The sequence below is a fragment of the Panonychus citri genome, unplaced genomic scaffold (assembly GCF_014898815.1).
Source record: "Panonychus citri isolate SS breed McGregor unplaced genomic scaffold, ASM1489881v1 Contig00124, whole genome shotgun sequence".
In the NCBI taxonomy this organism is placed as follows: domain Eukaryota; kingdom Metazoa; phylum Arthropoda; class Arachnida; order Trombidiformes; family Tetranychidae; genus Panonychus; species Panonychus citri.
The window spans coordinates 231526-301596 of NW_026515529.1; the positions used below are offsets into that span (position 1 = coordinate 231526).

Consider the following 70071-nt stretch of genomic DNA (forward strand, 5'->3'; position numbering starts at 1 on the left):
TTCAGTCCAACTAATATCCAAGTAGACTACACTTCTGATGAACCGACATTTGATTTGAACTTCGATCTCCTTGGTTTCCATTCAAGATATGCAGATATTTTTCCTTTGACCTTCACTTTAGTCGACATTATGACATTTTCATACATAGAAAATTGTACTGTTCTAAGTAGTTAAGTAAAGGCCTCTTCCAGCACATACTTACACTCCAGCACAAAACTCACACTCCAGCACATGAAACTCCAGCACATACTCACACTCCAGAACAGTTTCATGATGAAATTTTTTGCTGAATTTTTTCTCTGGGAAATTTTTGCGCGCGAAATTTAAATTTTTTAAAAAGTTACATTTAACGAAATTAATTGATTTTAATGAATATGAAAATGGAAAACAATGTATTTAAAGCCCTCGAGGGTTTTCTTTGTACTTTTGGGTGTTGACGGAAAATTCTTTCTTCATCTTTTCCATTACCCAAGTGAGGAAACTTATCTCCTCTTTTCCTTCATCCCCTTCCTTAATTTTCAGCATGGCTCTTAATTGTTCATTCTCTCTATGAAGAGCCTCATTTTTCTGCGCTTCTTCGTTGAACAATTTGTCCATTTGGTTGACCTGCTCTAACAATTGGTCCATTGAATTGTTGAGTGACCTGGTCCTTATCCGAACACATTCTCGTGTTAAATGTAATAATTGGCTATTAATCATAACCCTGCCTACATCCTGCTGTTCAGGGGTCCAAGTGGAAAATCGTTCCATGATAGTAGTTAATCGTCTAAACTTTACAGCCATGGGACCAGGAGCATTGAGCTCATCACTAAAAGAATATATAAAAGATTAATAAGATTATTAGGATGAAGAAATCACTGAATAAAATGACTTACCTGAGTGATTCAATGAATTGGTGATATTGAATATCAATAGGGTTATTCATTATAATGAAAGATAATAAGTTTTAATTAATGAATTTAATGAAACAATTAACAATGATTAGTTATCATAAGTAAACAACAAAGATGGTGGAAAAGAATGAAAATTATTCTAAATAGAATATGAAAGTGTCGCCATCTGTTGACACTCAAATACACTATTATGATAAGTGCGCTAGATATGAACCATGTAATTGTATGTAATATATAATTAGTATATAATTAGTATATAATTAGTATATAATTAGTATATAATGATTATAATTAAGCCCAATTAACTACAATTAAGTGCTGATAGGTCACAATTAACCACAATTAAGCCCAATTAACTACAATTAAGTGCTGATAGGTCACAATTAACCACAATTAAGCCCAATTAACTACAATTAAGTGCTGATAGGTCACAATTAACCACAATTAAGCCCAATTAAAATTTCAATTCAGATTCTATTAATATATTTTTATCTATTTGAACTTCGCGCCTAAATTTTTTTTCACTCAAGAGATGGCGACACTTTCAAATTAATTTTCTTTTCTTAACAGAAGATGGCAGCACTTCTGTTATTTTCATTTTATCATCATTTATCTTCCAAACGGATGATAATTTTTTTATTCTGTTCACAGATAAATGTTCAGAAAACTCATGTCTTCATGATGTTCATGAAAAGTTCATTCAGAATATCATGAATTCAGTGTCAACTGAATTCTTGTATTCTCAGACGTAACTATTGTTGTGAAATCACAAGTATATATAAAGGAAAGGTTTCAATGTAAAATCAAGTATTCCTTGTCTTGATGTTAGATCGTGAAGATCCTGAATAGTCAAAGCGAATACCTTTAGGGCCTCTCATTAGTTTTGATATCATCTTTTTGATATCTGAATCCTGATATTCGATTCCTGATTCCTGATATTAAATTCCTGATTCCTGATATTAAACTCCTGATTCCTGATATTAAATTCCTGATACAAAATACGTGTTATCTTCAATATTTACTATGGTAAGTGTGATAATTGTTATTAATTTGTTAGGGATCACTAGAGTTTTTTTTCTTTATAGGTTATCATCATTCCCCTCGAGTCAACAACAAATTTACCTGATCCCAGACGGAAAAAAGATGGCTCTATCGTTCCCGCTGATTTACCACTTCCTCCATTTTGGATTCCAGTCATAAAAAAGTTAACATCTAATCAAGCTGCAAACCAAAGGCGGAAAAGAAGGAAACAAGAGCTGCTAGATCTTCCTGATGACGATGATAGGAAGAAACTTCATTTTATTCGCTCAGGAAGGAGATGGAGATCAAAATGGACGAAACTCATGACTATAGCAAAATGGTGGCTTGAAAAATCCAGTGATCAAGGAGAGGCTAATAATGGTCCATACTATCAGCAATATCTTGTCCTCCAACAAAAAGCAGATAATGCTAAAAGAATTTATAAGGATCTGTACAAACTTGGTGGTTGTCCAGAGTAACTCTATTGTTGTAAAGAGTTAATTATTGTAATTATTTCACTTACATTCTTCAATAATACTTGTTTAAGCAACCATAAAACTCTAGTGATCCCAATTTTCTTTTTGAGTAAGTTAATTTATCTGAATTTTTTCCAATAGGTATTCATTTGTCCTTGTTGTGACTCAATTTTTCAACTATTGGGTGATTATCTGTCACACAATTGTAACTGTAATTATTCGACTTGTAGAATGATGGATACTTTCACTGGCCCACCAACCAAGCGACAGCGAGTTACAGACCCGCAACCATCCACACAGTCATCACAATCAAGCTGTTCCAGTGATTGCTTGGTGTGTGGACCTATCATCAACAATGTTGATCATGAGCCAGAAGAGGTCCAGGATGATCAATTATTTCCTGCACCTGTATCATCACCTTTACTAGAACCAGAGTTGATTCAAATGTCAAGTCAATCAACTATATATCTCAGCTCTGACGATGAAGATGAAATATTGGATCTATCAACACGATCAATTCGTCCATCTGTCATTCATTTCGCTCCGAGAGAAAATGTTGATCAAGGTACTTCACCTATTCACTTTTCTCAGCTCTCACCTGTACCATCACCTGTACCATCACCTGTACCATCACCTGTACCATCACCTGTACCATCACCTGTACCATCACCTGTACCATCACCTGTACCATCACCTGTACCATCACCTGTACCATCACCTGTACCATCACCTGTACCATCACCTGTACCATCACCTGTACCATCACCTGTACCATCACCTGTACCATCACCTGTACCATCACCTGTACCATCACCTGTACCATCACCTGTACCGTCACCATCTCCCATTGATACAGTCCAGAGAGGTGCAGGGCAATCAACTAAAGCCTGCCAGAAATGTGGAAAGACCTATTCAAGGCTTAAACATTTAGAGAATCACGTCAAAATCTGTGGTCAAACTCTTACTTTTCCTCACCCTGAGAATGCACCTGATCAAGTTGGTTGTTTTAGATTGATAAATTCTGCCTTTCAAAAATATTTAGTATTGTATCGAGCAGATGATATTGATGAATTGGATATATCAGTTGTAATCAATTCGAAATCCAAAGATATTGAATCGTTATTGAATGCTTTACTTGACGAATTTGGAGCACTTAAATTCAACATGAGTGTTGTTTGCGAGTTCAACAACAATCTTCTTGGTAAAAACAGTAATGGAGCATTCCATGCAGATTTAGTTCCATGTCTTGCTGGGTCTGATAAATCATCCCTTATAAATGATGGTCTTGAATTTATTCAAGATAGAATTGACCAATTCACACAGAGAGGATCGGGATGGACACTAAGTAAGGTAAAATCAATCGATTTATCAGCTGGAAAATACAAACCACAAAGAGGTGGCTGTCTCACCAATGAATTGCCATCGTTTATCAGAAATAAAACTTGTTTAGTGTCACCAAAGACTAATGAAGACTGTTTCATGTATTCTGTTCTGATTGGATTACACAAATCTAAAACTAATGCCGGGAGAATATCCAACTACACTCATTTAATCTCATCATATGACTTCTCTGATGTCCGAGGTATTGTTCCAGTTGACACAATTCATAAATTTGAAACAAAAAATAAAATATCAATTAATGTATACCTGTTTTAGAGACTCTAAAAATATTGTACCACTGAAAATATGCTCAACTGAATTGGAAAACCATGTTGATTTGTTCCTTTACAATCAACATTACTATACAATTACAAACTTCAATCGTTTAGTTTCGAGCCAACAGTCAAGATCCAAATATTATTGTAAACGTTGTTTGTGCTCATTCCGACTAAAAGAACGACTCAATCATCATTATAATGATTGTTCTCAAGTAAAAGCTCAAAGATTATTATTACCGTCACAAGAAAATTGTACTCTAAAACGGAAAGATTTACATAAAGAAGTCCAATTTCCTGTATGCATTTATGCCGATTTCGAGACTTTGAATGTAAAGTGTGATGATATTAACATAATCAGTAACTTGGAGCCGTGCAGTTATGGGTACATTGTAGTTGATTGGCAAGGTCAAATTATCCATAAAGATTTTTATCTTGGTACTGATGTCGGGAAAAAATTTTTGGAGAGTCTTATAAGTTCTGAAGACTTTATAAATAAATATGTTGCTGATAACATAAAGCCTCTTTCACTTACTGCTGATGAAGAAAGATTATTCAGAAATGCTGATAAATGTCATATCTGTGAGCTACCAATTGGTACAAAAAAGTGTTCGTGACCATGATCATCTCACTGGCAAATTCCGAGGTGCTGCCCATCAAGATTGTAACATAAATTATAAACTGCCAAAACAAATTCCAGTAATTTTTCATAATCTGAAAAATTTTGACAGTCATATTATTATAAGAGCCTTAGAATCATCGATGGTGAAAAATCCAATCAACATAATTCCTCATTCGACAGAGAAATTTATCGGTTTTATCATGGATGATTTCAAATTTTTGGATAGTTTTGCTTTTCTTCCAGCAAGTTTGGACAATTTATCAGCAAATCTTGAGCCACGTGATAAATTATTCTACTTCGAACAAATATTCAGTCATCCAGATTTAACACTATTACTGAAAAAGGGTGTCTACCCTATGAGTATTTGGACTCACTTGAAAGATTTAATGAAAGTGATTTACCAGTAAAAGAAAAGTTCTACTCAAGTCTTTCTGAAACTACCGTTTCAGATGAAATTTATCAACACGTCCAGGATGTTTGGAATCAATTTAAGTGCAGGAGTTTAAAGGATCTACATGATATTTATTTGAAGTCTGACGTTCTCTTGCTAGCAGCAGTGTTCGAAAGTTTCAGAAAGATGTCTCTTTCCAATTTTGGAATAGATCCATGTCATCATTTTTCTTCACCAGGATTAACTTGGGCAGCAGCTCTGAAAACGACAAAAATTGAGCTTCAATTATTTTCGGACGTTGACATGCTGTTAATGATAGAAAAAGGTATTCGAGGTGGTTTGACAATGGTCAGTAAGAGATACGCAAAAGCTAATGCACCTGATATACCTGATTACAAACCAAACGAGCCGATCAGTCGGATTTTGTACTTTGATGTCAACAATTTATATGGTTATGCCATGTCTCAAAAGCTCCCAGTTAATGGATTCAGTGGTCTGAAGATAGTATTGAGATGATATTGTCAACTTCAGATGATTCTCCATATGGATATATACTTGAAGTGGACTTGGAGTATCCTGACGACTTACATGATAAACACTCTGACTTACCTCTAATGCCAGAAAAGATGTGTATTAATCCAAACTTACTATCAAATTACCAAACAAATCTGATGAAAAATCTCCAAGAGAGAGGGATTAAAGTACATGCTTCTACAAAACTAGTCACAACGTTTCTATCAAAGATCAATTATGTTTGTCATTACCAAACCTTGAAATTTTATGTTCAGCTTGGTGTTAAAGTCACAAAGGTAAACAGAATCATCAAATTCAATCAATCATCATGGCTAGCTGGTTATGTAGATTTCTGTACGAATAAACGTCAAGCGGCTGTAAGTGAATTCGAAAAAGATTTTTGGAAACTGCTCGTTAACTCAATTTATGGAAAAACCATCGAGGATAAACGTAAGCATATCAAAGTAGAGATAGCAATGAAAGATATTCAAGCCGAGCGATACATGCGTAAGAACATGGTACAAAAGTTTGTGATACTGGATGAAAATAAAGCTTTATTTCAAATGAAGAACATTATAGTCAAAATGGATAAACCAGTAGCAGTTGGATTCAGTGTTCTCGAACTTGCCAAATTGAAAATGTACCAGTTACATTATGAGTCATTTTTACCTTACTTTGGTGACAAGATTAATCTTCTTTATACTGACACCGATAGTTTAATCTATCATGCTCAAACGATTGATGTTATTCAAGATCTACAAAATTTACAGCATTTAATGGATTTTAGCAATTATCCAGCAGATCATCAACTTTATTCAGCAATTAATAAAAAGAGAATCGGATTTTTGAAGAATGAAATACCAAATGATGAGATTGTAGAGTTTGTCGGTATCAAACCAAAGCTCTATGCACTTAGAACACTAAGTGATATTAAAAAGAGAGGAAAGGGAGTTCCACGAACCGTTCTCAATAGAATCACCTTTCAAGATTATCTGGATTGCTTACTCTCTGGAACGACAGAAAAAGGCACATCATCAAGAATCCAATCCTTTTCACATCAAATCAATATTGTCAAACAAACGAAATGAATGATTTCACCTTTTGAAGATAAAAGGTATTATCTCGACTCTGTAAACTCAATCCCTTACGGGCATTATTCAATTCAATAATCATTTTCATAATTAATATTTGTTAAAAAATTTTATTGTTAATCATTTTCACAAAATTAAATATTTTTTCAATACATGAAACAGTTTTGTCTCATTATTAATATGTTCACAACCGCGAAATAACTTGTAAAAGTCATTTAGATTATAAACTGAAATTACAAATAGAAGACAGAAAAATCCACAAGCAACTGATAAGTTACCTTGATATTTATTAGGATTGAATAGATAATAATCAGATATTTTCTCAATAAATGCTAGTATTAAACCTTGAGGTTTCCTTCCGAATGAATCAAAATAATGGACTATTTTATTCGTATCGAGATACATTGCGACCCAATGACTTCCCTCTTTATAACTTTCATCTAAATTGATAATGATTGCTTTATCTTTACTGAGATTTGTTGGTAATCGATCGATCGGGAAAACACCAGCAAACCAGGGAACATCAGTAAGTAATTCAATTATATCGTTTGTAGTTAACATTCTTAATAATCCAAATTTACGTTACGGTCTTTATCAATTGTAATTAAATTATCAAATTGCGCAAAAACGATAACTTTAAGTGATTGTTTCAATCGATCACTGAATTTGATGTCAAGTCTTATATTACCTCTTTTAATCAGAGATAATGTCCCATTTTCAGCACCAATCGATCCATCAGGTGAGAGATCAAATGCAAATAAAGTAGATGATTTACCATATTCATCATATGTAATATTAAGTTGTGGGATACCTTCATCTTGTCCAAAGAATCGGTATAAATTGATAAATTCTCTCATATAATAATTTGAACTGAAATTAGGTGAATACGGAATTGATGGAATCATATTCCCATCAACATTGAGTGAAATGAAATTCGTATTGAAATGTTTAAATTGAAACGGATCAAGATAAATGCTTTCCTCTTGAGCAGCATCTTTAACTAAACCCACTAATATTCTACGAGGTAAAACACCATGATATACATTCTCAATTGAAGCAGATGATTGACCTGAAGGAATTGAGAAAACTCTAGTATCGTTCCTTGTTATGAAATACTTTGCAGGACCCTTTTCAAGACCTGCAATTATACTTTTCTGAGCTTCAGGGAATAATTTAACACGTTTAATGTGTAAAGAAAATTTCTCAAATTTGATCTCATATTTAGCTGTATCAGCCGAATCATATTTGATTAATGAGAATCCATCAGGACTTTTAGTGAATCTAAATGTTAACGGAACACCGTTAATTAAAAGTTTATCCTGTTCACATAATGGAGAATGTAAACGAAAATACAAGTCAAAAGATGATCGTAAATTAGTTTCAGACACTTGGAATCCGGAATCCATCGGGTTGGGAAATCGGAAAAAACAATCTTCAAAATAAGATTGGTAATGGTATGTATTATTGGCTTGCACAGTATTAACTGCGCCAAGAGATAAGTCCACTTGTTCAAATAACGAATTACCAAAATTAGTAACAGCTTTAACTTTATTTGCTTCTGTAAGTACTGCACCAGCAACTGTTTTAACACTAAGATGAATATGAAGCATTGTACATGCCAAATCTGTAAAATCTTCACTTGCTGGAACATTAATTTCATAAAAATTACTAGATTCAAGACTTGCATTAGGACGGTACTCAACTTCATAACTACTTTCAATTGCTGTTTGTGTTGGTGGGATTGAAAATACTTGTAATTCAGATTTGCTTGCAGGCATAGATGATTCATGTAAGTACTCCATTATGTGAATATATCACGTTTCTTTTTCTTGATTATTTTAACTTTTCGTTTTCTCTTTCTTATACCACTACCAGTTTGATCAACTAAGTCACTTAATTTACTCAAACCTTGTTTTGCTGCATTTCTTAAACCCTGTTTACCGTGAGCCTTAAATGAAGATTTAAAGTCACTTCCAGCAAGATAATCAGCACCAACATTCATACCAGTTCTTACTAGATGTTTAGTTAGAAATTTTAATATTGGGACTCCATAACGTGCAAAAACTGATCCAATTCCGTATCCTCTCTGATATGGTTGACCTCTAAAGACAGAAATATCAGATATTCCATATCCAGCTTGATGCTGGAAATGATGACTGAAATCACTATCACACGGGCAATATATTTTTCGATTCATTTTTAGTTTAATTATTTAATAATTTTTTCTTAAACAATTTCTTTTCGTTTAAAATGTAAACTTAGAAAGACACGTCCAGATTTGAATTTAATATTATCACCACTCTCATCGACAATTCTTATACTTATTTCCTCAATTTGATTCATTCTAACTGGATAATAATATGGTGTTGTAAATGTAATGTGAGCTAATGTATCACCTGTATTTTTATTTAATGGTATCACTCTCAAGACTCTTGCATGAGTATCACCAACTAAATGTTCATGTATAATATCAGTACAAATAAACACTAAATGACCTTTAGGTCCGGTATCTGGTTGATAAGGAGCAGTTATTTCAAATGAACCATTTTTCTTAGCTTCTGGAATTCTCTTTTTGAACACGTACCAATCAAAACCGAGAAGTCTAAAGAAAGATTGATCATTAAACATGGGGTAAAGTGGTTGTAAAAGTTTTTCATGACGTCCAAGTTTCATTAATATTTTATCTTTTTCTTTCCCATCATCATTAACTTTAATTAATTCAAGTTTCGGAGGTCTATTAATACCTCCTACTTTTATACTCGGATTTTCAGAAAGATAAGCTTTCTCCATTTCTTTATTGAAATTATCAATAATCCGATCGATTTTATCACTTTCACTATACTCAAAATTATATGTATGATGAATAGGAAATCTTTGAGAATATGACTCATTATAATTGAGTGACCATTTAACATTCATTCTATTGCCTCTATGTGCAAGAGGATAAATAATTTCTTGAACAGCTACCGACCATTCACCATCAAGAATAAGTTTTTTAGGTAATCGATTAGTAAATTGAGATAATGTATTGTTTTTATAAATATCCATACTGGCATTAGAAATAACATCAACAACAAATTCATTCGACATTTTCAATTGAATCAACCCAGGAATTAAATTTATCAGGATATCCAACCCATGAAACGAAATATTCTTTCTTTTTAGTACGTGGATTTATTCTAGTTCTTAAAACTTCATTAATCTTATATAAATCAGGTTCAACCACAGGATAGATCTCTTCATGATAAAAAATCGATGTAACTGGTTCATTATCATAATCACGTAGACGATAAACATATCCTTGTGGTGTATGTTTGACTTTAGTTATATAATAGATCTCACGACTCCATGTTGATGTTGCACCTTTCTCGAAAATAGTTTTAGCTCTTGTTATTCGAACACTATCTCCTACTTGGTAAGGTTTTTGTTTCTTTTTATTTTTCTTTTGACCGCGGAAAACATAACTAACAGCTAATGATTGGTTAGTTAATGCTTGAATTGGGGTCATTTTAATAGTTCGATGATATGAGTTATTATATGAATTGATTATTTTATTTAATACATCAATATATTTGTGTTTGTTTTTATAATGTAAATATCGATAAATTCGAGATCTTAATGTACGATTGAATCTCTCGACAATTGCACATTTAATTAAATCATCAGTTGATGTGAAATGATTAATATTAAGTTTTTGTAAATATTGTTTTAAATATTGATTAACAAATTCTTTTCCTTGATCAGTTTGTAATTTTTCTGGTTTTCTTAATTTGAATATTTCTTTAAATCCGTTAATAACTGAATTTGAAGATTTATCTTTTAAAGGTATTGCCCAGGCAAATCTACTTAGACAATCAATAACAACTAATAAATATTTATATTGATCGTTGGCTCTTGAAAGCCAACTCATATCCATAATATCGGCTTGCCATTGCTCATCGACTTTATCAACCAGAATAGGTAATCTTGGGAATGGTTTTTTTCTTTCACGGAATAAACTATATGTTTCTTGGTTTTTTAACCATGATTCAACATCATTGAATTTTAAATTGGAAATTTTAATTCTCGCAGTATCATATAATTTTTTAATACCACCAAATGATCCAGATGATTCAGGATCATAATATATTTTTTCTAATTCTTGTTCGATACTAGATCCTCCCATTTTAAGTCATTAATAAATTCAATTGCTTTTTCGTTCTTAATTAGTTTAACTGCACCTGGATACTTTAATCTAATCATCGTTAATACTCTTTTTGAACCATTTGGGAATTTAGTTCTTGCACCAACGGTTCGTAAGTAAGTAATGATTTCATCTATATTACTCGCATTTGACGGTATCCCAGTTTCATTTGTGATTTTCCCTTTCTCGGTAACTAAACCAGGGATCCCTCTAATTAATGTTGTTAATGCATCTTTTGCATCCATTCTTGAGTTTGAAGGATATGGAGAAACTCTTACAGGTTCTGGTGGTAAACGATATGGACTTGATGTTTCCATTGGTAATGTATCATCTTCCGATTTAGTATCAATTAAAGTCCGATCATTTGTATGTGAAACTGCACTTTCAAATTCTGATGGCTCTGATTGTTGATCTTCATTATAAAATTCAGTTCCACGGTAATTTTGATGTTCGAGATTATGTTCTTTTGTTCTTGCCAACATATTATTAATGAATTTAACTTTAACATCAGTTGGTAAATTTTTATTCAACATACGTCTAGTTACACTGGGTCTCAAAACATTACGTTTATATTGATCTTCAGAAACTAAGTACATTCGAGTTACTGTATTCATTATTTCGACAATTTATTTGCAGCGATTGTTGCTAATAGTGTCAATGCTGGTTTAATTAATAATGGTAAGAATCCACCTTTCTGATTAATCAGATTTTGTCTCTGTTTCAATGTAGATTTACCGGTGAGAAGACGTAAATCTTTCTTATACCGTTTGAGTTGGGTTTTATGTTTAGGTTTTAAAGGTATTACACCTTTCAAGATTTGTTTAGCAATATCGGTAATTACTGGGTAAATAGATTTGGGTGAACTGGAAATGATTTTTCTTCTTTGAATATGTGATTTTGTCTTTGCTAGCTGTCGCAAGCAAGAATAACACTTGAGCGCACGTTTAACCGTCATTTTTAATTAATTGTAAGAATCAAACTTCTTATACTAAATATGCTGTTATAAATGATTCTTCATCAAGTACATTTGTTAGAAATCTAGTTTCTATTGGTGTATCAGGTTTTAAATCGAAAAATAAATATGAATATGGTTTTCTTGTTGCATCTTCATAAATATCTTGTATTTTTTTAACTTTACCAGGTAAAATCTGCCTTCCGATATTAGTTATCATTGATTGATCACGAGGATTTTTAAAATAAACTACATATTGTGAATTTAATGATATATTTCTTGATTCTTTTCCACGAGTAAAAAAGTTTTGTACTAATAAAATAACAGATAAATTACGATGATGAGATCCTTTAGTAAATAATTCACTTATCACTTTTGAATTTGTTGATTCAAACATTAAATCATCAATGATAATCCATTCTGGTTTTATACCATCAAATTTTTGTATTAAATTTTCAGGTAAGCCTTGAATAAAATTAACATTGGGCATTGAATTGAATATTTCCTGATATTCTCCGTAAAAGTAAGTTATCTTTTCTGGTGGAGGGTAACAATATTTATTAACATTTGATACTAATTGCTTAATCCAATAAGTTTTACCCGAACCTGTTGGACCAGCAATCATCATTGTAAATGGATGACGTAAATAAACAGAGAAGGTTTGCATTTTAAAGATTTAAATTGTTTATTGTTTTCTATTCTTAAGTAGATGCTGGAAAAATCTGAAAAAACGTTTTTTACGAATATTTCTGATGAAAATGATTAGCGTAAATTTTTTGAAAAAAGAAATTTTACAAAAAATGATTAACATGAATTTTGAAAAAAAAATGAATATGAATTTTTGAAAAAAATGATTAATAGAAAATTTTGAAAAATGGTTAACATAAATGTTTGAAAATGAAAAAATGAAAATGAAGATATTTAATTTTGTTGAATGATGAATTTAATTATCAACAACATCGATTCCATGTTCTTTAACATAATCCATATGTTTCTTCATATACTGAACAATATTTAGTGAACATCTTGTGTTTGTGTTAGAATGAGAATGGAGATAACAAGGTTGTCTTAGTTGGTCAATGAGTTTGTATGAAGCACCATACGTTCCGTTGATATTAATTAGAGGGATATTGAATTTATTCAATACAATTTCTGCTTCAACTGATCGAACGGCTACAATTAATTTTGATTTGTTTCTGCAAGCTCTGTAAAAAGTAACACATAAAGCTTCCAATTCATCATAACTTAAACCATTAGTGAATCCATTATATTTTAATCCGTGATGGTACTTCTCGAGGTATTGTATCTGTTTTTCCTCTTTAGGTGTTGGTTTACATTCACAAAATTTACCGACTTTCACATGAATTAAATGATCATCACCGTACATTGCAACCTCTTGTGGATGATAAGTACCATTAACATAGATACCTTGAGTATCGAAATAAGCACAAATATATTCCATGTTGACTGTTCAAAGTTTGAATGACAAATGAACTTGTGTTCACTTGATCATCCCTATTTATACTGTAGTTTGACGAGTGAGCAGAAAAGTTTCGGATCGGACTGAGCGAATCGAGTGAGTGCAGCGACATCTAGTGAAGTGTTGAGTAAATCATCAGCAGTAACTAATCCTAGGTTGAATAGATAACACTTTTCAGGCTCGACTTTATTACCTCTTATTGCTGTGAATTTATGTTCTAATAAATTCTCTTCAGTTGTTAATAAAGATAATATGTATAAGTCAATTAGCTGTTTGATAGGTAGATCCTTGGATAACAAAAATAGAGCAGCAGGAACAAATGGTGTAACTTCTCTCCAAAAGTCCATTGGAGTTAGAACATATGAATCTTTTTTCATTATTTTTAATGTCTCACTCCCGATTCTTTTGATTTGCACGTCATAGAAGAATGCTTGTTCATTACGTAAGTCATTGTTGTTGTAGAAATTAAATACAAATTTAAATTCTGATGGTGTTAACGATATTCCAAATTTAGTTGGTGAACTATTATAACTATAACGTATATCCAGTCGATTACATTTTTCACTTCGAGAAATTTTAAAGATGATTGGACCATTAAAAATTCTATGTGTTCGCCAGATTACACAACCCATTTTGATGTTTACTCTTCAAAGTTCAAATGACAAATGAACTTTCATTCACTTGATCATCTCTATTTATAGTGATTTGATTCTGTCCATGAACTGCGCAATCGCAGTTTCAATTTGTTCGACACTTTTCGCTCCAACAATTACAATTGATCCAGTATGGAAGTACATGATCGTTAGTCCATTGAGTTTTGTATATATTGGAGGGAATAATTCAGGTTCGTAACTTGTATCTTTTTTACAATATAAGTGTTTCAGTTTTTCAGTATTGAATCTAACTGAATTATAACTTGATGCTGTTATATTGGATATTCTAATGAATGTTATTTCACGATCAGGGAACGTTTCCATTAATGTCAAAATTGTCATAGGTAGACTTTTGAATCCTGTGGCTGTAATTTTTCCTGATGCAAAAACCAACAGCACACCATTATCAGTTCGTATAACTTGAGCATTGAATTTTTTCTTTCGATTTGTATTATCGACTTTGATATTTATTGGTCCGATTGACCATATTGAAACTATATTATCGATCCGATAATCAGGCCAGATTGATTTGGTCATATTTAATATTATCAAAAAATATTGCACGGAATATTAGTAGTAAAATGACTGTTATAATTATGAAAATGATAATTCGTAAAATCATGGTATGTTTCATCGTATCGAATGAGCTGACTACCGTCAGCTCATCCTCTTTTATACACATTTTATGAAATTTAAATTTCCCGCCGAAAAGTTGATCTGAAATATGGTCACTGAATGTTGGTATTGTTCTCTGAATTGGTTAGAAAACTTTGATCTGGAGTGTGAATCTGTTCCAGAGTTTCATGTGCTGGAGTGTGAGTTTTGTGCTGGAGTGTAAGTATGTGCTGGAGTTTCATGTGCTGGAGTGTGAGTTTTGTGCTGGAGTGTAAGTATGTGCTGGAAGAGGCCTTTACTTAACTACTGTTCTAAATTATAATCAGTCCAAGATTTATCTCAACTGCAATTGGGTGAATTCTGGTCAATATCAACTATCGATTCTTATGCTAAGACGTCGAGGTCCATTTGAAACAGGAGACATTGACAACTTGATCACTTATAGTGATCGATTTCGAAAGGCCATACGGTATTTGGCATAAGACTCAGTTCGTTTTCACGAATATTTCATTGTCTTAATTACTCCAGATTCGTAAATGAATTGGCACATACTAATCGTTCAATTGATGTTGATCAAATTCACTCTTCAATCAGAATCTTAATTTAACATCATTCCATCAGAGAAATTAGGCCAACGGGTCACACAGTAAATCCATGTTTCAGTCCAACTAATATTCACGTAGCCAACACTCCTGATGAATCGACATTTGATTTGGACTTCGATCTATTTTTAGTCAATTCAACATTTTGGTAGCTGTGAAGGCCTAAAATTGTCGATACCGATTGAATCGTGAAAAAATAGTTCGGAGAAATTATACAAAACACCAACAGTGCAGAACGTTTACACTTTTGTTCTAAGCATTCAATTGTAATCAAGAAGTTATGTACATTGGGATATGAGGATGAAAATAAATCTCGATTATTATCCAGAATATAATCCTAATTGTGTTTTGACAATAAGAGTAAACCACAGTTGAAATACCCAATGGATACAATGAACAGTTAATTGTTTGTATTAATATTTTAATCTCTCGGACAAAATGTTTCATTTAATTTCTTCAACAAGATTTTCTTCGTTTTGTATAATTCTCTCATCGATAGTTGGTGTTAATACTAATCTTATAATCCACGAATCAAATGTTTGGATTCCGATATTCAACAACAATTTACGAACCCTTATTTCTTTTTCACTGATGACAAATTTTACCCAACTAATTATTCAAGTCGAGTTCTCAACACAAACCCTAGTACAGTTGGTGAAGCAAATAGCACGACTCGTTTTGTTCCAGCTTATTCTCATAAACCCAGTAACTTCATATTGCAAAGCAAGAGCAGCTACAACTCCGTTATTAATTACGTGCATTATAATTTTACAGAAAACGGTTTTGAAGTTATAGCCGGGCCTTTTTCTCGAGGAAACATCAGGACCCATCGATGGCTTTCCATCAGTGATTCAATTTATGGAATCGGAATGATATTAGAATTCAATATGACGAATTCTCAAGTAGATTTATTTCTATTTGTTCGATCTTATGCTGATTACAATACTTTTGTATCAACTGATCAACTTTCTCCCGTCGAATCCACCGTTCGCTCGTTGAAAATTCTTCAAGTCTTCAAGTTTCGAGAAAAGATCTACTCGTTCGGCCTTCTGACGATTCATCTCCTAAGGCCAGTCTACTTCATCTCTCAGATATCAAACTTTTCAATCATCAGGGAACGTGCCATTTTAAGTAGATATATAATAACTGAACTTCATTCTATTACATTATATGAACGTTATGGTTCAGTTGACAAAGTTCGATTTGTTGATTCTTTTTCTATCATGAGCAATGGATCTTCTTTCTCTTTAATTGCGTTCTCTTATAATCGAAATGAAACAGATCATATTGCAGTGTTTCCATTTAATCCGATGCTGCATGACTTTGAAGGGCCAACTAATCGTTGTCAAACCGTGAGAACTTTATGGAAGGCTGATATTTTCAACCAATCTGGCCCAGAGTGTAACTCTTTTAGTTATCAGGGCGTGCTTTCGTTATCACGAATATTCTCAATACGTAAAGAATTTACAGGGTATCATCTTACAGATATTCTAACGGAAAACTGGACACGAATAGTTGATTTTGTTCCATTGGCTCTTGATGCGACTCCTGGTTATGTTTTTCTTGTTCTTTCCTCTAACAGATATTTTACCAGATATCGATATTCAATTCACTTTGTCAATGAAAATTATTCTGTCTCGACCCACCCGATCGAAAGGACATTCACTCATCCTAATATTGTTGACGCAAATGAAACAGTATCACAAATTTATTACTACGGTTTTACTCATCCACGAGCCATAATTACACTCAATCAGTATTCTTACACTGAATCAATTATTTTGTGTCCATTCTTGAACAATTCATGTATTGATTGTTTTACAACCAAAGTTTATAATCCAAATGGTAATTTTCTTCGATATTGTCAATGGAGACGAGGAAATTCATTAACATCGGGCGAATGTTCAATCGGTGGTTCAAATTCTTCTGATTCAAGGTAATAATTTGAAGAGTTACTCTTTTATCCTATTTAATTCTAATCCATCATCTTTTTTACAGAGAAACTACACTCACGAACCAAACAGTAAATCCATGTTTCCGTCCAACTAATATCCAAGTAGACTACACTTCGGATGAACCGACATTTGATTTGAACTTCGATCTCCTTGGTTTCCATTCAAGATATGCAGATATTTTTCCCTTGAACTTCACTTTAGTCGACATTACAACACTTTCATTCATAGAAAATTGTACTGTTGTGAGTTATAATCAGTCCAAGATTTATCTCAACTGCAACTGGGTGAATTCTGGTCAATATCAACTATCGATTCTTATGCTTAGACGACGAGGTCCATTTGAAACAGAAGACATTGACAACTCGGTTACTTATAGTGATTCTTTCACCATCGGTTCACCGAAACCTCCTAAATCTTCATTTTTTTATATTCTGTTTATTATACTACGAGTTTGCATCTTTATTATCTCTGTGATTGTGATCGTTGTTTTTCATTATGCATTAGTTTTTTCGCTGTATTTACAAAACAAAAACCATCGCAAAAGACAGAAAATTGTGTCACTTGCAACGAGATCAAAAAGCTAAAAGGTCTGTTGTTAATCATAAATTCAAAAATCCGAACCAAAAAATCAATCTAAAAAGCAGAATGGTTGTCTCAAGTTATAAAATCGAAATCGACGATCCATTATTTCAATAGAGCCTTTTTGGTACCTCTGGACATTATCACTCGCTATGAGGTCGTTAGTTTATTATATTTATAAATAAAAAAGTAATTTTCACTCATCGAGAAGAATATAAGTTTAACGAGGAAAATTCTTTGATTATGACTAACAATCAATTCGTTTATCGAATTCACCCTTCAAGTAGAGCTATACAAACTTCTCACGACTTTTATACTTTCGATAGAATCTCTGAGTAGATTTCCGGAAGTGGTTAATAGTCAAGAGATTTCGAAGAAATCAAAAGAATTTCAGGTCAGGAAAAGGTCATTTCTAAAAAGTTTAAACCCGAAGTAACCAAAAACTATTAATAAAAATCACTTCCGTATCATTTTGTAAAAAGATCTCAAGTTTTGAGTTTAGATATCCAAATGAAATGATAAAAGTCAATTGTTTGTATTTTCGTCTCTCGGACAAAATGTTTCATTTATTTTCATTGACAAGTTTTTCTTCAATTTTTATATTTCTCTCATCGATAGTTGGTGTTAATTGTCATCTTCTTATCCACGAATCAAATGTTTGGGTTCCAATTTCCAACCACAGTTTATGAGCTCCTTATTTCTTTTTCATTCAATTTCTTTAGAAAGTTATTCATCAATTAAGCCTTTGTGTAAACTTTTATCGTTGGGTTAATGATTGGAAACTTTTACTGTTTGCTGATCTTTTTATAATGGGTGGAATCTTTCATATATTTCTTATTACCACGTTGCATTGTCGCAAAATGAAAACTTGCAAATGATTTTTAAATTTCGAAGAGAATCTTCACCAATAAATGTTGATGGAACAACAGTAAATTAAATTTTAATAAATGATTTGAGATCGAGGGTCTATCGAAGGCATACAAGCTGTGGGTAGTTTTCAGACTCCTGATCGAAGAGTGAAATGGATCAACATAAATAAAATCAAAAAGTATTGACCAATTCTGGAGTAATTTAAGATAATTTATGCATGTGTTTCTTTCGAGTTTTTGTATTTATAATCCAAAACGAATCTTCGAAATTTTAGACTTTGTTTCAAAGGAATCATTTCTCATTATTTCGTTATGTTTTGATGTAACGGAGGTTTTAGTTTTAAAATACAACGAAAAAAATAGTAAATAATGAAATACAATGAGACCAATTACTGAGATAGTAAAGGAGAAAACTCGTAATATTATCAACAGGATATAAAGAGATGAAGATCCATGAGAAGATGGAGGTCTCGGTGAACCGATGGTGAAAGGATCACTATAAGTGATCAAGTTGTCAATGTCTTCTGTTTCAAATGGACCTCGTTGTCTAAGCATAAGAATCGATAATTGATATTGACCAGAATTCACCCAGTTGCAGTTGAGATAAATCTTGGACTGATTATAACTTAGAACAGTACAATTTTCTATATATGAAAATGTCATAATGTCGACTAAAGTGAAGGTCAAGGGAAAAATATCTGCATATCTTGAATGGAAACCAAGGAGATCGAAGCTCAAATTAAATGTCGGTTCATCAGGAGTGTAGTCTGCTTGGATATTAGTTGGACTGAAACATGGATTTACTGTTTGGTTCGTGAGTGTAGTTTCTCTGTAAAAAAGATGATGGATTAGAATTAAATAGGATAATAGCGTAACTCTTCAAATTATTACCTTGAATCAGAAGAATTTGAACCACCGATTGAACATTCACCCAATGTTAATGAATTTCCTCGTCTCCATTGACAATATCGAAGAAAATTACCATTTGGATTATAAACTTTGGTTGTAAAACAATCAATACATGAATTGTTCAAAAATGGACACAAAATAATTGATTCAGAGTAAGAATACTGATTGAGTGTAATTATGGCTCGTGGATGAGTAAAACCGTAGTAATAAATTTGTGATACTGTTTCATTTGCGTCAACAATATTAGGATGAGTGAAAGTAGCTTCGTTCGGGTGGGTCGAGACAGAATAATTTTCATCGACAAAGTGAATTGAATATCGATATCTGGTAAAATTACTGTTCGAGGAAAGAACAAGAAAAACATAACCAGGAGTCGCATCAAGAGCCAATGGAACAAAATCAACTATTCGTGTCCAGTGTTCCGTTAGAATATCTGTAAGATAATACCCTGTAAACTCTTTACGTATTGACAATGCTTCAAAATACCCATCTTGATAAAGGTTACACTCTGGACCAGATTGGTTGAATAAATCAACTTTCCAAAAAGTGTCCGTAGTTTGACAGCGGTCAGTTGGCCTTTCAAAGTCATGCAGCATCGGATTAAATGGAAACACTGCAATATGATCTGTTTCATTGCGATTATAAGAGACTGCAATTAAAGAGAATGAAGATCCATTGCTCATGATAGAAAAAGAATCAACAAATCGAACTTTGTCAACCGAACCATAACGATCATGAAATGAAAGCGAATGAAGGTCAGCGTAGAAACACCCACGTAGGCCGATACCCTCAGTGTTGATTATAAAGTTTGAAAGCTGAGAGATGAAGTAAACTGGCCTTAGGAGGTCAATTGTAAGAAGGCCGAACGAGTAAATCTTTTCCCGAAACTTGAATACCTGAAGAATTTTAAACGATCGAACTGTGGATTCATAGTTATGATAATAATAGCCACGAAAAGTAGCGGTGTAATCGATATAAGATAGATCGGTCGAGAAGTCGTTATATTGGATCCTAATCTCATTGCAATTTCATAATTTGAACCATTAATGGAAAGCCAACGATGCGTATCGACTGTTCGAATAGAAAAAGGTCCGGCTATTAGTTGAAAACCAATTTCTGTATAGTTATAATGCGCGAAAATGACATGGGTGCCCTTCCTGTGCAATAGGTAGTAATTGGGTCTACGAGAATAAGCTGGAACAAAACGAGTCACGCTTCTTTCTTCACCCACTGCGCTAGGGTCCGAGTTGAGAACTCGACTTGAATAATTAGTTGGGTAAAAATAGTTTTCAGTGTAAAAGAAATAAGGAGTTAGTAAACTGTTGTTAAAAATTGGAATCCAAACATTTGATTCGTGGATTATAAGATTAGTATTAACACCAACTATCGATGAGAGTAATATACAAACTGCGAATAAACTTGACAATGAAATCAAATGAAACATTCTGTTCTACTGTAGAGACGAAAAACAGACAATTGGATTTTTTTTCTAATTATGGAAACACAATTAGGATTATATTCTTTGGATAATAATGGATTAGAAGATGACAATTAACATCAACTATCGATGAGAGAATTATACAAAACGAAGAAAATCTTGTTGAAGAAATTAAATGAAACATTTGTCCGAGAGATTAGAATATTAATCTGGTGTGAATTTTTATCATGATAATATTTCAGGTAAAACGCATTAGTATGCATTTAGGAAAACTTTATTTTTACCCATAGAGCTCTATGGCAAAATCCAACTTTGAAGCCCTGTATCTCAGGAACTAGATCTTTCCTCATATACACACTCGCACATAATATAGAGTTTGACCTGAGCTATATGTAAAAGAAATTTCAGGTCTCTAAACGTGCGGACCTAATCCGAAGTCAAGCCTTTTTAGGTAAATCATCAGGAATTAAACTTGAGTCAACATTATAATTTAAGCCCGGAATATCATTGGGAGAAACAATTACACGATCAAAATTAACTAAATTGAGTTTATTCTTGATGACATTTTTGATTTTTAATGTTTTTATTAAGAAAATTATTTGTTTGTTAAATTATTTTAGAGTAAAATGTGGTCTAATTTGCGCCTTAATTGCCTAATAAAGTGTCACCTATTGTGTGATTTTTAATTGATTATTTGATTAAGTTTAAATTTAATTAATTTTCTAGAAAAGCCACCAGTCTCAAGCCGAGCAGAAAATCAGCTTAAAGAGAAACTCTTGAGCCAACGGACATATCTTATTCCTTACCTAAATTTCTCATAGAGAAAATCGGGATTTGGCCTTTAAATACAGACCACAGTCACATTTGAGCTTCGAAAATTCTGAAAAAATTCATCATTTATATTTGACTGATGGCGCTTTTAATGACGTTCGAAACATTATTCTAGGACCTAACATTCTTGAGGTGCTCACTCATTTTCGGTCACCCGATATGTTAGAAGAGAGAGAAGAAAATAATTGGTTAATTGTAGTCATGAAAACCCATCTAAAATTTATTCATCTAAATTGTTTATAATTAAGATTGAATAATTTTCTTTTGATTTCTCTCGGTAAATTTGGCAATAAATGACATAGATAGTTAACATAAATAAAACAATTAATCATATTAAACATGATAATTATAGTTAATTGTTTAGCTCAACAAAATAAAAACATCTTATTCTTTGACAAATATAATTAAACGGGGAGAAAATGGCATAGAGATTAAAGAAAGGAAGAAGATGAAAGTGTTGACAGTTTTTCTTGTCTTCTTGAGATGGATGAAGATGATAGAAACAATGAGAGAGAGAAAGAGAAAGAGAGAGAGAGAGATGGTGATGATGAGAAACAAGTGATCGACATGAGAATACGAATCATGTTCAGCTCCATGGAAAAGGAAAACGTCAAGTATAACTGGAATTTTGGTTTTCTCGATTATCGGTTTGTACGAAAATGCACTTTCGATGGTTCAGTTCAACTTTTCTTAAATTGTTGAATCAAATCGAGCAATGGAAACTTTGAGTGTGAATCCTAATCAATTATAACAATCAATTTGGATTGAGATTCTTTTAAAAGATGTTGACAATTGAGTTTAGTTTTGACTTTTGATATCTCGTAATTGTTTCCTCCAATGGAAACGTAAGTCTGTTAATCTCGATCAAAATTTGTCGTTAATTAACTCCAAATCATCTTCCACCACAACCAGAAATCAATCATTAATCATCATTAATCCAAATTTTGTTAAATTTTGCACTCGAATGTTGATTTTCTGCTTGTGATGAAGAGATTTGATACCTTTTTCATTTCTGATTGGTATAAACACTTTCGTTAATTGTTAACACACAATCCAAAAACAAAACACGTTAAACTTAAATAATAATCAAAAATAATAATAGTAAATATATGATATACAATTTAAAGTTAATTCTCCCCGTGGTGTTTGCTCTTGGTTTTGTAATAATAATAAAAACCAAATCAACAAATCAAAAGACTAGAAAATTTTGCAATTTCACTCGAAAACGTTTCTCGGCGATAAATTGAAAGGTAAAATTGGCGCAGTTGCTTCGAGTTGTATTGCAGTTACCAAACAATCAGCTGCTCGTTTGTGTTCACCAAGTTCATTTAATACGCAGCCCATATGAGACCAAGTTTCGTGAAGAGTGGCATCCACATTAAGGGAATCTCGAAGATACTTGTCGGCGGAAAGATGATTACCAAGTAGATAATACGAATGTCCAAGTTGTTGTAAGGCTCTGGCATGTCGAGGATTAATGGAAATGGCATTTTGAAAGTAACTTTTGGCCTCAGCGTATCTTTGACGGGCTTTTGCAAGGATTCCCTTAACATACATTAATTGATGAGACAATGGACCGAAAACAACATTGGCAACTTCGGCTACACAAGCTTCAGCCTCCGAAATCTATGATGAGAAAACAAAGAGAAAAGTTAATTAATTAATAAGTATGAAAGAAAATTCAATTTTAATACAATAGAAAGAGAGAAAAACTTACCAATCCTAATTTAATGTACAGTTCAGCAATTAAAATCCATAAATGTAATTGAAGATTCCAAAGTTGCTTCTGTCCTAATGAACCATCTTCAAGTCCAGGGCCAATTGTTATTGCACCTTCACCAAGAATTGGGCAACTGTCCAACGATACAATTTCACTGAGAGTTTGCTCCATTTTCAATGAAAGAGTATCGTAATTAGTACCGGTAAGTGTCACATTATTGCCGCTATAAAGCACCTTATCCTTATCCTCGTTGGGTAAATTTTTACAACATCTTAGCATATGTTTGGCAGTTTGTAAGGCTAATTCATAACCATTATCGGAAACAACTTGCTCCAAATGAGCCTGAAAATAAAAACAATCAAAGAAAATGAGTTAATGAAAAAGTTTTCCCATCATGATTAACAAATTAACAGAATCAGTTTTTGATTCTCTATTGCTTTGGTTTACCTTTACATAGAGTAAAACTAATTGATCTGGATACTCTTCCAATGATGCTTCACATAATGAAAGGGCTTCTTGATATTTTTTCAATGCAGATAAACAAAGTATCATTAATTGTATACTTGGAAGATGGTATGGATTTAATACTAAAGCTAACTGAGCATGATGCATTGAATCATTGATGACCCTTTGATGGGCCATATGAAGACCCAAATGGTAATAGGCAAGGTGATCTTCAACTGGACCTTTGGCCAAAGCTTGAAAATATTTTATCGATTCATGAAGATGTAACTTTTTTAACTTTTTAACTGTTTCAGTTTCTTCCTCGTAAAGTATTGCATTAACAATTCCAAGGGTTAAATTAATTCGAGAGGCAAGAATACCCTCGGTGTCTCGGTTTAAGGCTTCCAAGGCAAATTCCAATGCCTTCTCGGGATTATTTAATTCCAAAATATATACTTTGGCAGCTAATATACAGGGTACTGGATCTTTTGAGTCAATTCGAGCCACTTCTTTGAAAATCAATATCGCTCGAAGGGGAAATTTTCTCGTCTCCATGACACTCAGACCAAATTGAAGCCAAATATGTTTTATCTCAAAGGAAAATTTCATCGCTTTTTCAAACATATCAAGTATATAATATTTACAGGGAGTTAAGGCGATCACCAGGAGATCATGGATGGCGATTACATTTTCTAATGATTGTCGTCGGGTCTCATTAAATTCACTACCACGGTCAAGAACAACATTTCTCGCCGCCAGCATTTCACTGATCAATAATAAAAGGATAACCTCTTCTTCACGTTCTCTTGGATTAAATAAAGATTGACCAAAATATCTATGAGGTTTCCAGTGTCCACTAAGGGTTGTGATACTTGTATCAAATGGAGTCCAACATGATCGGGATACACTACGAATAATTAATTCAGCTAATTTACGGGAGACAACTTGTCGAGTATTTAAAGTTGATTGGGTTTCACAAACGTTCATTATACTTCGATATTGATTAAATGCTTTGGTTATTTGATCATTTTGAATAAACAATATTGGTGCTCGTTGAATACCAGTTTCCAGAATTGGTCCAACCGATACAATCGCATAGGGTCCAAGGTGTTTCTCCATATTTTGCAAATATCGCAACGTTAGATCAGAAGCTTTGGTTAAACAGGTAATCGCTTTCTCTAAACCTTTATCAATACTCTTTTCTTTTTCTAAATAGGAAAGAATAAAAATTTAAAATAGAACATTAATAGAAAAAACTTAGAAAATGAGATAATAAATTCACTGGAATAACAGTAATAACAAGAGTAAAAGCGAAGTACATAATGATGAAGAGGAGAAAAAAAGAAATATTAACAAAAAGATATTGTGTATACATCTAAATGGATGAATAAATTGAGGTAGAATAGAAAAACTAAATTATATTAAATGAAGATGAAAATGATGATAAGGTAAATGGAGATCAGGTAAAAAAAGGGATGAAGAAGATACGGAAGAGAGAGAGAGAGAGAGAGAGAGAGAGAGAGAGAGATGGGAATATTAATAATCCATTAGATGTAGTATTTGAGTTAGTTTCTCATCTTCAGTTATTCATTCAATGAATGGGGATGATGATAGTTCCTAGGTTGATTAGATGAACCAAGGAGAATGGGAGTAAAGGGAGTAAAAAAAGAGAAGAGGATGGAGAGAGTGAGTGAAAAGGTGGAGGTGGAAAAGGAAGAGCAGTGGAGAGAGAGATAGAGAGAGAGAGAGAAAGATCTAGGTAACAACACACACACAAGGGAGAGAAAGTTAATCAGACTCAAACATGATTACATTACCTAAACACATCCCTTTGATGGCGAAAGATTCAGCCACCAATTTCATTATTCGATGGGGTAAAGGTTTCTCACCGCCGATTATTGAGCTAATTCCGGATGCTTCGATTACTTTTAAAGCTAATGGCTGTTCACCGGACATAAAATGTAATTTAGCCAATAATAGGTTAGCATCAACTTGAAGAGCTGAACAATTTGAGGCATTAAGGCAAGATTTTAGGTGAGCTCGAGATTCTTTTAGTAAATTTTGACCTCTAATAAGATCACCACCTTCAAGGTAAAGCTCTAATTTAGCTTCACCTAAAAGAAATTCAATTAAACCATTTCGACCTCCATCTGATCCAATTGATTGAGCCAATTCAAGAATTTTTCGCCATTCACTTTCTTCCCGATACTTTTCGATATCACTCTCAGTCCTTGTTTTACCTTTGATTGTTGATGCCATGTTGTTGTTGTTGTTGATGTTGATGTTGTAAAAAGGATGATGGTAAATTATATCAATACAATTGTAGATGTATTATTATTATTATTATGTAATCAATGAGTCAATGTTTGAGTGAGTTTGTGTGTTGAGTGTTTATGTGAGTGAGCAACCAAAAGCAAAGGAAACAAAAAGAAAAAGAAAAGAAAAAAGGTTCATCAGTGAGTATATTTCATGAAGGGAATAAAATTGTTAAAATAAAAGGAAAAAAGGAAATAAATAATAATATATAATCAATTATCAAGGAATAATAATAAATAAAAGACAATTGGAAAAAAATATCAACAACAGAAAAGCAAAAAAAAAGGTAAACAATAATTTCCCCCGAATTTTTGACTGCCATCTATTGGCTTCGAAAGCTACTAATTGTTAATTGTTTTTCTTGATTGTTGATGTTTAATTAACTTGTGAACATTAGTGATTGTGGTTACATCTTAATTGAGATGTTGTTTTGTTTTCTACAATTATTGTTACTATTTTGTTACAGTTTCTTGTTGTGACACAAATTTGATTAGTTTGTCAATCTATTTTGATGGAAAGTTAATTAACTGCTATTTTCAGTTAATCATTTCAACAATTAACAAGATTTTTTTCTCGATACACTTTTAGTTCAGTTTGTTAATTGTCACTTGTTTCTTATTGATTTGAAATACATTTTAATCTCGCTAATTGTGTCATCCTCTCTACTCTTCAATGGTAATTGTTTACAATCAATTTCTTTGTGTTAATTGTTGTTGTTAATATTAATTTTGATCGATAATTATTTGCTCATTTTGGTTTAAATCTATTTTTAGATTGGTTAATTAACTAATTTTATGAGAGATTTATTTACACACTAGAAAATAAATCTAACAATCAATTTAAGTAAGTTAATTATTCTGAAAACCATATGGATTTTCATATAGAGTAATAATTAGGCAATCTGATGATTAAACAATTAATCATCTAGTAAATTAAATTGTAAACCAGTTAATTGATTGTTTGCTTAAACTATCAAATGTGATTTTGTTTACAATTTATTATTACATAGAGTGAGTTGGTTAAATTGTGTGGATATCAACAATTAAGGTTATAAATTGAAAGTCAAACTGTTCAGAGTTAACAATCAGGTGATTATAAGTTAATTACCTTTGTAACAATTAACTTGATTGAAATGAAAGAGAGTACAATTAAACATGGAAAAGGGAAAATTAAATTAACTCACCAGATTTACCCATTTTTTTGCTTCCTTTCTCAGAATTTAAATTAATTATAAATAGGTAACTAATTAGTCAACTTAAATCAAATGTCCATAGTTAAATAACAACCAGATTGTAACAATTAACAATCAATTTGGGGAAATAATTAAACACAAAGTAAAAACAAAACTGTAAACATAAACCATAGTTTCCAATTTTTGTCATAGGAAAAATAGTAATTAATGATAATCACAACTGGGAAAATTAAGAGAGTAACAATGAGCATATAATCACAATTAAACTGATTAATCTAATCAACCTTAGAGAAATTAATGATTTCCTAGCAATTAATCTGCTTCTTTCAATCATCTCTATGTAAAAGATAAGAGAGTGAGAGAGGAAACTTGGAGATTGATAGGAAATGATGATGATGATGGAGAAACTTAATCAAATAGAGGAGAAATGATTAAATTGATAATCAGTAAATTAGATAATCAATTTTGATAATTTAAAGTAATTACAATTGATCAATTCTTACCAAATAAAATGATCACCAATGGTAAAGGTGTTTGACTTCAAGTGATGTATCACATCCTTGGAAATTAATTGTCAACAATTAATGGGACACTCATATGGAGAGAGAGAAAGAAAGAGAGTTGATTACACAAGAGAAATTAAATAATGTTATTGATTGTGTAATCACAATTAATTGTATATTTATAAAGAAGAATGAAACAAATTGTACAAAAGTCACTTATTAAGAGTAATTTAAAATTGTGATTAACAATTTTCGTTGAATCAAAGTTGTAATATCATGAAGGAAGTTACTAAATTGATTGTTTTTAATTGTTACATTTCCACCGGAACCTTGATTGTTCATCACAATTAACACTTACAAAGTAACATTATAACAGTGATCAAGCAAATTTTACTCGTTTCATTTCAAATGTATAATCATTTGATCACAATCAAAGTGATTTAACTTGAAACGGGAAAAAGGTTAATCTAAATTTGGTTGTTGATTAAGTTTTTCTTGGTTACAATGAATTAAGAGTGAAACTGGTGGAAGAAAAAATTTACAATGATCAAAGTAAATTCAGTTTCCTCTTAATCTCTCCTTTGATAGGTTTCTAAGCAATTAACTTAACTCACATTGATTGATTGTTGGTATACCCTTTTAATTTGGTAATTTATATTTACTTTTTTTTATCGTTATTGAAATGAACAAACTTGGTTCCTATCAATGGGTAAATATAGTTAACGATTCATAGTTAATTGTACAATAACAACAAAAAATGATCATTAATTATTCAGATGAAACAAAAGAAATGTCAGTAAATTGTCAGGTAATTGACAATCTTTAAGTAAAAGTTAAGCACAATTAAGAGGAAACCTTACATATTATGAATATGAATGTGAAAGAAGCACAATAAAAGATATATGATCATGGTGATTAGTCAAATGATTATGGATAATAATATATAAATAGTTAGTCTAATTATATAATTAATATAATCAATACATAAGAGTTGATTACTATCAAGTTATTATAATGTCATCCATTGATTAGAGATGATGATGAGGAGGATGGAGAGAGGGAGAGAAAACAAATTAAGGATAATTAATAGACTTACCTTTTAATGATCGACGGATAAAATAGTTTCTATCACAATTAATTGTCTTGATTGAGTTGGTGTTAATTGTTCCAGTGGTTATGGTTGTGATTGTAAAGAAACGTCCATTGGTGAAACTTTGTAAAAGGGTTGACATTGAATGGATTTGTATTAGTGACAGATTGTTGATTGTCTGATTAGTTGGAACAATTAGATTATTGTTATATTTACAGGAGAGATGGAGATGTTAATTGAATGAGATTCTGAAGGAAATTAAACTGAGAGTTAAGGTGAGGTTTGATTTAGTGAAAGTCATCATCATGTTGCTTTTTCCATGGTTGGTGTAGATGGTTAATCATAATTGATGGTTGGAAATTGTGATGGTGATAGAAAAGAGGACAGCCAATGATTAAGGGGAAAATGTTATATTCTACCTGATGTCCTCGAAAAGAATCACTGGTTTTCTGTATGATTATGTAGCCATTAGAGAGAAGACAAGTTGAGAGAATTTTTTTTATTCTCTTTTCTATAAAACGAATATTAAAAAAGAGAAAAGAAATAAATAAGAAAAGATTAACCAAAGATCATTAAGAGACAATTTATATTCTTACATTCATTTTATGGTAACCAAATCAATCGATTAGTTTGGGTAATGGTTAGAGACCAGAGAATAATTAACCAATTCTATTGATAAGACAGGAAAATTAATCGACAATTAATCAATTCAATAGTTTAAAATCTCATTTGCAACAAGGAAATTGATACTTAGGCCTAAGGGAAGAAAAGAAAACACAACAATTAAAGAGATTGACACTTATTCCAATCCAGAGAATAGAATTAATTTGATCAACGATTGCTTAATATAAGCGAATAATCAAATCGGACAATTAATCACAATTAAAGAGAGAGAATTAAATTAAAACAAGAACGAGATTCAACCGGTTGTTTGATTTGAAAAAATTTCCATTCGGGGGTCAGTTTACTAATTATGGAAAAGTTTGTTCTCTTTTCTTAGAACTTTTTTTTCTCGATTAATTGTTATTTTTTTGTTCTAACATATTGTTGTAATTAGAACGATTTACCAATTAAATTAATTGTTAAGGTGAGAGAAAAATTTCCTCAATTTACCTTGAATTGTAATTAGAGATCAGTTTGGTTAACAATTAGAATGGAAAAGTTTGATTAAGGTTACGAATTAAATTGTTTTCATATAACAATTAATTTCCATGTTTTTCATAATAATAATAACAATTTAATTACGATAACTAATCAATAATTTGAAATTCTCATGAAACTGAAATAATGATTTTAATTTAATTCCAATTCAACCTAAATTATTAAACTAATTGTTCCCGTTTCTTGTTATTGTTTTGTTTTAATTTCCAAATTTTTTGTCAACTCGATTTTCTTAATTGTGAATAATTGTCAATTACTATTGACACACCTTAATTGTGACTCTTGTTTGGTAAATTAAATTAGAGTTAATCAGAAAAGGAAAAAGTTGATTAACCAAAACAAAAAACTATCTAATTGTTTCTGGTTGTTGTTTACATTGATTGTTGCGGTTAATTGATATTAGTTTTGTAATTGTTGTTACAAAATGATGATGATGATGATAAAAAATGATCACATCTCTCCCCTTATTGTAATAAGTAACAAAGGAAGATGCTAATTAATGGTGATGATGATAATTAGAATGATTTAATTGTTAGAAAAGTGAGAGATGATTATTGTTGGTGATGTAAACAATTTCTTTGATTATGTTGCCCTGTTCATGGAAGCGGAAAGAAAGGTGATAATAACAATTAGAATTACTAATGATTATCAACACTAATCAAAGAATCTCAAAGGTAATTAGTTAATTTAATTCTTTAAAAAATTGTAATTTTTTTCTCGCTCAATATCATCCCGTTAATTTAGGTCGACAATCAAGGTAAACAAAAAAAAGGAATAGAAAATTGAGTTGAACCGATTGAAAAGAAGATGATGAAAAAGTATAAGAAGAAGCTCATGATGATGATGATGATGATGGCGATGATGATGAGGAAGATAAAATGATGATGGAAGATGAAGAAAAACAAGAATTTCTTTTCTGGACTGAGATTCAGTTGGTTGTTTATTCTTGGTTGAGAAGATAATCTAACAAAAGGTAGAAAACATGTTTTACCACAATTCTTATGATGTATCCTGTTAACATCTCACAATTTCCACCATTAAATTTCATCTTTCAAATTCAAATTGATTCAATTTCAATCAACTAATTTAATTGTCTTCCAACTGATCACAACAACAAAAAAACGAGCCACTCATCAAACTCCCTCTAGGAAAATACAAAAAGTGGCTAACCAGCTGATCCAAATGTCAACTACAATTTGAATATTTATCAGTTCAATCAATTGGATTTCCCATTCTCTTGGATTGGTTTTGTTTTTCCTCCACAATTACTGGTTAATTTAGTGATTACAATTTAAAATGATTAACCATCAACTCAACTTGGGATTTTAATTACTACAAATCAATTGGATCATCAAGGTTTGTATTTTTCTCTCTCTGTGATCAATCAATTTGTTTACCTCTTTTCTGCTATTCCATTGACTTTAATGTTTGAATTTCTTTCTTTCTTTTTCTCTTACAGACTAGAAACATATGATTTTTTTTTGAAGAAAAAGCCTCAACTATAAACATCATCAATTCTACATGTTGCAAGGTTCAACTGGATTAATTTAATTTCCATAAATTGGTTAATTGTTATTCCATTAAATGTTTACTCGCCAATGGACATCACCTTGTTATCTGTGACTGTGACTCTCCAATAGCTTTTTACCCTTAAGGTGTGATGAGTTTTCACCTTGTTGATGTTGATATTTGTCATCTCCAATTTCAATTGCTGTTGAATCTCTGATTTGTTTTTTTTTCTGTGTAATATTATCAACTCAAATTCCATAATCAATGGTGATAATGAAATTACGGCGAAGATGTCGCAGTGATTTTATTAGATTATCTTTCCTTCTGGTATCAGTAATTTTTGTCCTCTTCTTACTCTCAAGTAGTAAGAATAAAAGTGATTCAGAATTTGGAGAAGATATTTTTGATCTAACAAATGATCATAATAGTAAAGAAGGTAATTTATTCAATCTTATTCCATCTTCTCTCTCTCTCACCTTTTCTACCTGGTTTCATGTTCATTCATATTATCATGAAAACATCATCATCACCATCATCATCGTGCTGTTAAACTGTCGTGTTACTTTGTTGCTATTCAGTGAGAAAGGTTAATAAGTTGATCCATTGAAACGATCATCTTGAGGCTATTTTTTTCATGATGAGATTGAAAAAATCATTCATTTAATAAGCGATGATAAGATTAATATACCAAGCAGAATCATTTCATCAATGATTTATTACCTAACCTTTAGGTTACTCAACAATATAATCATCACAATCATAAGATGCTATCCTTTAACTGCATTACCATTGACCTGGAAATGATGACACTCACCTGAAAACTAGATCACCATCATGAAGAAGATGATGAAGATGAAGATGATGATGATGGTGATGGTGATGATCATCTTGAAGATGTGTTTCTTGTCATTTTACCTGAATTTTGATATTATTTTCATTTTTTTTTCCTTCTACAGGTTTGATGAAAAGCAATCCAACTGTGATAAAACAACTGAGTGCCAAAGAAGCTGAAATTTACCATGATCTGAATCCAGTAATTAAAGGTTGGGGTGAAAATGGTCAATCAGTTATACTGACCAGTGATAGTGAAAAATCATTGGCTCAGAAACAATTTGACAAAGGAGCTTTCAATGTATATATAAGTGATCGTATCTCTCCCAATCGATCACTTCCCGATCCTAGGCCATCAGAATGTTCAAAGGTCTCTTACGATTATAATAAACTTGGAACGGGTTCAATTGTGATCATATTTACCGATGAAATTTGGTCAGCACTGATTCGTACGATATGGTCAGTATGGAATCGAACACCTCATCAATTATTGAAAGAGATTATTCTGGTTGATGATGCTTCCAATCGAACTGAACTTCAACAACCATTGAGAAATTATTGTTCTCATTATTTTGGTGATCAAGTTAAATTGTTTCGATCAGACAAACGAATTGGTTTAATTCGTGCACGAGTTTTGGGAGCTAAAAAAGCCTCAGGGGATGTTATTGTCTTCCTAGATTCTCATTGTGAGGTAACCAGATATTTAATTAAATCATTTTTTTTAACCAGAAAACTTGATTGAGATAAAGTTACAATCAACTTTACGACATTTATAAACAATCAATTGTTTATCTTAATTATTGTCAGATAAATTGATTGAATTGTCAAAACAATTTTCAACAATCAACTTTTCAATCAATGGCAACATCTTAATCATCTTGTTATTATATTAGTTAATTAACCAGTAGCATCTATCGTCAGGAAATCATTGTTAGAAATCAATTGATTTCATCTAATCAATTGTTGGAAAAACTTTTTCCGTATCAATTTGATACAATTAAGAATCAATTGTTGATGAAATGTTTCCTCTCCCAATTGATTATTACCTTTTTTTTTTACTCAATATTATCATTACAATCTAGTTAAATATCATTATCACCATCAACTATTATCATTGTTAACTACAATCATCAAGTTAATCATTGATACCAATCAAATCACTATTAGTTAATTTTAACTTGAGGTTTCAATCATATTTCAAATCCTCAATGAGTTAGTACAACAATTTAACCTGCACACCTTAATTTCATTAATCATCTTTCAACAATTAGTAAATCAACTTTACCTCTGTTTCTATTATACAACAATTAGTTATTTTTTTTTGATTAAAAATAACTAAATTGTAATTATTTTAATGATCAATTAGTTTACCTTTTTACAAATTACAATTAACATGCAACTAACATCAAAATTATTAATATTAATGTGATCATTTGATTGTAAAGTTAATCTAATAACTTTTGATTTAACTATGATTCCGTTAATTGTAACAATTAATCAACTATTATGATAACTTTTTTTTTCAGTCCAGAGCTTTTTAATTAACTCCCATTGATTTAGTTACAGTCAGTTAATCGTAATTACTTTTAATTTTTCACTACGAGTTTAATTACAATCAGATAATCTTAATCATCATGACCTATTTAATTTTAATTCAGTGGACAATTAGTTTTAAATCACATCTCATCATTATCTTGATTGATAAAATAAATTTTTGATTCCTTATTAATCATAACAACAATTAATCATTTCATCAACAATTTAATGATAGTTTTTTTTTTAAATTGTCTGAAATTAAATGTTTCAAATTAATTGTACACCTTTTGATTATTTAGTTTAATCATCTCATAATCCATCAGATTTAATTGTAACTATTAATATTTTTTCATTCATTTGATTGATTTGATTTTTGTTGCCAATAATTATTTTAAATTGTTTGTACTAATTTAATCACTATGATAGGTGAAAATTTAATTTTCCAATTGATCAGATTGATTTATTATTATTATACAATGTTAACAATTAACTTTGAATACATTTGATTGAGTTAATCAAAATTGAAAGAAAACAAATTTGATTAAATAATATGAATAACAATCAAATTGTATTAATAAGATTAACATGCGATTTGATGTTATTAACAATTAAATGAAAATGATTGTCTTATTTGGGCACAATCAAAGTAAACAATTTAATTTAATTGTCATAATCAAATTTAAGCATTTTCAGTATTAATTGTTTACTTGATGAAAAGAAGATGAAGAAAAGTATTCACAATTAAATCTGATTGTTAAATCAACACAGTTTCGGTCACAGTCTTAATTGTTATAATAGAAATAAATTATTTCGTCTTTTATTTACAATTAATTTAAATTAACAATAAATGACCAACCAGGAATATAATTGTAATTAGATTAACTCTACCAATTGAGTAACAATTTAAACTTTACCTTCCTGATTGTAACTTTATGTATTTAATGGGCTATTGTTTAATCCGATTTTGATTGTAACAATCAAAATTCAATCGCAATCAAGAAAAAAAAAGTAGAAGCATAAGAAAAATAATCGTTGATTGTTGTTTACAATTACAGGTTAACTGTTCTGGTCATTATAATTAACTTTTTCACTTCCACAATCAGTTGATGATCATGATAATCATGATTAAACTGTTAACATCCCAAGTCTATTATACAATTACCTTGATTGTTACAATTTAATCTTGGAATCAAGTCAACTCTTTTTTTCCCCGTTAACTATTATCCAACTAATGTCACGATTAACTATTTTCTTATATTAATAGTTAATCATCTTGATAAACGTAACAATTAACCAACAACACTTTCACAATATATAATTTATTACTCGAGTTAAACTGATTTACTATTGTAAGAAACTTAGTGAGTCGTGATTAAGTTTAATTTGGTTGTTGGATTAGTTTGATTTGTTTGATTTAAAGTTAATTTTACTAATCACCATTAACTGGAACTTTGATTGTTTTATCATTTAGGCAACTAAAGGTTGGCTTGAACCTTTAATGGCGGAAATTGCTGAGAATCCTAATCACGTTGTTTGTCCGGTAATTGATGTAATTAGTGATAAAACATTGGCCTACAATTACGGGACACCTTACTTTTTTCAAATCGGCAGTTTTACCTGGGCAGGTCATTTTACCTGGATGGACATGGACGAGGAAAAGCTGATTGAATCGCCGACGAAAGCGGTTTCCTCACCAACAATGGCCGGTGGACTTTTAGCAATTAATCGTAATTACTTTTTCTCCATTGGTTCGTACGATGAAGCAATGGAAATTTGGGGTGGCGAAAATTTAGAAATGTCCTTTCGAATTTGGCAATGTGGGGGTAAACTGTCCATTCACCCGTGTTCTCATGTAGGTCACATTTTCCGTGATTATCATCCCTACTCTTTCCAAGGGAAAGATACTCATGGTATTAACACACTTCGAACCATGATGGTCTGGATGGATCCAGAGTATCGTCGGTACTTTTTCATGCATCGAACTGATCTTGCCGATATTAATCCAGGTGATCTAACCGATCGTTTAGAATTGAAGAAACGTCTCAAATGTAAATCATTTAAATGGTATTTAGATAATATTTTCGAGGGGAGAAAATTTATCTACGATCAAAACGCTCAGGCTTGGGGGACCATTCGCAATAGGAAAAGTGGCCTTTGTTTGGACACTTTAAATGAGAACGAAGAGAAATCTTATCCTCTTGGTGTTTTCCATTGTGAACAAAGACTCGCCAATCAATATACTAATCAATTTCTTACTCTTACGAATGACGGTGAATTAAGACGGGACGAATCGTGTGCAACCGCTACCGGGGATAAAGAGGGTAACGTTAAGATGGACAAATGTACAATCGTTGAGTTTGGCCTGAAAAAATCGCGCGAAACGATGGCCCATGAGAAGAAGAAGCAAAAATGGAAACATTTAAAAGGCGGTTGGATAGTTAATGTTGGAACTAATTTATGTTTAACTACGAAGAAATTAAAATCAATGTCGAAAATTAAATTAACTAAATGTAATTCGTACGATCCTTATCAAAAGTGGAGATTCCAATCATATGCTGAAGTTGATTTCATCTGAACAACAACAATTAACTAATTATTTATTTCCAACTTAATCTTTTAAATCAGAATGTTGAACTTTTTTTATATTCTCTTACGATGATTAATTAAAAAAACGATTTAATTGCCAATTTTTCTAATTGAATTTTGATTATTTTCATTGTCGATTTTTTTTTGATTGTTGATGAGAATAGGAAACAATTTAGAATCAAATTGTTTGTCTTTTTCCTAATGGAAAGTTAATTTGGTTGTTTGGGTGTTGAGATTTAAATTCAATAGTTAATATTATCACTTTTAATTATTTTCTTACTTAAATTGCTCGAGTTTTTTTTCATCTAATGATTTAGTCCAAAAATCGAAACAATTAATTTGCTAATCAAAGTGTTTTATCGTAGTATCAATTGACGATTTAGAGGTAATAATATCTACAATTGTTGTTGATTCCAAAATGCGATTATTTTGTCTTGTCCTTTGCGTTAATTGCTGATGATTTAAAACAACAACAGTAATTAAAGTTGAAAATTGTAGACAACAATTGATTATCGTTGATTGATCAACAAATTGTTATTTTCTTAGTCTATGGTAGGAGTTTGTTCATCAATGTACAAAAAGAGAGAGAGAGAGAGAGAGAGAAAATGGCCGATTGTTGGTCTTTGGGTAAATTGTTTGACCAACTTTGGTTCCTTAATTTTAATTGTTTGTGTGTCCGAATCAAAATGAACAGTCAGTCCAATCAGCTGATGATCACCATTAATGTCTTGTATTGTGTAGTAGTTGAGGTTCAATTCAAGGTATGTAATAGTTTCAATATTTACATAATAAACAGTAAAATTTTATAATAAATCATTGTAACGTCTTAATGTAACAATTTCATTTCCATGCTAATGTAATTAAAAAGTAATTAGTCCTCATATTATTAGATCACTTTCTAATTGTCATGGAAAAAAAACAATTTCTCAAAGGAAATTTCAACTCCTTCCTTTCAATTATTGTCTTATCACTTTCTATCCATGTTAATTGATGTTTGATAATGTAAATCAAATCAATCATCAGATTGTAAATTGTTTGGTGCGAGTGAGTGAATGTATTTGAAAAGAGAGGAGATGCTTTTGTGTAATTGGCTCGATTATCTTTTGTTTACTATGAATCAATAATAAAACATTCTAAGCCCAAATCTATGGAAAAGGGAAGAAAGATAATTTTCATTAGAATTTTTTAGTTTAATTGCTACTCATTAGATTTAATTGCTTACTCTAAGAGAAAAATCCCAACTTCCAGTGGATAAAGCTGTTCCATCGGGAGAGACTTTGATACAAGTGACACGATTTTCATGTCCATATAAAATACAGAGTCGTTGGCATTTCAACGCATCCCAAATGTGCACAGTATAATCATTGTAACCGGCAAACAGGATACGACCTAATTAATTGTTAGAATGATTTTCAATTAATTTCTTTTCCATTGATATTGATTATCTTTGCAATTTATAGGTAACTTACCACTAACTGAAAAATCGACCGAGTTTACACCGAAAAACATACTTTCTTTTGAAAAGACAGCTACTTCTCGATCAGCACGTAGGTCATAAAGACGGCACTGGATTAAAGGAAAAAAGATTATCAATGTTAGAGATGATATAAAGGTGGAAATAATTAGACTGATTAATACTAATAGATAGATCAATCGATAGATAGATATTTACAGAGGCATCATCTGATCCGGTAAGAATTGCATCTCCACTTGGATGATACTTTACAGAATTGATATCGGACTCATGTCCTTCAAATGATTGCACTGAATGTCCCGTTCTCAGGTCCCAAATTAATGCTTGTCTATCACATCCCTGGATGGTAAAATGAAATAAAGGAAAAGGAAATGATAATTAATACAATTGGTTGAGAAAATTTTCACAATTATCAAGGATAAACTCACGGCAGAGACAAAAGTATTGCCAGTTTCAGAAGGAGAGAGATCAATGGCCATAACATCACCAAGATGACCATGGAAATTTTGAATTAAAGTGGAACATTCAACATCCCATAGTGAACAAGTACTATCCCCACTACCAGTTAGAATCTAGGTAGATAGAGAGAATAATATTATCATGGTAAATTGATAACAATTAAGCAAAAAAAAACAAATTACTTGTTGATCAGTGCCAGGGAAAAGACAACAGGACATGTAACTAGTATGAGTTCCTACGTGTTTCTTTTTAGCTTGAGCATCGTCTTCTATACTCAATGGAAAAACAGTTATTTTATTGTCCAATCCTCTGAAAAAAAGAGAAAAGAAATCAATTAAAATCTAATTCATATATTAATAAGACAATTAAGTCAATGTGTCTTACCCACAAGCTACCATGGTCCCGGAAGGTGCATATGCACAGGACATTACCCAGGTTGTTGGCATACTAATCGCGTGTTCCTATTGTGATAAAATACAATTTTAATCATTGAACACAGTTGATTAATTGTTAATTGTTACCTTATTAGTGGTAAATGCATCCCAAATAATCATTTTACCATCTTGAGATGAACTGACAATATGTCTCTTATCAAGAGACCAATCTGAACATAATACTTTTCCTTGGTGTCCTTTTAATACTCTCCTTTGTTTTATATTAAGAGTTCCAAGAATTTCTAATCGTTGAGCTACTTGTGAAACTGTTGAAAAGAGAATAGAACAACAAAAAAAAAGAAATAATTAGCAATCAAATTCTACGTAGAAAAATGAAACTTAATTCCAAAGGAAATCAATAGAAATTGAAGACAAAGAAGTTGAACTCCATTAGTCATAACGGTTAAGTAGAAAATTTGAACATTTGAATTGAAGATTTTTGAGAAAAACAAGATGAGCATTAAATCAATTAAACTGACTAATTACATAGACTAATTGTTAGTTAAATTAGATCAAAGTGATTAGAAAAACAGGAAGAACCAGATTAGAAGATGAACATCCTGGTAAATAAACATTTCCAATATGAAGAATGGAGTTAATTCTGGTTGTTTACAATTTAGAGAGAAGAACAAGAAAACTGACAAGAGAATAGATTTTATTGGAACTTGTATTGTAATGGAGGACAATTTGTTAATTGTTAGGGTTAATTGTTGGGTAGAAGAGGAAGATTATTGTGGTGGATTGGAAGGAATTCACTGAGATAAACAGGGAGGGTGGAAAACGAATGGTAAATGTGATGGTATTAATTGTCTACTTACATGTAACATCATTTAATTTTTTTCTCTCCTCTTCTAATCTTGATTTTAATCTTTCAATTTCTTTTCTCAGATCATCAATTGAATCACTTGGTTTCTCTAAATCAGGACAATCTAATATAATTGCACCACCACCACCGCCATTACCACCAGAATGTTGAATTGTTGTTGAGGTTCCACTGGTAGTTGCTTGTGATTGATGATCACCATCACTGGCCATCATTTATTGGAACAATTAACAAACCAAAAAGAAAAAGGAAAACCTTTAATTACCACAATCAGGTTAGAAAACTGTTTCTCTTTCAATAGAATCACAATCAACAAGGAGAGAGAATTAATTTACAAGAGAATTTAAATTTAATAACAAAGAGACTGAAAGAAATTCTGGATAAATAGACAGAGGAAAATAAAAGATCGAAAGGAGAGCGAAAGAGAGAGAAATAGAATGAGAGAGAAAATGATGATATTCGAAAAAGAGAATAGAATTTGAATTTGAATTTTTCTTGTAGATTTTGGAATCAATTGGTTTTCATTGAAGAGATTTCGATTATTGATTATGGTGGAATATTAAAATTCGTAATTGCGATTATATAAAATAGATTAGAATAGGAAAGAAGAGAGGGAAAAATTAGAAGAAGATGAAGAAGATGAAGAGAGAGAGAGAATGAGAGAGTAGAATCAATGAATTGGATGATTTATATGAATGAGAGAAGAAAAAACCAGAGAAGTAGTTCGAGTCTCTCGAACTTCGAGACTCGAAGTTTCTGCGCTTTTACGATTAAATTTTCTTTTTCTCTCTCGTTTGTTATTTTCTTTTCTCATCATTTTATCTTCTTAATGTTCATTTTAATATCGAAAAAGTTTCTTTTCTTTTGAAGAAAATTTCTACTCGACAATTGGTTATTTAGAATTTTCTTACTCTCTAATAATTTGAACCTTTCGAATTTTTCGATTATTGTTCATTTGGCGAATTTTCTATCTTGATTTGTGTTCTCATCAGCTGATTATCCTTTTCATTGTCGTTCATTTAGAATTTAATTGTTTAGTTGAGACTAATTGTTGTTGGTCAATTGTTGTTTATTTGTTTTCTTTTTTTCGTTCGATAATTTTGATTACATAAGACACTTTTGATTGAAATTAGATTTAATTGTTTGGTTGGTTTTCATTGAGTTCGATCCTTAGATTTACTATGATTTTAATAGTTCGTTAATCGTTGGGTCAATGGAAATGTTATTTTCCCTTCGACCGCTTTACTTTTCAATCGCTGACTGAAATTTTTCGCGATCAATCGATAAGTTTTAGAATTTTCTTCTCTTCTTTTATCCTCTCTCAATTTCGCAATCTCAGGTAAATGAGAGTAAAGTCGAAGTGTTTGTTGTTTCATCTCTTTCTCGGTGAAAATTTTCCTCGGTTTGATCACTTTTACTCTGATCGGTTTATATTCAGTTAGAAAATCGTATTCCCGAGAGTTTAATCGATTCCGTAAGATAAATTCTTCCAATTGTCGTTCCAATCGACATTCGGCTGTTGCTTTTCGTATTGCTGAGGCCATGTTTATCTCTTGGACTCTCGATTGTGACCTGGTCAGAAAGTGTCCACACTTTGAACGGAAAGCTTGTTGAAGGCTCAGTTCTGGTCCATTTTCACTTAGATAATAACCTGGACTTTTATTGGTGCTTTGGGTTGACATTTGGGATGACAAATTCACTTCGGGTATTATAATTGTCCAAGCGATGGACTTTTCTGTTTGTGTCTTTCGAGCTGATGGTTTGTTGATTAGTAATTTATTGTTGGCACTTTTTCTCATTGTTGCTAATTGTGGGTTATATGTTTTTGTTTTGGCCTCGATAATTGGATTATCTGAAGTTTGAACACCAATTGAGTGTTTTGTTATTGTTTCCTCGTGTAATTTGTAAATCATTTGATCAATTTTGGCATGAATCGAGTTGAGTGAACCTTTTTTACTGGTCAACCTGCTGACCGATGGTGACCTTACCTTTGGACAGGTTAGATGAGTTGTTTGATTGATCGGTTCAACAGTGGAAATTAAACTTTCATCGGTTGAAATGTCATTTAATTGTTCACAAGAGTCTTTGACAGAATCAATTTCAGTCTTCAATGGTTTGTGATTAATTTGATTAATTTCTTGGTGAGATTCATTAACTTTTGCAGTAGATGATTGGTTAATACAGTTGTCACAATTTTCATCACAATCAGGCATTGATAAATCATTGATTACTCTTTTCTGTAATTCCGATTTATAATGTAATTCGGATAAAACACTTTCCATCCTTTGAAGTCGATTTAATTCCCTTTGAAGACAATCAAGGTAATTCTTTTGCTTTTCAATCATATACTTAAATTGTTTAATTGTCTCCGGTGCAACTTCAATACTAGAAATTGATGAATAATCTGATGAATTCACTGGAATAGATTGATCGGGATTAGGAGATTTCATTGATTGTTCACTTTTCTTCAATTGATTATGAGCAATTTTCTTCACTTCAGTTTCCATATTGTGGATTGGGATTCGATGATGAGAAATTGATTCTTTCTCACTAATCATTTCCTTGACAGTTCCAATGTTGACAGTTCGCTCATCCTTTTCTTCACTGGTAAAGGTCACTTTTTTGTTCACTATTAACAATTAAAAGAATAACATATTCAATTAGAAAGAGAATGAAAAGATTTACATATTTAGAAATAATCGAAAAGACTTACTTTTCCTTAGATTATCTGGATGAATGTTGAGCATCTTCATCTTTTGACGTAGCCTTTGATTAATGAGAGCAGATAAAGATGATGAGGATGATGAAGATGATGAAGACTGGACTACTGATGGTGATGGTGAACAGGATGATGAGGTAGAGATGTTTTCTAAATCACAGTTAATCTGAGGAAGTGATTTATTTTTCCTCAACAAGCGAGACTCATTGCAACTCGAAACGGTTGAATGGTTAGTACAGTAAATGGATGTTGACTCTAAGGATGAAATTGAAGAGAGGCTTGTTAAATCTTCCAGGGAGAAAGATGTTGATGATTGTTGCTTATTAAACATTGATTCGAACATAATTTTTGAGGAAAATAATTAGTGAGAAAAACAAAACAAAATCCAAAATAAACTGAGTGAGAAAATTTTTCGAAAAAATTTGTTTTTCTTTTCTGTCAATCAAAAGAAACACAAAAATCAACCATAGAAACCAAACAGCGAAAACCACTAATCACCAATACATTTTAATTGTTCATCTTCTCCATCAATAACAGTAAACTTGATTCTTTAACCAAATCAATTCACTGGAAAAATATTAACACAATTAAAAGTTATCAAGTTGATTATAAAATGTTCACTTTAAAAATAATCAATTCTCTTTGTTGACAAAACTGTAACAAAGATAATAAGACAGTTTTACATGAGAATACAATTTGAATTGTTTGTAATTATAATGTTCGATTGTAGTGATCAGTTATAGAAAGGTTTTTACACAATTAGCTAATCACAATTAAAGAATAGAATCAAATTAAATTAATAAATTTCAAGTGAAAATTTTAACGTTTTTTTTTCAAAACAAGAGCCAATCGATGTATCGGATCCCAAAGGAAAAAGTATCGGATCCCACACATGTTTTCCTTGTTTTCATTTTGGTTTAAATTGTTTCAATTAACTAATTGTAATTAATTAACGTTTACGGTTTTGTAGATTGAACAATTTACTCATGTTGGGGAAATTAGCTGTTCGTGGAATACACAATTATAGTAGAAGATCATCTATTTATTCTGAGAAATGTTACTTGGTTAGAAAGAGAATCGGATTACGTTTATCATCTTCGTCTTCTCAACAATCTGATTTGGAGAAAAAATCTGGCCAGCAATTAAAATCATCGGCTAATGGACCAATTTCATCGGAAATCCCCAAAGAATTTATGCCTCAAGAGGTTATCGATAAAGTTCAATCTGTTCGATCTTTAGATGTTACAACTAAAGTTCCACTTGTTCCAGTTGAAAGTCTAGGAATCAAAGCTGATGTATTGAGAGTTCAGAAAAATGGTTCTTTCATCAAGAGACTTTTCATCGCTAAATATGATACTGATTTTCTTAGTTATCCTGAAATTTTAAAGACTCGAAGTGAATTTGATGCTATTCAGAAACAATGTGAAATGGTTGAAACGTATTTCCATAATTTCGCCAATGACAGTGACTCTTTACATAAATTGAAATTTGATTCGTTATGGAAAATGACTGCCACCGAAATGATGACCATTTTCGAATCGATTGGACACACTTTGGCCATTCGATTCAACGATTGTTTCACAAAGAATGTAAGTATTGAGATAATAGAATATAGAATGTAAATTAATGTAGTTTCTAATTTTCAATTTGATTCTGTTTTCTTTGTAGGTTATTAGTGAACAAGATGGAAATGAATTGAAAGGTTACTTGGCAATTAAGCCTAATCATCCAGTTGTCGACATGAAATGTGTTCATGGATTATTCAATCTTCTTAATCACAATTGTCTTGGTTTTGGTTCAGTTGAATGGGGAGATAATGATGGAATTAGAGATCGTATTTTATCATTACTACGAAAAGATCCTTCGATTAAGATTGGTTTCGCTTGGACAGAGAGAGAAGCTCCTTTTGGTGCTGGAAGTTTCGCTGATTGGGAAACTGTTGCTCGTCGATCAGCTGATGAATCAAGTTGGACTCTTTCAGGGTCAAAAAATCGTATTCTCAAAGATAATTACGATTATTATGTCATTTTTGCTTCGACAAAAGATTATAACGAAGAGGAGAAACCCCAATGGATGTTAACTGGAGGCACTGAATCTCCACCAGGAATTGTTGGTTTTCTCATTCCATCTAAAATGATTGGTAAAATTGAAGATGAAGAAGTGATTAACGGACTAGTCTATCAAAAAATTACCTTCGATGGTTTAGTCTTACCAACGGAAGATCATCTTTTAGTTGAACCTTCACCTCTTGGAATAAGATCATTAAACATTCGTGGTCTTGGTCTTCTTGGTACCTCATCGATAATTTTAGGATTAACCAAATCACTTTTAGCTGATTGTTATCGTTATCTATTGAAAAATCGAGCACCACTATTAGAATGTCAAACAGTTGAGAAACTTTTGGTCAACATAACATATAAAATATACACACTCGAATCATGTTTATATTTAACATCTCAAGCCTACGATGCATTTGATAATGTTAATGCCGATCCAGAGCAAAATTTGGAAGCTTCAATTTGTAAAATTTTAGCCATTGAATTAGGACATGAGATTATTGAGATTATCCAATCAATTTATGGATCACAAATGTTAATAACTTCTCCTTTACATGATTTCCTTCATCTTCTTGATTCTTATCTTGATAATACTGTTCATCATCGTGTTAACATTGGTACAAGTGGAATGTGGTTCGCTGGTTATTACAAGAATGATAATATTCGTAAACTACGATTAGCACCATTCTTTCCCGTCTATCGACTTTACGAACTTATCAATGAATATAAATTGTCCAAAGATAAGCCCAAATTAATCTACGATTTAAGAGGTCACGTTCATCCTTCCCTTCAAGAAGAAGCTGATAAATTAGAAACTGTTTCTCTTAAATTTGGATTAGGAGTTGAATGGATTCTAAAACGTTGGGCTGGTGTAAGTTTATATTAGTTTGATTGATTAACTTTTTTGTTGGATTAAATTTTTTAATTTTTCTTTTCTTTTTCTTTTTATTACTCAAATATTATCATTTGTATTTAGCAAACCACTCGACGACAAAATGATCTGGAAAGACTTGCAGACATGGCCATCGATATTTACGCAATGACCTGTGTGATTTCAAGAGGTTCAAAGGCTTATTGTGATGCCGTTAAAAATGCCGACATGGATCGATACACAGTTTCATCAATTGTTCATCATTTATATGAAAAAGGAATTTTAACTTTCGAGGAATTGAACCGTTCACAAGAAGATACCGATGAATATAGAAATCATCATATCCATAGAAAGAATATTGAATATGGTGGTTATTTCGCCCAATCTTCACTAAATAGAATACATTATTAGTTATAAAACAATCAACAATTAACTAATTATCTTCTCTCTCTCTCTTCATTTCTTTTTCTTCTCGTTTTTATTACCAAACAACAATTTTATTTGGAATGAAAAAAAAAATCTATAACGAAACCTTTAGTTGTATAAAAAAAGAAAGGAAAACATCCAAATATCAAGTGCATATATTATATAGAATTTAGAAATAATTAATAAATTGTAATAATAAATTCCAATTGGTAATTGAATTGAATTTCAATCGAAAAATGCAAATTTTGAAAAAAAATCGAAAAAACCGCCAAAAGTCTATTTTCACAGCAAAAGAAAATGAGCTCTGAGAATAGACTAATTTGTTTGGCGGAAAATCATTGCATCAGTTTCTCATTGTAATTGTCAAAGGAATAAACTTATTGTGTGTTGCCCTCTCTAAGTCTTTGTCTCTAATTGTTTCTAATTTATTAATTGAATTTGTGTATTTTTGGCTTTTATTTGTTTCCAAAGAGAAAAGTAAACTGTACTCAATCGAAATGTCTTCTTCTTTCCATAGTGATGCATGTTCTTATGACGATTCTCAATCGGCTATGATGGAAACATCTCTTTGGGATGATCTTCCCTCCGTTAATCCTTATCTTACTCCACCGAGACATGAATCTACTCCATCTCGCAAGACTTATTCAACCCGTCGATCTTCACGATTGTCTAATCGAAAAAGGTCAATCCCTTGTGATGAAAATACACCAATAAATATGGAGAAAGCTAAAAAACGAACCAGAGCAGCAACAACTTCACGAAAATCAAAGAAACCAATGAAACCAGTTAATCTTTGGGATAAAGCGATGAGTAAGAATAAAGATTTGGCCAAATTCATTGAATCTTATAATGAACAAATGGAGAAAATCTGTTCAACTGAGCTTTCCATCCGCTCAGAGCCAAATGCAAGTCTAAATTGGTTTGAGAGAGACTCATCAATACATTTATCAACATTGGATGACGAAGAAGTGTAAAAGACTATAAAAAAAGAAATTCTTTTACAATCTAAGGTCACCCTTGCCTAATCTAATGGTCAACAATCTACTCTCTGGCAATAACCTGTCATTATATTGATAAGATTATCATGTTTTTTTCTCTAATTATCTTCTATTTTTTCCTCTCAATCTAAAATCTATTTTTTTCTCTCCTCTTTATCCTTTAATCTCTAACTCTCTCTCTCTCTCTCTCTCTCTCTCTCTCTCTCTCTCTCTCTCTCTTTCTTTCTACTTTTCTCCCCTTTACAAATCATCTAAATCGTTATGGTTTAATAATATTTTTATCTTCCACCCCTTACAATTTACTTAACCAAAAGATCTCCGAAAACTTAATCTCTTTTGGAGAGATGAAAGTTACGAAACAAAAAGTTTATCTCAACAAACAATTTACTCATTGTGATCCCTTGAGAAAACTTGTCAAGTTGAGATACATGTAATGTCAAAGTTTCTTTACTCATATGATAAAAATTCAATCCCCCTGTTAATCAACCAAAAAGAAAAACATTTAATAAAAAAATAATTAACATTTATTGTTCTATCAAACAAAGAAATGAAAATTTATTTCATCATTTCAATTCGCGCGTTTGGATTTACCGCCAATTTTTTCCTTCCATCCACATGTTTACCTTTTGGTAAACAATCAACAACATGTTATCATATTTACTTTATTTTTCATCTTCTCTTTGCAATTAATTGTTTCTTTTATTTATTAAATTGTTGACTCTTTTTCTTTTCCAGTTAATCTGTTAAAATGTCTAAAGAAAGTGACGCTGATGATATTACTGAAGCGATTCTTGATGAGACGAAATCTGAAACATGGGAATCACTTGGTGTCTCTGAAAATATTATCAATGCTCTTAATGAACATGGTCTAACTGAACCAACCGATATTCAGAAGGGAATAATTAAACCTGCCTTGTCTGGAATATATGATTTACTTGGAGCTGCTCCTACTGGAAGTGGTAAAACTTTAGCCTTTGGAATACCTTTAATTCAAAAGATTCAAGAGAAAAAGGATTATTATGGTGATAGTAAATTAAGAGGTCTTATTATTACTCCTACTCGAGAATTGGCTCAACAAATTAAAATTCATCTTGATAGAGCTGCTAAATTTACTACTGTTAAAATTGCTGTGGTATTTGGTGGCTTATCTACCCAACGGCAGGAAAGAATTTTGACCAAAGGTCAACCGGATATTCTTGTTGCCACACCAGGTCGACTTTGGGAGATAATTAATGAGATGGAGATTCCTCATGTTTCACATAAATCTGTTTCTCATATTCGTTATTTGGTAATCGATGAGGCTGATCGAATGACGGAGAAAGGCTACTTTTCCGAATTGACCAATATTCTTAGTATAATCAAGGAAAAAGGGGCCAAAATCCATCGCCAGGTATTCCTACTTTCGGCTACATTAACATTCATCTCTAAAGGACCAAAGTTAATCAAAAAAATGAAACAACCCAAATTACGATCAAAATTGCGACACATCTCACGAATCATTGGAATGAAAAATCATAAAATTATCGTCGATTTGACAGCCGGAGGTGTTGGTACACCAAGTCGTGAACAATTGTCCATCTTTAAGATTGAATGTTTAAAAGAGGAAAAAGACCTTTATTTATATTACTTTCTATTAGCTCATCCTGGTCGATCAATAGTATTTTGTAATAGTAAAGATTGTCTTAGACGTTTACAGCATCTTCTAACAATTTTAGATCAAAAGCCGATCCCCTTACACGCGGCCATGGAACAGAAAAGACGACTCTCGAACCTTGAACGTTTCAGTGCCGATCCCAGAGGAATTTTATTAGCCAGTGATGTCGCCGCTCGAGGCTTAGATATTTCTTATGTTGACCATGTTATTCACTATCAAGTCCCTCGAACCGCTGAATTATATATCCACAGAAGTGGCCGAACCGCTCGAATGTCCAACAAAGGGATTTCTCTTCTTCTTTGTGAACCCGCTGAAAGTTACACTTATAGAAAACTCTGTGGTTCAATCAATGATTCCCAAGATTTAGATTCTTTTCCCATTGACGATGTTAAACTAAATCGACTCCGTGAACGACTTGGAATTGCTAGAGAATTGGATGTTCTCACTCATAGGCAAAAGAAAGTTAAATCTCATGATGACTTTTTCCGTCGAATGGCCAAAGAATGTGAAATTGACCTGGAAGATCGAGATGATCTATGGATGAAAGATGAAGATTCTGCTCCTAAAGAAAACAAAAAGATCAAAAATTTACAAAATCAATTGAAAAATCTATTGAAAAAAAATGTTTTCTAACAAGTAAATCTTTTCCCCGATTCCCAAACAATTGCGATTTATAAATTAACGATTGAAATGACACATTTTCTTGAAATTTTAGGTGCAATCAAATTAATCATGTTCCTGTAAATACTGATTGACCAACTGTCAACAAGAAAACCAAATTAAAAGGTTTAATCATAAATTACTCTTGAGGATTTCCACCAATGATGACATTTGATTATTATCATTATGATTATTGTGAACGATGAACTTCAGCTAAATTTAATTTGCGCACTTGCAGCCTGATAATCAACATAAAAGATAGAGTGAGATGAAGTATGAATGAGAGAGTTAATCCAGCTCTCCCCCCCTCTCTCTCTCTCTCACTGTCAATCAAATTGGTTAAATCATCAATCAAGAATCAAGAATTGAAAGAGAGTATATTATCAATCTAAGTTGCGATTTCGTAGTTATATCGATCTTTACGTTTGATTAAATAAAACCAATGAATTATCAGATAATAGTTGTGATCAATTCTGATGTCACATGGAATCAACTTTTCTCTCTCATAAAGATTATCCGATTATCTCTGGAAAAAAAAACAGTAAATGAAAGAAAGAGAATCAAATAGGAAATAGATTGGTGATTAAGACCTGATACTTAAGGAGTAGTTAACTTAAGTCATACTCGATTAACCTTTATTTGGATGCTACAATATTGGAAGTATAAAAAAAAGAAGCCAAGTCGATGGGCTAAAGACAAACAACAATTAATCTGAATCAATTTTAATCACCAAATGATCCATCGAACACAATCTTAAATGATCAACTGAAAAACTGATTTGAAACAATAATCAACTTGTCAACTCTACGAGCACTCACAATGAGAATGGAGAAAAAGTAACTCGTTAATCATTTGGAAATCAACTAAGTGCTTCTCAACAATTAACCTCTACATCTAAATTCATTGGAACAATAGTAATTATTGTTATCATCTCATGTTCATCATCAAGGGAAACAACAACGACGAAGACGAGAATTCAAATTTTTTTTTAGGTCAAAGGGAACATCCAAATGTCGAAAGGGAATCGAGAGGAAAAAAGTTCGAAGGGAAAAAAGTTCGAGGAAAAAAAAAGAAACAAAAAGACTAATAAATATCGAATCAAGAAGATTAGTTGATGGTTGATTTAATCTAATTTACCATTAATGGTGTTGATTGCCAGACAGCGCAGTAGTTAAGTGTAACAATTGAAATTACTATCAACACATCAACGATTATCACCAAAAATATCACATTAATATCTTAATCTTTTCCATTGAACGAGACTGGAATTAACGTAGAAAAATGTTAATCACCAGAGATAATTGTTTGATAACAATTAACTATTGAAGAGAGGATTGAAAACTCGTTGATTGTAAATGGTTTTACACAGACTAAATTGTAATTAGATGATTGCTGTTGATTATTCTGTTAACACAGGAAACTCATTTTCTATTTATTCCTGGTAATTTTCACTTGTTTCTCGTAATCAATTTTCTTCCTCTCTAACAATCAATCAATTATTGATTCTAATCAATAATAAATATTATTCTAAATTAACGAAAGAGTAAAACAAATTGTTCCTTAATGATATTGGTTGATGTAATCAACCGATCGACGCCGTTTTTGATTGTTACAATTACCCGATTTTTATTGATAATCATTTCTGATTATCAGTTTTATATTTATACTTATCGATGATAATTAAAATAACCCAATCAAATTAAGGGAAACAAAAAAATTCAACCCAAAAGAAAACAAATTGTTACAATTAGTTATTTTCTAATGAATATAATTGTTAATCAGATTTCATCAGATTATTGATTACATTGGACATGATTAAATGTAAAGAGTAACAATCAAGGCAATTGAATATACAATAGTTAATTGAGATGATTACAATTGTTGATTAACCTTGAAGTGAATTACATAGAGCAGGCAATAGGAAATTACTGATTAATCATTAATCAATATAATTTGACAATTTATATAATTAGTGTTTAGATTTTGCTTTAAATTGATATAAATTAGTAACAAATATCAGCTTTCAATCAATTAAATTACATTGTATTAGATTATCATCTTGAATTGATGAAAATATTATCATTAATTGTAGCTGATTACAATTAGCAATCATTATAAAGACAATTGACTTTCTTTGGGTTAACAATTAATTGTTGATTAATTACAATTGGGTTGATGTAATAAAATGTGGCTCTGATTTGGATCGATTATAATTAACTGGTCCAGATTGATTATTGTTAATGTTACTTTTTTTACTATTGGCACAATTAGCGGATGATGATGTTGATTGGTTAATTATTAACAATTGATTTGGTGATGATGGAGTGTTGGACAATTTATAATTAGCTTGATTATTTTGATCTTTCTCAATTACTGAGGTCAATTGATTATTACCACAATTGAGTAAATTGTCACTGTATCGACGTTGTTTTGATAAAAGTCCAAATTCAGATGAGATAATCATCTCATTTGGATTAATTATTGATCCATGATTAAGTTGATCTTTGGTACAATTTGAGATGATTGAGGATAACGGTAAAGTGGGTGGTGATTGTGGCTGAGGTGGGGAAGATGATGATGATTTAAATAGTGTTGAACAATTAATCGGATCAAGTTGAGATTGTAATTGATTGAATAAACCAATTGATTCATTAATATTAATAGATTTTGATTCAATTACTTTTTCATCTTGATAATTATCATTGTTTGGTTGCCTTTTACCCTGATTATCACCAGCATCGTCATAATCATCGGCCACTTCGGTGGGTTTATCGGTTAGATAGCCCGAAACGGGCGGACTGGACTCACTGTGACCCGAATCGTTTGACAGGTTAACAGATTGTCCGCAAATAAATCGGACTAATTGATATCGATACTTGGCTAATGATGTTAATTTACCTTTCAAAGTTTCATTTGGTTTACCATTAAAGGGTAAGTTAACTGTCAATTGATTCTCAGGGTTGGAAGTTAATTGTCTTTCCAATTCTGATGCTGATCTTTGGTTAACCATATCTGGTTGATCGATCGGTTGACCACCACCACTAATCACCTGGTTCTGGGGCTGGTCACCGGAAACGATTCGATCTGATTCTTCAAGCTCATCGTGGGTCGAAACGCAAAGTAACACCTTCAATATGTTGGTGAATCCAAGACGAAATCGAGTTGACATTAGGACATAAATGAACGGATTAACGGAGGAATTAAGGAAAGCGAATAAGTTAATTGATAACATTGTGAAAAAGTAATTATGTTTATGCATGAAATTAACTTTCTGATATTGGGTTACAATTGTCACCAGAAAATAGGGTGTCCAAGAAATGGTAAATGCTAATACAACCACCAGAATCATCTTTGCAATCTAATAACAATTGTGAAAAGAGAAACAATTAAAAACAATTAGTGTTTCATGCTAATTACAATTATTAAATTTTCTCTTCAATCATTTTGTGATCTAATTCATTTGATTTGTATCATTTCAAGTTTGCAAATTGGAAACAATTAAAAGTGAACACAAAAACAAAAACAATGTCTAATCTAAATGAAAATGGTAATTACAATTTGTTAATTGTTAAGGTAATAATATTTTTCGGGTTTAATTGTTGGGTGGGTTGTTGTATCAACTATTTTAGATTAACGGGTCAATTACAAATGAAGTAAATTGTTATTGTTTTTAATTGTTAAAAGGAAAGTCAATAGATTGGACTAGTTAGATTATAATAGTTTATAAATTATCTTGATTTGATTTGGTTTTACCTTTTTTTTTAACTGTTAATACAATTGACCAACTGATTTAGTTCATGATCATGTTAACACATCAACAATTAAGATTATAAGAAATTATAAAAATGAATAAGGAAAAATATTCATGATTGATTACAATCAATAATACAATTAACCCTTTTCAACGATTTATATTCATTGTTAAGATTAATTGTGCTTCTGTTAATCATCAACAATTTAACAGATCAAAAGTAAATAATATCTTAATCAAATTGTCAAATGTTGATCAATTTAATGGTTACAACAATCAAATGAACAAAATATAAACTCAATCAACAAACTTGTATCGATTAACTTTAATTAAATTAGTTGTGGTTACAATCAATTAAAGTAATTTACATTGAATAGTCAATCAATTGGTTAATTAATTAGTCCAAAAATAAGATGATATAAACTAAATTAGTTGGGACAATTAAGATGAAAAATGATTAGGAAAATATTACCATTAATTTGGTAGGAAAAGTAATTAAAATTTTTCCGCAATTCTAATGGTTGATTAATGATTAGTGTATATGATTAATTAATCACAATCAACCAATAAAATAAATAATAATTGATCAGATGAGAAACAATTTAAATCATAAAAGCAAAGTTTAATTTCAATTGAAGGCTAAAACATTTCCAATTTACTAATTGTTATCTGATTATATAAATCAGGCAATCGGAAAGAAAGTGATTAAATAATATTTTAAATTGCTCTCCATCAATAGAGATTGTTGATTGTTAACTTTTGATTAGAATTTAATTCCACTGAAATTGAAAACTAACTTTAAATCCAATGTAAGTATTGATTTGATTCTGTAATCAAATCAACAATCAACAATCTGAATTAAAGTCAATCGATCAACTTTCAGATCATTTAGTTTACTTTGACTCTCTTTCTCTGACTTTAATTCAGTTCATCTACAATTAACTATTAATAGAAAATGATGATTAGTAGCAAGAAAATCCCTCGAAAATAATAACTAACTGAATTAATCAATAGATGATCAAGATAATTCTAGTCTTAGATATTTATAGTTACCTTACAATTGAATGATTATCAAGATAATCGTAAAACTAAATCAAAGAGAAGAAGTAAAAAAAATTAAAAGGACCCACAGAGGAAAAAGATGATCAAACTAAATCATCATTAAATTGTTCATCTAATTCCCTTAATCCATTGTAGATCAAGATAAAATAATCAATCTCAAGATGATTACCTAACCATTGATAGAGAGAAGGAAAAGTTTCCCATCCATCCGATGAAAGAATCAAATTAAAATAAGAATAGATTGATTATTCCAACTGATGGTGGATAGAACATGAGAAAAGAAAAGATCAACAATTAACATGATGAATGAACAACCGAATCAACGAAAAGAAACAAATAGTAAACAATCAACGAAAAATAATGATCAATATCATGTAATATTTAAAACTAAACAATGAGAGTAAAGTTTTGTCAGATTAATGAACAGAATTGGAATATATATAAATTCAATCATTAGTAATACAATATAATCAACAATCATCTGATTCGATTGATCTAATTACCTTTCGGTAATACAATATAATACAAATACTAATGCAAACAAGGATTGAGAAAAACATAATTTATCATCTGAATGGGAACCTCAAAGTTAAAAGGTATCCAAAAACCACCTTAACCTTAACCTTTACCACCACCACCACCACCACCACCATCATCATCATCATCATCATCATCATCAATATCACCACCATCATGAGCATCAATCCACCCACGATGTAAATGATACTTAAAACAATACAACCATTAAGTAAATATTAAGCTTAATATATATTGTTACATGTAAAGTGTTGGTGGTTGTGGATAAACAAAATGTTGGGTCTACATAAAGTGAATGGATAATACCCTGTATATGCTGGGCAAGTTGAATTATCACCAATTTTATGAGAAAATCAATTAGACGAAAATTTATCCTTATAATATCAATATAATAAATAATTCTAAATATATAATTAGAATGATAGTAAATGGTTGGAAAGGTTTTCTCAATTACGATTGTAAACTCAAGTATTAGATTGATATTATGATAGTTTACCTTGCGACGGTTTATTTCTTGTCGACGGAGAAGACCCTCTCTTTGGAGGATTGTTTGTTTGATTAAACATCGAGCAATTTGATAGCAGGTCCAACCAATTAAGATTAATGGTATCAGGTAAAAGAAAATGAATAGACAGGTATAATATTTACTTCGGAAGGAAGCGGAAAATTCAGTGAAACATGTAACCCTTTCGATGGTTCCAAGGTTGGAAGTCAATCTATTGGGTGTTGCTTTTGATGGCATAAGAAACGGGGTTGCGCTTATTAGAGGAATATACCAAACACCATGGAGAATTTTAATTGTTCGTGATTTAGATTGATGAATTCTACTTGTTAATGGATGAACAACGGCAAAATATCTGGAAAGAAAAAAGAAAACAATTCAAGTTAATCGACGTAAAAACGATCGTTAGGTTGTTGTTACTAATTCGTTGACGAAATTTAGGTTAAAATAGACATTGAAAGGACTATTTTCACAGAAATTGATTTCTAATCAATGGAAATTTAGAGTTAGAAAAAGAAATCAATTTAATTGAGATTTAATTGTTGCTCTTTTCAAGTGGAAATTTATTGATTTTCTATTAAATCTGATCAATTGCTTTTCAAGTGAATTCATGTTCACCTCTCTTATGGGAATTAAATTGTAACTATTAACCGGAACCAGAATTAATTGTTAATTGTGATAATAAATTCAACTCGATAATTTAACTTATCTAATTATCATAAATTATTGTTATATTTTCTGATGAAATTAACTAATTTATTTGATCATTTGGGTTGGTTATTTGGTCACTTTTAATTTGCTTTAATTATTTATTGCATCTTGTTTAGTTAACTGTGAGTTTAGGTAAATGATTAACTTATTAAATTGTGAATCGGCAACAATTAAACTATTTTGTTACTTTTAATGGTGAAAAAATTGTTTAATGATTTAAGGATTGACATTGAATATTTATTATAAAGCAAAAAAATTGACAATTAGTTGATTATGTTAGCAAAGGGAAGGAAAATTGTTAAAATTAAAATCTAATCGTAATCAACTAATCATAACTAATTTTAAATCAATTGAAATCATTACGAAATTCATATAAATATTCAACAATTTAGCTCAAGGAGAGATCAACAATTTAACTTTAATCGTTAATAATCAAATCACTTGAGTAAATATCAATATAAATACACCAACAACTTTTAAATTGTTACTTAATTGTTACCAAAATGAAAAAGTAAATAATTTATCCCAATCATCAAGATCAAGATCAACAATTAATCAACAATGAATTCAAGCAATTGATTAATTTCATTTGTATTTAGTAGTAAACACAATTAATTAACTTAATTTCCTTGATTATTTATTTTCAACACCACTAATTATCATTAAAATTAATCAATGAACAATTAAGCAAACTAATTATTAATCAATGATGAACATGTGAGTTTAAATTATGAAATTAAAAAAGCAAATAAGTTAATCAACTTGATAACAAGTAATCAATTTGAATTTTAATCATCAAAAATTGTTACAGTTAATTAATCAAAATTAATCAACAGTTAATCAAAACCGTTACATTGATTATAACCAATAAAACATTGATCTTAAAAGTGATTAATTAATCAAGGTAATCAAAGATTTCACCTACACAGATATACAAAAATTACCTTAATTATTAATGATTAAACTATTGAATGTCAACAATTAAATGATTCAACTTTCAATTTGATAAATTAATCAATTGGCTATTTGTTAATCCAATTGTTGATTTATCTTTTCATCAAACAACAACAATTTAAATCAATCCCAAGAGCAGCTAATTGTGATTGATTGTAATTAATTCATCATGTTAATATATAGATTATGATTAATGTTAATTCAATTCTGTCAACTGAATCAATTGTTACATTGAATCAAATTAAAAATCTCAGCCAGTTAATCAATGACAATTAACTTTGATTCAGCACTTTAAAATTGTATCACATTGATTATTATAAATTACGTTTTGATAATAATCATCACCCACTCAGTGAACTAAATTAAATTAAGATGAAAAAAAAACTCCTTGAATTAAATTGTTGAGATTGACAAAAATGTCAACTAATAATTAAGATGGAGTAAGAAAAAAGTTAATTACAATAACAATTAAATTGAAGTAATCAGCAGAAATCAAATAATATTATTAACGATACACAATTCTAGCCATTAATTGCTATCAAAATGAAATGATTAACAACAATTAAAAGATGACGATGAGAAACCATATTAGTCCAATTAAACGTTTTGATTGTTAAAGTTAATCAACAAATGATTATCATGATAATCAATATGAAATTCAATGAAAGATAATTAATTAAATTGTTATTAAAATATCAATATGATTAACTCATGATAACCATGTTATTATTATTACAATCAACTAATCCAGTTATTTGGAAGCAAATTTATTAAATTTATCAAATTATTCATGAATAAGTTTCTGTTAAATTATTTAAGCTTTGACAGAATCTAATTATTAATGGTGATATTAAATTGTTGAGATGATTTAATCAAGGTTATCAAAATTGTTACTTAATATCAAAGATGATATTTTATTATTATATTGATGTTATTAAACTTTGTCATGTTTATTGTCACTTAAATTGTTGTCAAATTGTGATCAATGTCTTCGGGCAATGTTTAACCTTTAAATCAACAATTAACCATTTTGAGATTGGTTAAATTGTTCAACAATCAATTGCCTTTGAGAATCAAGACTCACATTGATTATTTAATATTATAGTTAATTGTGTAAGAGACTTGACAAGAACTCTAAAGGGTCGGATCTTCTTAATTAATTCCACTCTTCATTGAGTAACAAATAACAATTAATTATTTACCCAATTTTAATTTATTGATATAAATATTCTGGCGTATGTAACAATTAAAGGTTTCATAGGAAAACGTGTAGATTAGTAATAAGAGAAACAGTAAAGATGGGACTAACTGTAGTTAATTATACGTGGGTGAGTGACTGAGGATCAAGTAATTGATACTGAGTGATCAATGATGATAATGATGATGAAGTATTTAAGGAGTTTGCAAAGGAAACGGAAATACTGTAATGTATTGCACAATAATAATAACATGATTAAAAAGGGGAAAGAGAGAGTTGATTTGTATGGCAAAGAATGACAAAATAAGGTTAAGAGGGAACATTATGAGTTACACCCCTTACAGAGCCCCGAACTAAAGCGGCTCGTCGACTCTTGATCGGGTTGACAGTCGTCTAAACGGACGAAGAAGTTCCCGATTAAAGGTATACGGAGGAGGAAGGGAATTAACAGTTTTGATAGGAAAAATAAAATCCGAAAATTGGTATTTGGTTAATTCAGTTGCTTCCTCTTTCTTTGCTTTTGTCATATATGGATGAAGTTTTAATTGTAAAGGCCAATCCTCGATCTCTTCCATAACTGCGTGCAATAAAACGGCCATATTCATATTTTTTGGGTAGTTATATTGTAAATAACCATTTACTCTTCGAGTACCATTGCCATGGACTAAATTGTCTTCTCGGACGAATTCAATTTTCTTATAATCCAATAAATAACTGTACATGGTGAAAGCGGCATCAATGATTGGTGAGTGCTCTTTCTCTTGGATAATTGTGTTGAGAAGTAAAAATGAAATGTATTTAAGTCCAAGGGCTTCATCTGGTTTTGCGCGACATGAATAATATGATGAGACGCAAATAATTTTTGGTAAAAGTTCCAAATGATCAGATGGAGAGATGAATAAATTTACAAAATCAACTGTTTGATTTGAAACAATAATTCTGTCGTAACGACGAAGAACAGCAATAGCTTCTGCTCGAATTTGCTTAAACTTTGGTGCATCTTTTAACTCTTGCCAAGTTAGTCCATGAAATCGAGTATTGAAATCGAAGACTGAAGATTTAGGATGTCGACCAAATTCATTGTAAACAACATTACCAGAGGCATCAACAATTGAGATCCAACATGGGGCATGTCTAATTTTTCCATCTTTCATGTTGATTTGAATTGATTCAGTGTCAATGGCACAACATTTAATATTTTGATTGTCCAAATCAACGGCAGCTTGAGTGATAGTTTCGACTAAATGTTTTGGAGGTAACATGTGATGAATCGATTTCATTGAAATTGCATGTTTGAGATTTAAATATTTTCTATTTCTTTGGCTTCGTTTATAATCGTAAACTTTGACTTTGTTTTTCGATCGCCATCTCCAATGTCGTGCGTCTTTTGCAGTTTTAAAACTTTCACGGCTTTTTGGTTGAGGACATGGAGTCATCGATGGATTATAACCATCGGCATCAGGAATATCAGGAATTACTGGTAATTTAAATGGTTGTGGTAATTGTTGATCAGGCCAAATGATAGGTTCTGGTGTTGAATGATGAGCAGGATGAACATATGGTATAATGTATTTAACTGGTTTAATGATTGGTTCAGTTGTTTTGTAATTATAAATTGATTTTTCAATCGATGGATTAATTTGTTGAGATCGGTTTCGATCGATCGATTGATAGATTGATTTTGATGAGTTTGAAGATTGATCATCTCTTGAACGATGTAAATCATTTTGACGATGGACCTCGATCGATCGATCGATAGTCTGAGGAATTGTTGATGGTTTTGCAGGTTGATTAATATTTGGTTGTTGATTTGAACGATAACGGATGTCGGAGGAGGAATAAACAATATTAGGAACATCAGGAGCATTAACATAAGTTGCATTTGCTTTTTGTCTCTGTTTTCTGAGCTTTTCTTTTTCTCTTTTCTTAGCTCTTTTAATTGCATCAAATTCACTGATTGTCTTTGAAACTGATTCAAGATCTTTCTTATATTGATCTTTTTCTTCTGTAGTCCAATATAAAGGTAAATTATCTGATGATGATGATGATGAAAGTTTTGAAGATTTGTTGGTGATGGTTGTTGAGTGTGATGGTTGAGATGGTTGAGGTAGAGTGAACGACGACGAGGATGAGAAAGGTGAAGGAGAAGGTGGATTTGATTTCTTCGGATCAGATGTGATAACTGAGAAAGGTGAATTTCTTTTTAATCCATATTCTTCTCGGGTTTTCTCGATATCAGCAAAGATTTCGTCAATATCAGCTATCGATTCGGTATACCGATTGTGATACAATTGAATGAGCTCTAACTGACGTTCTTTGATGGGATCATTTGTTTTGTTCAATACGGTCGAGAAATGAATTGTATTGTACTCGTCAGGAAATAAAGGTTCAACTGGATTAGTAAATATCTCACCAAGATTATCAGTGTTAACACGATAATCGCCATTAATTGTACATGAGTTTATATGATTACATGTTTCAACATAATCACCAATGAATTTACAATCAATGTAAATACATTTAACTTTCTTAATCTTTAGACAAAATCTAACAGTTTCATCAAGTTTAACCAAATGGACTGGATTATTTTCGAATGAGCAATCAGGATTGAGACAAATAAAGTTTTCCTTGTTCGTAGTTAATAGTTTTCGATCCGTTATAATTGGTAGATTTAGTAGACATTTTCGAATCAAGACCAGGTAATAGGCACAATGACCACAATAAGCTGACTCACATCGTGAACATCCAATTCCAAATCTTGCCATTTGACAACATAAGAGACAAGTTTCTCTTTGTTCAACATCGATGTTATTTGCATCGATAAGACCAGGCGCGGGTATTACTTTAGTTTCCACAACCTTGAAGATTCGTTCATTAACATTAACTCTTTTGAGTATTTTTTCTCTTATTAAATCTTTAAATAAGGCAACCGGATATCTGCTTATACCATTTCCTTCAGATGATTTATATTGAGATGATAAAAACTCTGGCATGATGATTGAGATCGATGAGTTGAACTCGGTGATCGAGTGATCGATGATGGACTGTGACCGATCGGTCTTAGTCTATTAAACGATTGATTGACGGAATAAAGTTGATCAGATCACTACAAATAAATTGGTCTCTAATCACCAATGTTAATTAAAATGTTCTTATTGATTAAAACACCTAAACAATAAGTTTCACAAGCAATAATCTGATGACTCAAATGATGAGAAAGAGAAGGAAGATTCAAACAATTGGACTTGGACCGATCGGTCCTAAGTCTTATTGATGAGATAAATTGTTGTTGAGACACAAATGTTTCAATTAATTGAAACAATTAAAGAAAAATAATTGAATAAAAGAGAGAGAAAATTCAAATTATATTTATACTAAAAGAGTGAGAGAGAGAGAAAAAAAATGTGACTCTTTGGTCAACAGTTAAAACGGAAATGGAAATGAAAGGGTAACTATGGCACTTTAGAAAATTAATTGGCCAATGGGAGAGCAGCTTAAAGAGAATAGAACAAAAGATGTTCTTTTTAGAATAAAACAAAGGAAGAAGAGGGAAAGTGATTAGAATAAGATTAGATTTTTGATCAAAGACCGATCGGTCTTGATTAATTATCTTATTTTAATTAAATTTGATTTCTAATCATTTAAATTGTGATTAACTCGTTTATAAACATTTAATTGATTATGTTTAGTATCGTTTAAATTTGTCTAAATCTAATTTAATTAGTATTCTAAATAAGAATAAGTGTTTCAAGATTTGCTTTTTCTTCAGCTTAAAATAGTTTTAAATGAAACAATTTAGATTAATTTTCTTTTGTTTTAATCTTTTTCTTCCCTAATTAATTCAATTGAAGACAATTTGTGCGTTAATTAGAAATTTACCTTTACCTTGTTAATTAAGATCTGAAAGCTTCGATCGATCGATCGCTTGGCTTTCAGTCTTTGCCTGTTGAAAAATCAAAAATTAGTGAACCATCCATAGAGTTTAAATCAATCGATCGAAAGATAGAATTAGATTAGAATCACACATAGATTAGTTTCTTTATCAAATTGGTTTATTTTAATGAATTAAACTGTTGAAGAGAATCATGAAAATGAATTGAATTAAAATGAATTTATTGGAAAAGAGGACCTAATCCTGGATTTTCTGAAGTGTCTTCATCAGTGGAAGTATCTGTTGTGTCAGAAGATGAAATTTGTTCTCTAACAGGAGTTTCATTTGAAACATAATTATTATTCTTGAGGAAGGTGAAGAGAGCATCGTCAGCAGTTCTAAGACCTGAGGTATCGATATAAGACCAATTTTGAAAAAGATCTTTTTCCGCTAAATCCTCAATAGATTGAAATCGCTTTTTCTTTTTCAATATCTGCAGAGTTTTCACAACTGTTTTCCTAGCAGCAGTATTTTTCTTTATGTGAAGAAGTTCACGTTTGGTTCTTCTAATAAGAGACTGAAGCTCAGCAATTTGTTTAACTCTTCTCATGACGATGGATTTGTTTAAATTGATGTTGATCAAATGACCACGAATTTCCTCATTAGCGCTGAAACTTTCGCTTTGATTAAATGGATTAGGAACTGACATGTTTTCAATGATGACACTGGATGAAGAATCTCTTCTATTTTCACTATTCATAAGAAACTGAATTGAGTTAACTGGTTAACTAATTGTGAAAGAAGCGGGAGAAACTTAGTTTTCTTAAATCGGTCGATCTAACTGAAAACTTAGTGTGACGGTAAGCAAGTGAAATGGATCTACTTGGTAATTTGACTTTATACTAATTCTGTTCTTTGTATCTTTCAGGTTGATTTAGTTGAGCTTTTGGATCGATCGATCCAAGCTTGACTGAATTATGAAAATTTGTGGATGATGGTGATTCAAGTAAAAGGAAATTATTTTACGAAAACTAAAGGCAATTGGAACAATGAATGGAATCAATTAAAATTTTCTATTAAGAAAATCAAAGGTGTGAAAGGTTAAGACTTCTAACCGATCGGTTAAAGTCTTAAAATGTCTTCGCTAGGGGGAGTTAGATTTGACAAGACTTGAGTTCGATTGAACTTGGTCGAGTTGTAATTAATTTTTTCAAATTAATTAATAGATTTAATTTACAATTATGAAAATAATTGAAAATTCTTCCTCATTCTTTTTGTTTAAAATGTTAATTATTGACTTGAATTTAGTTTAAATTGATCGATTGCTTGCTCTGAATTGCTTACTGATTCTGTTACTTTCTCTCTAGACGATTTAGGATACGTTTTAATCTCTTGAAATTTACTATTTCTGTCTCTTGTGTTAACGTGTCTATTATTTTAGCACAACTATCTTTAACATCAATAATTATATATCTACCCTTGAATTTAGGAGTTAACTTTTTTCCTACCTTAAGATCGGGTGCTTCAATTGACTTTTTAACAAACTCTCCGACTTTAAAAGGTGGTGCTTTGATTGGTGTTTTTGACAATCTTTCCTCTTGATTCTTGATGATGGAAAGTTTAACTTCTTCTCTTGTTTGATTAATATCGTTGCTTGGATGACTATTTGAGGGTAGATCAAGTTGATTTTCAACTGGAATGCGTGGATTTAAATTGAAGAGAAGTTGATAAGGTGATGCTTTTAATGATTCTTTTGGTGTTGAATTATATGAAAGGATGATTGAAGGTATTTCTTTATCCCAATCTCTTTTGTTGAGAGTGTACATGTTAATTCTCGTTCCGAGAATTCCATTTAATCTTTCAACTGCTCCTTGACTTTGAGGACGAAATGCAGTTGAGAATATATGTTTAATTCCTTTTTCTTTCATATATTCTTTAGTAAATTTATGAACGAAACATCCACCATTATCTGTTTGTATAACTTCGGGGAAACCAACGAATTGAGTAATGTAATCGAGGAAATGAATAAACTCTCTATGAGTTTGATTACGATAAGCTTTAGCAAAGCAAAATTTTGTGAGATAATCAATACAGGTAAACAAGACTTTGTTTTGTTTAGATGATGCAGGAAAAGGGCCAACTACATCAATTTGAATTCTTTGTAGCGGTTTATCGGGAATGGGCATCATTCTGGGTCTCTCGTCATTTGTTGTTTTATGTTTATAACTTAAACATGTTTCACATGTCGAGCATTTTTCTCTGATGAAACTTTCCATTAGAGGAAACCAAAACTGTTCTTTAATCCTCCTTAAAGTAGGTCTGAACCCATAGTGACCTCCAAGTGGTTCATCATGGTAAGCGTTGAAGACTCGATCTTTTAATGACTCAGGAAGAACAATCGCAATTTTTTGTTCTTTTCTTCTTCTGTAGATTATTCCTTGTCTCTCGATGAATTTGTTGGTTAACTTATTCTCTTTTAATTGTTGTTTAACTTGTTGGCAGAAATTGTCTTCACTTTGAGCTTGTTTAATATCTTTTTCTCCTTTGGAGAGAACTGGTTTCTTCGCAGTAAGAATGAATTTTTCAATTGTTGTGAAGTTGAATAAATCAGGATTACCAGTTTGTTGAGCAATTTCTTTGGAAATTTGTTTCGCCAACAGAACAAATTTTAATTTGTTATCATTAAGCTCATTAGTTTCGATTGCCAGGATGTCATCGTCGTCACAATGTTCATCTAATTTTATTTGTTGAGTTGACCAGCTACTATTGTAATACTATTGTATAAGCAAGTTGATGCTTGGCTAATTTTTTACCGAAATAACTAACTGGTCTCCAATTTCCGTCTTCTAATTGGAGTAACATTCCACCCACGGCGATGGAACTTGCGTCTACCATTAGTTTATGTTCTTTGTGAGGGTCGAATTGACATAATTCGCAATCTTTTATCAGGGCTTCTTTTATTTGTTTCCATATCGCTGTATGTTTAGGAAGCCATTTAAATTTACCGTTCCTTTTGGAACAAAGAGCAAATAGATCTGAAGCGAGAGTGGCGTAATTTGGGATGAATTTTGCTAAGTAGTTGAAGAGTCCAAGTTGAGACTGTAGGGCTTTAATATCTCGAGGAGGCTCAAATTGTTTGAGTCTTTCGACCTTGCTAGGGTCTGGACGAATATAAGTTCCGGAAATAATGTGTCCAAGGAACTTTACTTCTTTGTGGCCAAACTGAGATTTAGCTAATTGTATTTTCAGTCCATATTGAGATAACCTATCGAATACTTTCTTAGCGTTGATGAGTAAATCATTAAATGTTTTTCCAAATATAATTACGTCGTCTATATAAGCAAGACAGCTCTTGTACAGCATATCACCTAGAATTCTGTTAACAAATTCTTGAAAGTAAGCAGGAGAATCGGCCAATCCCATCGGTAATCTTTTATAACGGTATAAACCGACTTCAGTAACAAACGACACTTTATCTCGTTCAGAAGGTCTCAAAACAATTTGATGAAACCCTTGGGCAAGATCGATAGTGATGAAATAGTTGTATCCATTTAGCGCCTGTATTTGGTCATCAACATTAGGCATGGGGTATTGTCGAGTTCGACACAATGCGTTTAACTCTTGAAAAGAGGTAACCAATCGCCAACTACCGTTTGGTTTCGGAACAAGGAAAGCAGGGGAACCACCACGAGAATTAGAGGGTTCGATAATATCGTTATCTAACAGCTCTTTGATTTTCGCGTCGAGTATCTCTCGCTTCTTTGGACCTAGACGATATGGTCTACATTGAGGAACAGGATTTAGTCCAATGTCAATCTTGATGTCCACGATATCAGGTGAAACGGCGCCTAAATCATACTTGTGACGACTGAAGATGTTCTGATTATCTGTGAGAAAGTCTTTCATTGCTTTCTGTTCGGCTGTAGTTAAATCTTTCGAGATTCCTTTTCTTATTTCTTGCTGAAAATCTAAAATTGCTTCAGGAAATTCTTCTCTTCTCTGATCTATCTTTCTTTTGATGATTTGTTTATCGTAATCGACTTCAGAGATGTGATTTGCCATCATGGCCCAGAATTGAGGTGGTGGATCAGGTTCATCAAGTGAGACCGCTCGGACTCCGTTCGATGCCTGTCCATCAACTGCAATTTGATGATGGGTGTGGATTTGAGAAGATGATGATGTTGGTGTTGATGAAGGGCTCGGATGAAAAACAGATTTGTTTTCCGAAAATACGAGGAAAAGCTTGGTTAAATAAATAGTTCCATGTTGAAGGTCCAGGTATGCGCATTGATACTTTCATTGGTTCACCATGACGTTGTATCACAAATTGACCTTGAGGAGCAGAGAGAATCGATGTTGAAGTAAGGAACATGAAATTGTGTCCCAGTATCATATCGTAGAGCAGATCGTCGAATACATATAATCGAATTGATCCTTTAAAATAATCAGGCCAAACTTTTACGTAGATTTGAGTAACACCAATACACGGTTTGGGTTTTGAATTACCATGTAAACCGAAAAAATTGATTGGTTTATAATAAACCTTTAAATTGAGACGATCGGCGATATCTTTTTTGATTAAAGATGTACCAGCGCCTGAGTCTACCATTGCTCTTAATTGTTTAATATTTGGATTATCTTCGATCGAAATATTAATTAACGGGTCGGTAGGATTACCTTGATGAGCAGCGGAGTTTCCCATATGGAAATGCGATTGAACGTTTGAAGCTGATGAATTATCACGATTTGAAGCGTTACAATCATTTGTGACATGGTCACTTTTGCCACATTTTTCACATTTAGTGTCAGTACCGTTGTTGTTTGTATTGTAGTTTCTTTTACTTGAGGAACGTTGTCTTTGTTGATAATTAGAGTTGCGATTGTTGTTTCTTTGTTGATTTGATCTCCTTTGCGCTTGATTGTCATTGTTGGTGTTGTTTGTTGATGGGGGAGAGTTTGTCGAAGTCGTTGAAGTACCTTGGGGTCTAGAAGCGTTATTAGACTTAGAAAAGAGTCTTCTACTATTTGTAGGAGACGGAAAGGTTTCATTACTTTTGACAGGGGAATCATTCCATTTAGACATTTGTTCACCAATTTGATCAATTGTTTCGTAGCTACTATCATGAGATAATTTGAATCTAAGCTTAGGAGGAAGGGTAAAAACAATACACAAGGCGATTGATCTTTCATCTATCTTAGGGTTAATTGTTCGGGCTAAAGCTTTGAACTTCTCGATGTATTTAATAACATCAGTTCCTTTTTTGAACTCTGAATTATAAAATTCTGACAAAGCTTTTGATTTTTCTTGCTTACCGATGTAAGTTGATCGAAGACGGGAACAAAGATCTTTAAATGAGATCTTCCGATCCTCTTCTATCCACTTTCTCAGCGAAGCATTCATATGTTGAGGTAAATTTACACCTAAAGCACGAATACTATCCTTATTATTCAGATCTTTCCAAAAGATTTTATTTTCAATTTCATTTAACCAAGTGTTCAAACTGAGGTTTGAATTGGCGAAGGGAAATTGAATTGTTTCCCAGGATAAACAAGCGTTAGTAATAACAACTGGTTTTTCCTTAGGTTTTCTACTTGACCTTGTCCTAACCCTGTTAAGCGGAATTGAATCTATTTCAGATTCTGACTCAGAATTGAAGAAATTGGGTTCAGGATTCTCTTCTTCATCATCTTCTTCTTCACTAGAGAAATCTTCAAAAACGCTATTAGATGGTTCAACCAATTTAAGATAAATTTTCCTTTGATCAGGAAGAAATTCTGTTAAATCTGAAGCACAAAGTGTCTTACCTCTGAAAGCTTGAGCTTTAATTAGAAGCTGAATATGTTTTTCAGTCATACCTGCAGATCTAAGTTGTTTCATTAGGGTTGGGCATTCCAACCATTTTTCGTTGAATAAGGTATCTTTTTTGAAATCACTTTTATCTTTAATGGCTTCGTGATGAAGAGCCATCGAGATTATTGCTTGATTCACTCTTTTTGCGAGGATATTAGGTTTTGAGTCAGCGGGTATACCGACTGCTCGTTGAAAGATGATCTTGTTGGCGTCATTTGAGGCCCAATCTACTGCAGTGATCTGATGAGACATTGTGGTATTGACAACAAGAGTGTGAGTGCTGTTGGTTGATGAATACGATGAAGATGATGGTGATGTTGGAAGAGCAAGTTGTTGTGTTGGAGGAAAAATAGACTCTAATAACTGTTGATTAGATTGTTCGGAGAGATCAAGGATTTGTTCTGAAGATGATGTTGGATCAGTTAATGATGTTGGATCAGACATAAAGTTATTTTATCACAAGACACAATTTACAAAAGCTTAAAGCTTAATTAACAAACGGTATGAATTTGAACTATCACCACGTTGAAAACACGTTTCCAAATAGACACAGAGGAAAAAGGAAAAGGAAATTGACCCAAAGCGATCGCTCTGTAGTCTATAGGTAGTAACAATGAAGGGAGGGGGAAAAAACAAGAACCGGCATCTCCACCATTTGTAAGAGACTTGACAAGAACTCTAAAGGGTCGGATCTTCTTAATTAATTCCACTCTTCATTGAGTAACAAATAACAATTAATTATTTACCCAATTTTAATTTATTGATATAAATATTCTGGCGTATGTAACAATTAAAGGTTTCATAGGAAAACGTGTAGATTAGTAATAAAGAGGAAACAGTAAAGATGGGACTAACTGTAGTTAATTATACGTGGGGTGAGAAGTGACTGAGGATCAAGTAATTGATACTGAGTGATCAATGATGATAAGGATGATGAAGTATTTAAGGAGTTTGCAAAGGAAACGGAAATACTGTAATGTATTGCACAATAATAATAACATGATTAAAAAGGGGAAAGAGAGAGTTGATTTGTATGGCAAAGAATGACAAAATAAGGTTAAGAGGGAACATTATGAGTTACACCCCTTACAATTGTAAATTGTTACCATTTATTTTTTTTCCAACCTTAATCATAATCAATTATTATATACTTAATTACATTGATTTGATAGGTTAATTGTTTGGAAAATGTTTAATCATTATGAATGTAAACTGATCATTATCATTGGCAGGGATTGATATTTAATTATGATTAATAAAATCAATGTAAACATTGGAGTTGATTAATTTTCATTATCATTATTAGTTTAATTATCCCAAGGTAATCAAGCTTTTCTCACAGTTAATATTTGATATTCCAACTAATCAACTAATTAATTGTTATTCTACTCATCATTATCATCTACCAGTTAATTGATATTTAGAAATTGTGTTAACCTTTAACAATTAAGTTTCCATGGTAACAAATCAAAAAGTTACGAATTTTTTTCTCGAACTTGGAATTTTTTTTCGTCAATCAATATTAATATAAGAAGTTGATTCAACCCTTAATTGTTGGTAATTGTCAAAGGTTAATCAACTCTTTCGAGAGATTTGTTTTCAATTAAATATCAACAATTTAATTTCACTCTACAATAATCAACAACTTGGTTAAAGGTTATCAATGTTTGGGTGAAAGTTAATTGTAATTAAAGTTGATTATTAGAGGGGGAAGATTATTTTTCAGTTAATTTATTGATCATTAAGTTGATTGTGAAGACAATTTGTTTATCATTTTAATCACAATTTATGATGAAAAACATGATTCCTGTCATTCAATTAGTTTTAATTAAATTTTCCTTCCGATGTTGATTGTAATTGTACAACAACAACAACATTTGATTGTCAATAAATGTAAATATATTGATTTGATTTGAATTTTTTGTTAACTCTGATGATCAAGAAATGATTAAGAAAAGTGATTAAAGTTTAGTTAGCAATTGAGTTAATGGTTTAAAAATGATCACAGTTATTAATTGTTAATCAAATTGTTTACATGTTACTCTGGTCTTGCTGTTTAAATTGTATTGCAATTAAAAATTGTTTATCTAGATTGTTGATCAATGTTGTTAAATTGGGTCACTAAATTGTAATAATTGGTTACTGTTAATATTGATTGTGTCTTCGTTGATTGTTGTTAAATTGTTTGACCAACCAGACTTAAAGTTAATCATAATAGTAAGACAATTGAAAATGTCAATCAAATTTGATTAATATTATTTCAGTCTAAGGATATTTAATTTTGATTATAATCTGTTAACTGTCAACTGGTTTTCATATATTAATATGAAAACAATTAAACCTAAACCACAATTAAATAATAATAATGCCAACGATTAAGAAAAATTGAACAGCAACAATTAACTTAATGATTTGAAAATGATCATGAAATTGAACCAAATTAA

The 70071-nt window shown here is 31.4% G+C and overlaps 13 protein-coding genes across 14 annotated transcripts in view; 4 read left to right on the forward strand and 9 right to left on the reverse strand.

Annotated features, from left to right (window-relative positions):
• Window positions 1-282: 282 nt before the first annotated feature.
• LOC128390603 (uncharacterized) lies at window positions 283-1339 on the reverse strand. Its single transcript, XM_053350348.1, has 2 exons — window positions 876-1339; window positions 283-808 (listed from the first exon to the last, which is right to left on the reverse strand). Exons 1-2 carry the CDS (start codon window positions 923-925, stop codon window positions 397-399), a joined length of 462 nt encoding a protein of 153 aa, XP_053206323.1. The 5' UTR covers window positions 926-1339; the 3' UTR covers window positions 283-396.
• Window positions 1340-7224: 5885 nt separating this feature from the next.
• Window positions 7225-8463, reverse strand: LOC128390610 (uncharacterized protein F54H12.2-like). Its single transcript, XM_053350355.1, has one exon. It carries the CDS (start codon window positions 8461-8463, stop codon window positions 7225-7227), a length of 1239 nt encoding a protein of 412 aa, XP_053206330.1.
• Window positions 8464-13971: 5508 nt separating this feature from the next.
• LOC128390611 (TATA box-binding protein-like 2) lies at window positions 13972-14466 on the reverse strand. Its single transcript, XM_053350356.1, has one exon. The coding sequence runs from the start codon at window positions 14464-14466 to the stop codon at window positions 13972-13974; it is 495 nt and encodes a 164-aa protein (XP_053206331.1).
• Window positions 14467-15535: 1069 nt separating this feature from the next.
• Window positions 15536-17808, forward strand: LOC128390597 (uncharacterized). The gene is made up of 2 exons (XM_053350341.1): window positions 15536-17082; window positions 17145-17808. Exons 1-2 carry the CDS (start codon window positions 16016-16018, stop codon window positions 17683-17685), a joined length of 1608 nt encoding a protein of 535 aa, XP_053206316.1. The 5' UTR covers window positions 15536-16015; the 3' UTR covers window positions 17686-17808.
• An 875-nt stretch (window positions 17809-18683) lies between these two features.
• LOC128390602 (uncharacterized) lies at window positions 18684-20192 on the reverse strand. The gene is made up of 2 exons (XM_053350347.1): window positions 19441-20192; window positions 18684-19378 (listed from the first exon to the last, which is right to left on the reverse strand). Exons 1-2 carry the CDS (start codon window positions 20139-20141, stop codon window positions 18793-18795), a joined length of 1287 nt encoding a protein of 428 aa, XP_053206322.1. The 5' UTR covers window positions 20142-20192; the 3' UTR covers window positions 18684-18792.
• Window positions 20193-21920: 1728 nt separating this feature from the next.
• Window positions 21921-29906, reverse strand: LOC128390599 (tetratricopeptide repeat protein 7B-like). Of its 2 annotated transcripts, XM_053350342.1 has the most exons (6): window positions 29589-29906; window positions 28999-29503; window positions 25709-26131; window positions 23895-25099; window positions 23445-23789; window positions 21921-23353 (listed from the first exon to the last, which is right to left on the reverse strand). In XM_053350342.1, exons 2-6 carry the CDS (start codon window positions 29132-29134, stop codon window positions 22943-22945), a joined length of 2520 nt encoding a protein of 839 aa, XP_053206317.1. In that variant the 5' UTR covers window positions 29135-29503; window positions 29589-29906; the 3' UTR covers window positions 21921-22942. The 2 variants fall into 2 exon arrangements, with proteins under 2 accessions (XP_053206317.1, XP_053206319.1); XM_053350344.1 differs by lacking the exons at window positions 28999-29503; window positions 29589-29906 and adding an exon at window positions 27391-27708.
• A 1190-nt stretch (window positions 29907-31096) lies between these two features.
• LOC128390618 (probable N-acetylgalactosaminyltransferase 9) lies at window positions 31097-36730 on the forward strand. Its single transcript, XM_053350362.1, has 4 exons — window positions 31097-31509; window positions 31613-32098; window positions 32619-33184; window positions 35501-36730. Exons 2-4 carry the CDS (start codon window positions 31927-31929, stop codon window positions 36602-36604), a joined length of 1842 nt encoding a protein of 613 aa, XP_053206337.1. The 5' UTR covers window positions 31097-31509; window positions 31613-31926; the 3' UTR covers window positions 36605-36730.
• Window positions 36731-37120: 390 nt separating this feature from the next.
• On the reverse strand, window positions 37121-40445 carry LOC128390621 (guanine nucleotide-binding protein subunit beta-5a-like). Its single transcript, XM_053350365.1, has 9 exons — window positions 39801-40445; window positions 39070-39248; window positions 38933-39009; window positions 38731-38857; window positions 38518-38661; window positions 38288-38428; window positions 38085-38181; window positions 37838-38004; window positions 37121-37760 (listed from the first exon to the last, which is right to left on the reverse strand). The coding sequence occupies exons 1-9, from the start codon at window positions 40018-40020 to the stop codon at window positions 37749-37751; spliced, it is 1164 nt and encodes a 387-aa protein (XP_053206340.1). The 5' UTR covers window positions 40021-40445; the 3' UTR covers window positions 37121-37748.
• Window positions 40446-40853: 408 nt separating this feature from the next.
• Window positions 40854-43269, reverse strand: LOC128390619 (putative autophagy-related protein 11). The gene is made up of 2 exons (XM_053350363.1): window positions 42519-43269; window positions 40854-42434 (listed from the first exon to the last, which is right to left on the reverse strand). Exons 1-2 carry the CDS (start codon window positions 42865-42867, stop codon window positions 40993-40995), a joined length of 1791 nt encoding a protein of 596 aa, XP_053206338.1. The 5' UTR covers window positions 42868-43269; the 3' UTR covers window positions 40854-40992.
• Window positions 43270-43407: 138 nt separating this feature from the next.
• On the forward strand, window positions 43408-46096 carry LOC128390616 (uncharacterized). Its single transcript, XM_053350359.1, has 3 exons — window positions 43408-44113; window positions 44193-45452; window positions 45558-46096. Exons 1-3 carry the CDS (start codon window positions 43511-43513, stop codon window positions 45861-45863), a joined length of 2169 nt encoding a protein of 722 aa, XP_053206334.1. The 5' UTR covers window positions 43408-43510; the 3' UTR covers window positions 45864-46096.
• Window positions 46097-47486: 1390 nt separating this feature from the next.
• LOC128390620 (ATP-dependent RNA helicase DDX24-like) lies at window positions 47487-49332 on the forward strand. Its single transcript, XM_053350364.1, has one exon. The coding sequence runs from the start codon at window positions 47625-47627 to the stop codon at window positions 49161-49163; it is 1539 nt and encodes a 512-aa protein (XP_053206339.1). The 5' UTR covers window positions 47487-47624; the 3' UTR covers window positions 49164-49332.
• Window positions 49333-50592: 1260 nt separating this feature from the next.
• Window positions 50593-70071, reverse strand: part of LOC128390617 (substance-P receptor-like) — a 21452-nt gene continuing 1973 nt past the window's right edge. The window contains exons 2-3 of the mRNA XM_053350360.1: window positions 55037-55397; window positions 50593-52548 (exon numbers count right to left, since the gene is read on the reverse strand). Coding sequence (XP_053206335.1) covers window positions 51352-52548; window positions 55037-55397 — 1558 coding nt within the window. The 3' untranslated portion in view covers window positions 50593-51351. The remainder of the gene's footprint in view (window positions 52549-55036; window positions 55398-70071) is intronic.
• On the reverse strand, window positions 58045-64491 carry LOC128390615 (uncharacterized). Its single transcript, XM_053350358.1, has one exon. It carries the CDS (start codon window positions 60896-60898, stop codon window positions 58259-58261), a length of 2640 nt encoding a protein of 879 aa, XP_053206333.1. The 5' UTR covers window positions 60899-64491; the 3' UTR covers window positions 58045-58258.

Excerpts from the sequence above, each read along its gene's own strand:
- LOC128390603 (XM_053350348.1), bottom strand. The coding sequence starts at position 925 with ATGAATAACCCTATTGATATTCAATATCACCAATTCATTGAATCACTC. Across the intron at positions 809-875 it reads CAATTCATTGAATCACTCAG|TGATGAGCTCAATGCTCCTG; the intron begins GTAAGTCATTTT and ends ATATTCTTTTAG.
- LOC128390610 (XM_053350355.1), bottom strand. The coding sequence starts at position 8,463 with ATGGAGTACTTACATGAATCATCTATGCCTGCAAGCAAATCTGAATTA.
- LOC128390611 (XM_053350356.1), bottom strand. The coding sequence starts at position 14,466 with ATGACCAAATCAATCTGGCCTGATTATCGGATCGATAATATAGTTTCA.
- LOC128390597 (XM_053350341.1), top strand. The coding sequence starts at position 16,016 with ATGATATTAGAATTCAATATGACGAATTCTCAAGTAGATTTATTTCTA. Across the intron at positions 17,083-17,144 it reads TCAAATTCTTCTGATTCAAG|AGAAACTACACTCACGAACC; the intron begins GTAATAATTTGA and ends TCTTTTTTACAG.
- LOC128390602 (XM_053350347.1), bottom strand. The coding sequence starts at position 20,141 with ATGAGCAATGGATCTTCATTCTCTTTAATTGCAGTCTCTTATAATCGC. Across the intron at positions 19,379-19,440 it reads TCAAATTCTTCTGATTCAAG|AGAAACTACACTCACGAACC; the intron begins GTAATAATTTGA and ends TCTTTTTTACAG.
- LOC128390599 (XM_053350342.1), bottom strand. The coding sequence starts at position 29,134 with ATGTCAACCCTTTTACAAAGTTTCACCAATGGACGTTTCTTTACAATC. Across the intron at positions 26,132-28,998 it reads TATCCGTCGATCATTAAAAG|GTAAAACAAGGACTGAGAGT; the intron begins GTAAGTCTATTA and ends CAACAATCAAAG. Across the intron at positions 23,354-23,444 it reads TGTACATTAAATTAGGATTG|ATTTCGGAGGCTGAAGCTTG; the intron begins GTAAGTTTTTCT and ends TTCTCATCATAG.
- LOC128390618 (XM_053350362.1), top strand. The coding sequence starts at position 31,927 with ATGGTGATAATGAAATTACGGCGAAGATGTCGCAGTGATTTTATTAGA. Across the intron at positions 32,099-32,618 it reads TGATCATAATAGTAAAGAAG|GTTTGATGAAAAGCAATCCA; the intron begins GTAATTTATTCA and ends TTCCTTCTACAG. Across the intron at positions 33,185-35,500 it reads TCCTAGATTCTCATTGTGAG|GCAACTAAAGGTTGGCTTGA; the intron begins GTAACCAGATAT and ends TTTATCATTTAG.
- LOC128390621 (XM_053350365.1), bottom strand. The coding sequence starts at position 40,020 with ATGATGGCCAGTGATGGTGATCATCAATCACAAGCAACTACCAGTGGA. Across the intron at positions 38,429-38,517 it reads GCAATACTTTTGTCTCTGCC|GGATGTGATAGACAAGCATT; the intron begins GTGAGTTTATCC and ends TTTACCATCCAG. Across the intron at positions 38,182-38,287 it reads CCGGATCAGATGATGCCTCT|TGCCGTCTTTATGACCTACG; the intron begins GTAAATATCTAT and ends CCTTTAATCCAG.
- LOC128390619 (XM_053350363.1), bottom strand. The coding sequence starts at position 42,867 with ATGTTCGAATCAATGTTTAATAAGCAACAATCATCAACATCTTTCTCC. Across the intron at positions 42,435-42,518 it reads TCCAGATAATCTAAGGAAAA|TGAACAAAAAAGTGACCTTT; the intron begins GTAAGTCTTTTC and ends AATTGTTAATAG.
- LOC128390616 (XM_053350359.1), top strand. The coding sequence starts at position 43,511 with ATGTTGGGGAAATTAGCTGTTCGTGGAATACACAATTATAGTAGAAGA. Across the intron at positions 44,114-44,192 it reads ACGATTGTTTCACAAAGAAT|GTTATTAGTGAACAAGATGG; the intron begins GTAAGTATTGAG and ends TTTTCTTTGTAG. Across the intron at positions 45,453-45,557 it reads TTCTAAAACGTTGGGCTGGT|CAAACCACTCGACGACAAAA; the intron begins GTAAGTTTATAT and ends ATTTGTATTTAG.
- LOC128390620 (XM_053350364.1), top strand. The coding sequence starts at position 47,625 with ATGTCTAAAGAAAGTGACGCTGATGATATTACTGAAGCGATTCTTGAT.
- LOC128390615 (XM_053350358.1), bottom strand. The coding sequence starts at position 60,898 with ATGCCAGAGTTTTTATCATCTCAATATAAATCATCTGAAGGAAATGGT.